This window comes from Ceratotherium simum, chromosome 2 (assembly GCF_057802395.1).
Source record: "Ceratotherium simum simum isolate JZ-2026a chromosome 2, ASM5780239v1, whole genome shotgun sequence".
NCBI classification, from domain to species: Eukaryota; Metazoa; Chordata; class Mammalia; order Perissodactyla; family Rhinocerotidae; genus Ceratotherium; species Ceratotherium simum.
In genome coordinates this window covers 39,063,694-39,135,782 of record NC_141901.1, presented here as the reverse complement: position 1 = coordinate 39,135,782, position 72,089 = coordinate 39,063,694, and the positions used below count along the sequence as shown (strand labels likewise).

At 41.8% G+C, this 72,089-nt stretch overlaps 1 protein-coding gene and 1 pseudogene across 1 annotated transcript; one reads left to right on the top strand and one right to left on the bottom strand.

The window, feature by feature from the left end:
- Positions 1 to 10,614: 10,614 nt before the first annotated feature.
- LOC147917909 (uncharacterized) lies at positions 10,615 to 24,619 on the top strand (annotated as a pseudogene).
- An 8,728-nt stretch (positions 24,620 to 33,347) lies between these two features.
- LOC147917908 (SLAM family member 9-like) lies at positions 33,348 to 43,026 on the bottom strand (the record flags this gene model as incomplete). Its single annotated transcript, XM_087417610.1, has 4 exons — positions 33,348 to 33,437; positions 34,795 to 35,111; positions 37,421 to 37,812; positions 42,932 to 43,026. Coding segments are annotated over 4 exons (894 nt in total), but the record flags the coding sequence as incomplete, so codon positions are not given.
- Positions 43,027 to 72,089: the final 29,063 nt, after the last annotated feature.

The window sequence follows — 72,089 nt, the reverse complement described above, 5'->3', positions numbered from 1 at the left end:
TAGAAGCAATGGATAAATTCTAGAAACATAAAACCTACCAAGTCTGAATCAGGCTGAAAGAGCAAATCTGAACAGAACGATTACTAGTAAGTTGATTGAATGAGTAATCAAAAGCCTCTTAACAAACAAAAGTCCAGGACCAGATTCACCCTTCACCAGTGAATTCTATGAAACATTTAGAGAAGAACTAATACAAATCCTTCTCAACTTCTTCCAAAAAAAAAAAACAAACAGAAAAGGAGAGAACAATTCCAAGGCCAGAATTGCCCTGATACCAAAACCAGGTAGGCCACTACAAGGAAAAAAAAGTACAGGCCAATAAAGCTGATATGCATAGATGCAAAAATCTTCAATAAAATATTAGCAAACCTAATTTAACAACATATTTTATAGATCATACCCCTTGATGAAGTGGCATTTACATGGGTGCAAAGATGATTCAATATCTAGAAATCAATCAACGTGATATACCACAACAATAAAGTGAAGGATAAAAATCATAATATCATCTCAATAGATGCATAAAAAGCATTTGACAACCTAAAACAACAATTTATGATTACAACTCTCAACAATGTCGGTGTGGGGGGTCATATCTCATGATAATAAAGGTCATGTATAACAAGCCCACAGCTCACATCATACTCAATGGTGAAAAGCTGAAAAATTTTCTTGTAAGATCAGGAACAAGATAAGGTTCCTTCCATTTGCCACTTTTACCCAACATAGTAGTAGAAGTCCTGGCCTGAGCAGTTAGGCAAGAAAAAGAAATTAAAAGGCATTCAAATCAGAAAAAAAGAAGTAAAACTGTCGCTATGCACACATGACACAACACTATATATAGAAAATGCTAAAGAGTCCACCAAAAAACTGCTAGAAATAAAGACCGAATTCAGGAAAGTTGTGGGATACAAAACCAATATACAAAAAACATTTCCATCTCTCAACACTAATAACAAACTATCAGAAATAGAAATTCAGAAAACAATCCAATTTACAAGTGCATCAAAGAACAAAATACCTAGGAATAAGTTTTCTAAGGAAGTGAAATACCTGTACATTGAACACTATAATACATTGATGAAAGAAATTGAAGAAGACACAAAGGAATGGAGAGATATTCCATGCTCTTGGATTAGAAGAATTAACATTGCTAAAATATGCATATGACCTAAAGCCATCTATAGATTCATTGGAATCTCTATCAAGATTGGAATCACATTTCTCACAGAAATAGAAAAAACAATAGTAAAATTTGTATGGAACCACAAAAGACCCCGAATAGCCAAAGAAATCTTGAGAAAGAAGAATAAAGCTGGAGGCACCATGCTTCCTGATTTCAAGCTATCCTACAAAGATAAAATAATCAAAACAGTATGGTATTGGCATAAAAACAAACACATAGATCAATGGAAGAGCATAGAGAGACCAGGATTAAACCCACTCATATATAGCCAATTAATTTACAACAAAGGAGCCAAGAACATACAATGGGGAAGGAGTCTCTTCGGCAAAGGGTGTTGGGGAAAACATGCAAAAGAATGAAACAGCATCACGATCTTACATGATACACAAAAATTAACTCAGTTTGAAGTAAGGATTTGTACATAAGTCCTGAAACCATAAAATTCCTAGAAGAAAACAGTAAGCAGTACTGCCCCTTGACATTGGTCTTGGTGATGATTTCTTAGATTTGACAGCAAAAGTAAAGGCAACAAAAGTAAAAATAAACAAGTGGAACTACATCAAACTAAAAAGCTTCTGCACAGCAAAGGAAACAATCAACAGAAGGGAAAGGCAACCTACAGAATGGGAGAAAATGTTGCAAATCATATATCTCATAAGGAGTTAACATCTAAAATATATAAAGAACTCATACAACTCAATAGAAAAAAGAAAAAAGTGCAAACAAGCTGAATAAAAAATGGGCAGTGGAATGAAATAGACATTTTTCCAAAGAAGATATACAGATGGTCAACAGGCACTTGAAAGACACTCAACATCAGTATTATTAGGGAAATGTAAATCAAAACCACAAAGAGATATCACCTCACACCTTTTAAAATGGCTGTTAACACAAAGACAAGAAATAACAAGTGTTGGTGAGGACGTGGAGACAAGGGAACCCTTTAGCACTGTTGGGGGAAATGTAAATTGGTACAGCCATGATGGAAAATAGTACAGAGATTCCACAAAAAATTAAGAATAAACCACCATATGATCCATAAATTCCAATTTTTGATATTTATCTAAGGGAAAAGAAGATACTAACACAAAAAAATATACACACCTCTGTGTTCATTACAGTATTATTTATAATAGCCAAGACATGGAAGCAAATTAAGTGTCCATCAATGATGAATGGATAAAGATGATGTGGTGAATACATATACAATGGAATATTATTCAGTCATAAAAAATAGGGAATCTTACCATATGCAACAACATAGATGGACCTTGAGGGCATTATGCTAAGTGAAATAAGTCAGCCAGAGAAAGCCAAATACTGTATGGTCTCACTTATATGTGGAATATAAATAATAAATGAACTCATTGATACAAAGAATAGATTTGTGGTTGTGAGTAGCAAGGCTTAGGGAATGGGTGAAATGGGTGAAGGTGGTCAAAAGATACAAACTAGGTATAAAATAAATAAGTCTGGGAATGGAATGTACAGTGTGGTGAATATAGTTAATAATACCGTATAATATATTTGAAAGTTTCTAGGAGAGTTTATCATTTCTTATCACAAAAAACATATTTGTAGTTATGTGTGGTGTTATAGGTTAACTAGATTTATTGTGGCAATCATTCACAATATATACATATATTGTGTCATTATGTTGTACACCTGAGACTAATATAATGTTACATGTCAATTATATCTCAATATAAAAGGCAAACAGAGATTCTTGAAAGCAGAAATAGAGGTTACTCATCACATACGAGGGATCCCCAATGAGATTAATGGCTGATTTAAGAAACCATGGAGGCCAGAAGGCACTGGGATGACATATCTGAAGTTTCAAGAGAAAAAACTGTTAACTTAAATTTTCTACCCAGCAAAGCTATCTGTCAAAAAATGAAGGAGAAACTTAGACAGACCCAAATAAATGAAAACTGAGAATTTGTCGCTAGTAAATCTGTCCTACAACAAATACTAGAGGGAGTCATTCAGGCTCAAATTAAAGGACACTAGTTGGTAAATAAAATGCATATGAACAAATAAATAGCACCAATAAAAGACATTAAATAGATAAATAAGAAAGAAAATGTGAATGGGTTTTTTGTTTTTGCTGTTCTTTGATAGAGATTTTCTCCTAACTGGCTTAAAGGAAATTTGCATAATTCAAAAATTATAGATCCATGTTAATGAGTGCTCAAGGTAAAAAATGGTGTTCCTGTAAGAATAACAGTACAAAGCAGGATGGAACACAGGTATGTAGGGTTGCAATTTTGTTTACTATTGACATTAAATTGGTACTAGTCTAGTTTGGATTGTAGAAATTAAGAAATTAATTTAATCCACACAAAAAATTATTATGAGGAAGTACTGTGAACAACTGTATGAAAAACATTACATAAATTAGATTATAGACAAATTTCTAGAAAGACACTACTATGAAAAGTGACAAGAATAAATTGAAAGTCTAGGTAAACCTCTAAGAAGTAGAGAGGATGAATTAGTAATCAAAACAGTCCCTCAAAGTACAGCCAGAATGGCTTCATCTTGAATTGTAGCAGACATTTGAAGGAGAACTAATGTCAATCCTTCAGAAATGCTTCCAAAAAATATAATAGGAAATGATACTTAGGCACTGACCAACTCATTCTGTGAAGCCAGAATTACCCTGATATCAAAAGAAGGCAATGACAAAACAAGAAAACTACAGACCAGTATCCTCATGATTATACACACAAAAATCCTCCACAAATTACTAGCAAAGTGCAACCATCAACACAGAAAAAAGGATTATACAACATGACCAAGTGGGACTCATCCCAGACATGCAAGGTTGGTTCAACATAAGAAAATTAAGCAATGTAATATGAGGTGTTAGTAGATTAAAAGAAAAAAAAATGTATGATCACCTAAACAGAGGAAAAAAGAGTATTTGACAAAACCCAACACCTTCTCATGAAAAAAACCACTCAATAAGTAGAATTTTGAGGAGAACTTCCTCAACCTGATAGAAGGTATTTATGAAAAATCTACAGCTAACATCTTATTTAATGGTGAAAAAATGAAACCTTTCTCCCTAAGACTAAAAAACCCACAGACACAAGGGTTTCTGGTCTCATTACTTGTATTCAACATTATACCATAGTTACCAGCCAGAACAATCAAGTAAGAAAAATAATAAAATCTATACATATTAGAAAGGAAGATTTAAAACCATCTCTATTTGAAAATGACATGATTTTATATAGAGAACATCCAAGGGAATCCACAAGAAAGTATTAGACCTAATAAACAAATTTAAGAAGGTTTTAGGAGACAAGATAAATATGCAAAAATATATGTTTTCATATACTAGCAACAAACCCTCCAAAAATGAGTTAAGAAAACAATTCCATTACGATAGAATAAAAAAATACATAGCACTACAAAAGAAATGTAAGGGTAGCATCCTGAAAATGCAAAACATTGTTGAAAGAAGTTAAAGGGCATCTAAATAAATGTAAAGATGTACCATGTTCATGGATTAGCGATTTAATATTGCTAAATTGGCAATACTCCCCAAATTGAACTACATATTCAATGCAATCCTCATCAAAATTTCATCTGGGTTGTTGGGCAGAAATTAACAAGCCAATGCTAAAATTTATATAGAAATAAAGAAGACCCAGAATAACAAAAACAATCTTGAAAAAGAAAAACAAAGTTGGCAGACTCACACTTCGTCGTTTCAAAATTTACTAGAAAGCTAAATTAATCAAGGCAATGTAGTTCTGAAATGAGAATAAATTATTGGAATAGAATTGAAAGAACAGAAATAACCCCACACATCAATGGTCAATTGATTTTCAACAAGGGTGGCCAGAAAAGTCAATGAGGGAAAGAACAGTGTTTCAAACAAATGGTGCTGGGAAGACTGCATATCCACATACAGAAGAATGAAGTTGCACCCTTACCTCAGACCATATACAAAAATTAACTTAAAGTTAATCAAAGACCTAAGTATAGGAGCTAAACGTATAAAACTCTTTAAAGAAACATAGATGAAAATATTCATTATGTTGGATTAGGCAATAGTTTCTTAGATAAGACAGCTAAAGTACCACTAATCAAATTAAGAATACATAAATTGGACTTCAATAAAACTAAAATGTTTTGTGCTTCAAGGGACACCATCAAAAAAGTGAAACACACTCTAGAGAATGGTATAAAATATTTGCAAGTCATTTATCTGATAAGGTCTAGTATCCAGAAAACATAGCCAGCCTGGTGTAAGATTTGGCACTCTCGCCATCATGACCCAGATTCATTTCCTGGTCAGGGAACCACACCACACATCAGTCTGTTGTCATACTGTGGTGGTGATGTGTTGCTGTAATGCCGAAAGTGTTTCAAATACTAGCAGGGTCACCCAGGCTGGGCAGGTTTTAGAGGACCTTCCAGAACAAGGACTAGGAAGAAGGACCTTGTCACCTGCTTTCAAAATATTGGCCATGAAAACCCTATTAATAGCAGTGAAGTATTGTCTGATAGGGTGCTAGAACATGAGAGGATGGCACAAAAAGAACAGGCAGGGTTCCACTCTGCTGTACACAGGGCTGCTAGGCATCGGAATCTACTCGTCACCACTAACAACAAATCTAGAGTTCATAAAGGAGTCTAACACCTTAACAGTAAAAAGACAAAAACACTAATATTCTAAAATTGTGAAAGGATTCAACTATGCACCTCTCCAAAGAAGGTATACAAACAGCTAATAAACACATGGAAAGATGTCCCATATCATTAGTCATTAGAGAAATGCAAATCAAAACAACATTGAGGTAACATTTCATACTCACTAGATACAGTCTATTTGTATTTTTGAAGCAAAAAGTTGGACAATAACAAGTGTTGACAAAGATGTGGAGACATTGGAACCCTCACTCATCGCTGGTGGAAATGTAAAATAGTGCAGCCAATTTGGAAAACATTTTATCATTCCCAGAAAATGTTCATCACACAGCTACCATATACTTAGCATTCTGCTCCTAGGTATACTCCAAGAAAATTGACAACACGTTCACACAAAAATTTAAGATTATTCATAATAGTCAAAAAGTGAAAATAACTGAAATGTTTATCAACTGTTAAATTGATAATCAAAATTTCATATATCAATATAATAAAATACTTAACCTTTTTTTCTACCTTCTGCTTGTTTGGATTTTGGTTTGCTCTTCTTTTTCTAGTTTCTTAAGTTGGAAGTTTTGGTTATTGATTTAAGATCTTTCTTCTCTTTTAATATAGGCATTTGTAGCTATAAATCCTCCTTTATGTACTGATTTCAATATATTCCATGAGTTTGGGTATATTGTGTTTCCAGTTTTTTCCATCTCAAAGTAGATTCTAGTTCCCTTGTGATGTGTTATTTTCCTCTTTAGTTGTTGAAGAGTGTGTTATTTAATCTCCATGTATTTGTGAGTTTGCCAAATTTCCTGTTTCTGATTTCTGATTTTATTTCATTGAGGTTGGAGAATATACTTCCAATAATTTCAATCTTATTATGTTTATTGAAGTTTGTTTTATGGCCTAAGATGTTGTGTTTTCTGAATAATTTTCCATGCATACTTGAGAAGAATGTGTAAACTGCTAAATAGCAGTCAATAGATGGAGGGTGATCAATAGATAGAGGGTGGAGTGTTCGATAGAAGTCTGTTAGGTCTAATTGTTTTGGTTCTATTGAGCTAACATTGCTTTAAAACATTATACTGATTTTAGGTGTACATCATTATAACTCAACTTCTGTATACACTGTATAATGTTCACCACCGAAAGTCTAGTTTCCATCTGTCACTGTACAAATAATCCCCTTTGTCCATTTCACCTTCCCTCAACATACTTCCCCTCTGGTAACTACCACTCTGTTCTCTGTATCTATGTGTTTGTTTGTTGTTATTGTTGTTGTTTTTTATCTTCCACATGTTTGTGAAATCATACATTATCTGTCTTTCTCCATCTGAGTTATTTCACTTAGTCTAACACCATCAAGGTCCATCCATGTTGCCCAAATGGCAAGATTTCATTCATTTGTATGGCTTAGTAGTATTCCATTATATGTATATACCACATCTTTATCCCTTCATCCATCAATGGGCACTTAACGTTGTTTCCATGTCTTGGCTATAGTAAATATGCTGCAATGAACATAGGGGTGCATATATCTTTTCAAATTCAAGTTTTTGTATTCTTTGGATAAATACCCAGGAGCAGCATAGTTGAATCATACTGTAGTTCTATTCTTAATTTTTTGAGGAATCTCCATATTGTTTTCCACAGTGGCTGCACCAGTTTACATTCCCACCAACAGTGTTTGAAGGTTCCCTTTTCTCCACATCCTCTCCAACACATATTTCTCATCTTTTTAGTAATAGTCATTCTGATAAGCATGAGGTGATATCTTACTGTGGTTTTGATTTGCATTTCCCTAATGATTAGTGATGTTGAACGTCTTTTCATGTGCCTGTTGGCCATCTGTATGTCTTCTTTGGAAAAATGTCTATACAGATCCTCTGTCCATTTTTTAATTGAGTTGCTTGTTTTTTAAATGTTGAGTTGTATGAGTTCTGTATACATTTTGGATATTAACCCCGTTTTGGATGTATGATTTGTACATATCTTCTCCCAATTGTTAGGTTGTCTTTTCATTTTTTATTAATATTTATTTATTTTGTGTGTGTGTGTGTGTGAGGAAGATCAGCCCAGAGCTAACATCCATACCAATCCCCCACTTTTTGCTGAGGAAGAATGGCCCTGAGCTAACATCTGTGCCCATCTTCCTCCACTTTGTATGGGATGCCGCCACAGCATGGCCTGACAAGCGGTGCATCACTGCATGCCTGGGATCCAAACCCGGGCCGCCAGCAGTGGAGCATGTGCACTTAACCACTACGCCATGAGGCTGGCCCTGCTCCTGCCCTTTCTTAATCCAAAGAAGGCTCTGGCTGCTCCTCAGTGTTGGCTCTGACAGAAAATCTTCAGGTAAAAGTCATGTAAGCAGCCTTCCTGAGTTATATAAATGCAGTGTAACAGGCTTCTTCAGGATTTAGAGATGGTAATAGGAAACGTGTTTTGCCCTTGTTTGAGAAAAAACAAAAAGTTAGTTGCTGAGAGGTGAAAACGGCTTCTGGGATTGTGAGGTGGTGGACACAGGAGTGGGTACTGCTCAGCCTCCTCCAGGTTATGCCATGCCTTGGAAAGTGGCCGTGTGTGGCCTGAAAGGTGATTTCATAGAGCTGTGATAATAGATGGGCCTTAGCTCTCTTAGAGAATTGCCACTGAGTGTGTCCAAGGAGATCAGCTTTTCTTCAGCTGCTAGGGAGAGCTCTGGTAGCAGCTGTACAGAGGCCTCAGCTTCCCCAGCCATGCCCAGGATGCGGCCTTCAGGGACAGCCTTGTCATTCTTAGCTTCCACCTTTGACTTAAAGAAACTCTCCAGCAGCTTCAGATCACCTTTGCTGCCTCACCTCCCTACACCTTGTCCTTCCAGAGAGACCCATATTCCTAACACACGTGACTCCATAATCAGTGCTGGGGCTTCCTGTAACACCGAACCCACAGCCAGAACCTCCTCTACCTCAAGCCTGCTGCTCTCCCATGTCCACCACCTTGGGACAAGGGCTGGGGAGCAGTGGGGACAGGAAGAGCTTTCACTTGGAAGGCCCTGGCCAGACTGATGCAGGGTCCACCTCCGGGGTGTTACTCTTGGGAGAGGCAGCTGCCACCCTGGAGTCACTACTTCCTGCACTATGGCTGCTACAGGACTTGGGCCCTCATCCAGCTTCTGCACACCAGAAAGATTCCCTCAGCAGACAGAATCCCCCACTGCAGTCAACACACTGAACTGGTACAGGGCTTCCTGGAATCCTCTTCCTCAAGACATTAGTGATCCTAAGACACCTGGAATCCTGTGGACGCATAACGGAGGGAGTGGAAGCTTGAGAGGGATAATGTGGATTTCTGTCCTCTACAGTTAATGATATGTGAGCACTGTGTCCTGGGACCAGCTGGGACATGTGTGTCATGAGTAGTTTGGAGAGACCAGTCCCTTGCAGCAAATCTTATCCATCTTCTCTCAGCTCAGCTCCTATGGACCCACGTCAGGGTGTCCACCCTGCCCTCCAGGGCATGCTACACGGGACAGCATGATGAAAGCTCTAGTGGAACTACCCCTGGACTAGATGAGCAGCAGAAAGGAATGGGATACAGACAGGGGCAGATGGAAAAGGGGCCTTGAGTTTGGGAGGAGGCTGACCTGGATGGCTCAAGGTAGAAACAGGCACTCTGCTGACTCCACTGATGTAGGTCTTGAAGGTGACCCCTATGGGCCACCTTGAGAGAAGCTGAAGGGACTGGGATGCTTCCAGCCAGGAAAAACAGTCCGCATGACACCTCCTCCATGAAGGCTTTCCTGATTCCGCGGCCAGAAGTGACCTCTCTCTCCTCTGAAATTTTTTGTATCTTTTTTTCTACTAAAGCTTTCTGGTATTCAGCGTTATAACAAGTTAGCTCCATATTGGATCTCTCCCTACCAATGTGAATGTGACTCTGAGGACTTGGTCCCCATCTTACTCCTTCATGTGTCCCGAAGGGCCTTGTTCCTAGGAGGTGGTTGGTTGAGTGCATTAATTAATAAATAGGAAGAACCTATCTTGCAGGGTGCTGCCCATGAAGCCACAGTATGAGCTATTCTCTGGCCCAGTGAGAGCAAGGAACGAGTTTAACTTAAGCAAGAGGGAGACAGACCAGAGACAAGGAAGAAATTGCTGATTTGGTAAGCTGGTTACACTGTCGGGCAGTGAGAGACCCAAGTAAATCCTGCACCTGCTTGAAAGCAGGGGATCGTTCGTCCTTTCAAGACGAGAGCAGATTGGCTCCTGTGGCACTACTGATGGTCCAACTCTGGGCTGGGATGAAAAACAGAAGTCTCCTTGAATTGTCTAGGGATGACCAGAGGCCCAGGATTTGTGGTCATGGGGCAGCTCAGGGCTCAGGAGGAGCCAATGCAGTTCATTGGTCACATACTCTGCAGCACGGAGCAACTGACCGAGCCTGGGATTGTTGAGGGCACTAGTCAGTGCCCTCAACAAGAAAGAAAGGAAAGAAACCTGACTAGTATGCTGGGTGCTTAGGACACTTGCTCTCATTTCACCCGTGTAGCAGCGCTATGAGGTAAGCATTGTGAAATTGTTTTGCAGGAGAGGAAATTATGGCTTATCAAGTTCAGTGAATTAACCCAAGGTCAACAGGACTACATCTGAAATTTGAACAGAGGTCTATTTCAATTTTATATACCAGCTGCCTTCCTAGAATCATCCTAGTCTTCCTAGGCTAGACTGGATGTATTCAATTTAAAAAGGAAGATTTTCACAGCTGTTTTCAATGAGAAGACATTCATGGTTCCTGTTTCCAATGCCCTAGGTGTCTGCAGCACTGGGGTCAAGAGTTCTGCAGCACATGGTTCTGGAGTTCAGGATTCTAGAGCCCATGTTCCTCTGAAGGGAATCCGAGGAGGTTCTGTGTTGTTTCATGGGATCAAAGAGCCAGGAGCTGAGCTGGAGGAGATCTCGTGGGGCTTTGGCTATGAATCAAACTACAGATTCACACTGCATGTCCGTAGTGGGGCAGAAGAGGCTCCAACCTGGGTCAGCCTCCAGGACAAGTACAAACAGAGGGTCCATGTGCCCAACATGACGTCCCTGAGGATCGAGAACTTGACCCGGGAGGACAGTGGGTACTACCAGGATTGAGTTAACTGGAGGAATAGAATTTAACCAGGTTTTCCATGTCACTGTTGATGGTGACAGCTGTGGAAAGATTTTTGGGATCCCTCTCCCTGGTCTAATGGGTGGATCTAGCAAGCAGACTGCATGGGCTTTAAGTCAGTACAGTAACAATCCATGCTGTACTGTGAAGAAGCTATGCAGGCCATCTTCAGCCTGTGTCCAAATGATCTACAACCCCTGGTCTCATTGGTTGAGTGAAGATGCCAGCTGGAGAAACCAGCAACAGGAAAAGATAGAGGGTATCTAGCTCCTACATCCACAACTGCATTTCTTGGAGATTAAGGGAACAATTAATGACCCGTGTCCTTGCCTCCCTCCACACATAGAAAACCTCAGCATCTCTGAACTTGATTGATGTGTAACAAAGGAATTCCTGTTTATGTTACCCTTAATTTATAATCTAGAGAAAAACCAGATGTACCCTAATCCTTTTTTTGACCTATGTGAAATCTAGTTGTAAGTTTTTTCCTATTCCCTGCAAGCACACTGTTTTGTGAAAGAGATATAAGCTGCACTTAAACTCACACACATTTGAGCAGTTCCTCATAATACTCGGTTGGACTGTTTCCTGGGATTCAATTCCTCACCTTGATTATTAAATAGACTCATTTAAGTAACCTTCACCTGGACTCTTTATTTCAGTCAACACAGCCCACACCACCTGTCCACTCCACACCCCTCCCCACGCTGGCCTCCCCAGTTCACACATGACTAGGTTCCATGGACGAGTGCACCTCAGCTGGCTTCTACAGTCGCTGCTGCTCTCTCTTTCCTTCCTCATTGCACTGTGATGAGCTTAGGCCAACAGAGTCTTTTCTCTCTGTGTCTGTCTCTGTCTCTGTCTCTCTGTCTCTGCGTCTGTTTCTCTCTCTGTGTGTTTCTTTCTCTCTCTCTGACTCTCATTGCATTATAGAAGAAATGCAAATGGTGTTTGCATTTCTTCTATATCAAATCCTAATCTCTCAAGGCACATGTTTGGCTCCAGTTTACTAGGTAAAAGCCATGCATTCAATGTATTCAGATAACCCAAGGGAAAAAAGTCTATCAATAATTTTCAAAATATTTCTCTATTAATGTTTTTTGAAAAAGAAAAACAAAAAACTGCTTAAAGCTTTAAAATTACATCAACCTTTAACAATTATATTTGGACTAGTCTCCAACTAAGAAGACCATTACCAAAGGAACTTTTTTTCAGTGAAGAAATAACATGGTGACTATTTATTTTTTTGGTGAGGAAGATTGTCCCTGAGCTACATTCAGTGCCAATCTTCCTCTATTTTGTATGTGAGACACTGCCACAGCATGGCTTGATGAGTGGTGTGTAGGTCTGTGCTCAGGATCCGAACCCGTGAACCCTGGGTTTCTGAAGAGGAGCAAGTGAATTTAACCACTATGGCACTGGGCTGGCCCCCTATAATGACCATTTCTCAAGAGCTCACTGTGAACACTATATAAGGTATGTTATATTTACTATTTATAATTTTTTAAAAAAAGACTCCACAATTCAAGTTATTTTTATAGTTAAGAATAAGTTCAAAGTCAAGCAGCTCATGTAGAGCCAAGAACCAGACTCAGATCTTTCTAACTCTAAAGTCAAGTGCTTTCTGCTACAAACTAAAAATACTAAACAGACATTTTTAAAAAGGATGAAAAAATCACCCGTTAACATTGTCAAATGTTCAGAAATAACAGAAGTAAAACCAACAAATCGCCAAAGTAGAAATTAGTAAGAGTTCATTGTGCACACACCAAAAAGACAGGAGCACATAAACCAAAACAAAAAAGGAGGCTCAGGGGTATAGTGTTATAAAGCAGCTTCTACAGTGAGAAAGTAGTGACTGTTTATTCTTCACAGTGATTAGTTATAATAATAGAATTTTCTTACATGGTAGGGAACTGATCAGTGGTTACCTCATATCAACCTTGGGAAAGAGTTTCAGTTTTACTTATGATTCCCAGAAGCATAAACAAGAAATGATAAAGGTCAAGTTAGTTTTGTAAAATAAGCAAATTAAGCCTTTCTTGTGTAACTAAACTGGTTTTGTCACTCAGGGAATTTTCAAGGCTGGTCTCCATTTGTTTTTGATGTTAACGTTATCTAACACAGAGTTGTTGAACAGAAATTGCAGCAGTGACAGAAATGTTCTATATCTGTGCTGTCAACTTTGGTAGCCAATAGCTACTTGTGTAACATGAATGAGGAACTGAATTTTTTATTTTATTTAATTTTAATGAATTTAAAAGTAAATAGCCACTGATTCATTCCATCACAACGTCACTGAATATAACTGACATCTATAGAACCCTGTTCCTCTCTAAGGCCAACCCTGGAGCTCAGGATCTTTCTACATGGGGGAAAGGATACAGAAGCCACAAGAATAAGAGAAGAACAATGGCCAAATCCATACATTTCCCTTTGAACACACAAGTAAACTGCAACACCTAGAAAATAAACCCTGCAATCCACCCAAGCTAACAGCCCCTCTTTTGGGGTGTGGGGTGGAGTGGGAAACGGAGAACAGAGCCTCACCTCTCTGCAGATAGATAATCAAGCTGCTGTCATAAATGTGACGAATTTCCATACATTTCTTTCCTTTTAACTTTTGGTCTAGCTTTCTTTGCTGATAAGAAATTGTTTTCTGTGCTCATACTATTGGATCCTTATCTTTGTTATTTCTGGCTTTAGAGACGTACTTAAAAATCTATTTTCCATCCTATGATTATAAAAATATTAATTTATTTTCTTCTACCACTTTTCATATTTTACTTTTCCATATAAATTTTTACTTAATGGTTCATAACCAGAAGTACACTGAAAACACTCATTCAAGTGCCTCGTTCCCAGAAATTCTTACTCAGTAGACTGAGATGGAGCCTGAGCCGTGTGTTTGCAAATCACTCTCTAAGGGATTCTCTGATCAACTATAGATAAGAGCTTTTGTCCAGCTGAAATATACATTGGCATAAGTTCTAACTTATAAGGTTATAATTTTATTTTTTTCTGAAACTTTTAGTCCTTTACCCCATCACCATTTACTGAATGATTCATCCATGTACCAATACCTTCCTAACTTATATCTCCAGCCCAGACTTCTTTGGAGCTCTAGGTCTAGAGACCCTTGAGCTCTAAATTTTTAAACCCAACTGGTGAGTTGACAGCTCCCTTTGCATGTCTCAAAGGCAACTCAGTATGTTCAAGATTGAGCACATAAGCTTGGTCTTCCTCCAATATCCCCCGCTCTGGTGAATGATGCCACCATCCAACTGACATTTTCTTCTCCCTCTACTCCATAGCCAATACGTTAGTAAGTAATCTCAATTTTATTTTCAAAATATCTCTTAAGTCATCCACTTTCCTCCATCACTACTGCCACTATCCTAGTTCAACCTGTCATCTCTCTTCTTCATCTTCCCATTAGCAGCAGCAGTCAACTAAGTTGGGTTTCCCACATAGTCTTGGGCACCCTCTGATGTATCTTCTGTACTGAAGACAGGATGATCTTTTAAAAAAGCATATATTATCATGTCATCAATTCTTAGGGATTCCATGTTGCATCCTTAACATGCACTGCAACGCCGTACAGTGTCTCCCCTGCTCTCCACCTCACTCTCATTTCTCTCCGTCCTCCGTCATGCTCCTGGATTGACATCAAAATGGTTGCTTTTCAGTTTCTCAAATGTTTTGTGTTTCCTCCCACCACAGGGCCTTTGCACGTGTTGTTTTCTATCCCTAGGAAGCTCTTCCTGCTCCCCTTTCCCTAATTAATTTTACTCACCCTTTTAAACCTCAGACCAGGCATCCATATCACAGAGATTTTTCCCTAATCCTCATCCTAAACTAAGAATCCCATGTTAGAAACTCTCAAAGAATTTCTAAATGCTCTATTCCTTCAGAGCATTTATCTGTTTGTAATTATATATTCATTAGAGTTATTTTAATTAAATGAAATGAGATTCTTTGTCTAAATAAACTCAGTGGAGTTATGAGTTTCTTTCTCATCATGCACGTGGGAAAAGGAAGCAGTAACAATGATCACCTTCTAGCTTAACAAAGAAAATTCACAAGTACCTATTTCTTTCAGAAAACAGAAAAGTTAATTTAAATATTGTTATAGGGTTAAAAAATTTTAAGTAAGATGACTAGCCAGAAGTACAGATTATTTTATAGAGATTAAAGGTTATTTTCACAGGTCATAGCAACAACTACTGAAGCCCAGCTGTTTTATAAATCGTTGTCTTGAAACCCTGGTTCCTTCAGTCTTGTTGTTATGGTCCAAAATGGCAGCTTGAGCTCTGCCCATCACGTCATAATCTAATCAGCAGGAAGGAAGAAGAGACAAGGAACGACAGACCACTTCCCTTAAGGACACTTTCCAGAAATAGCTCACAAACTTCCACTAACACTTCCAGTAAAATCACATCCTCCTATTTCTGGATTCTATGAGATTCTTTTTTTTTTCTTTTTTGAGGTCACATCGATTTATAACATTATATAAATTTCAGGTGTACATCATTATATTTCAACTTTTGTATACACTGCACCATGTTCACCACCAAATGTCTAGTTGCCATCCATCACGATACACTGTACACATGTACCCCTTTACCCCTGGATTCTATGAGTTTTAGTGAAAAATAGGAATTGAATTTTACTGAATATTTTGTCTAGATCTATTGAGATAATCATGTGATTCTTCTCCTTTAACTTGATAATGTGGAGTTGTTCCCAAGTATGTTTTTCCAATGTTAAACCATCCTTTCATTCCAAGAATAAGTCCAATTTGGTTATGAAGTTGGATTTTCTTTTCTAAACATTGCTAGATTTGGTCGGCTAGTATTTTCTTTGAGAACTTTATATTATAGCAAGATTGAGCTATAATTTTCCTTTCTTTTACTTTTCTGTACTATTGGATTTTGTATCAAGTTTAAACAAGCTTCATAGAATGAATTGCAGAGCATTCCTACTTTTTCTGTTCTCCACAATAGTTTGTACAGTATATAGTTTATCTGTTGCTGGAACATTTGGTAGAAGTGAGCATGACTGACTCTCCCACTTCCTTCAACTCTTTGTGAAAATGTTCACCTTCTCAATGAGGCCCACCCTGACTACCCTATTCAAAGAGGAGCATGCCAGTCTGCACCCCACTCCAGAATTTCTGAACCTCCTTTCCTCGCTCTACTTTTTGTTTTTTCCATAGTACCTCGACCTTTTTAATACACTGTGTAATTACGTCTTTTTTGTATTACTGTTTGTCGATCTCCCATTCCCCTCAACTAGAATATAGTCTCCAGGAGAGCAGGTTCTGTCTGTTTTAGATGTATCCCAAGACCCTAGAAGAATACCTAACCTGGGTGCATTCATCAGTATAATTAATATCACCTGCTGTAACAAACAGCCCTAGAATCTCAAGATTTTATACAACAAAAATTTATTTCTCAATCACATCACTGTCTCCTATAAGTTAGCATGTCTCCTTAACAGCTGACCTTCCATCATGTGGCTCTACCATACTGTAGTCCTTTGTTTCAAGCCACTGGGACAGGAAGAGGCACATAGTTCTTAACTCTCTCCTCCCAGAATTAAGATCACATTCCATTGATCAAAACTCGATCACATGATCCAACCTAACTGCAGGAGAGTCTAGGAAAAGGCAATGGAGATAATTTGATGAATATTACCTGTATCATTTAGATGTTCAACTAATATCTGTTGAATGAATTCAATTAATTTACTTCTGCAACAATCAGCATCTAAGGTTTTGCTGTCCCCAGTGTAGAGTTGTAACTTCTGTTGCAATTTTTTTTTTAATAATAGTACTTTGTGGTTTTATATTTCTTCTTGAGACTGTTTTAGGAGGTTATATTTTCCTAGGAAATTGTCCATCTAAGCTAAGTGTTCAGTATAGTGTTGTCACTCTTTCCTTCATCTCTGCTGCCTCTATAGCTGTGTTCTTTTATATAGAAATTAGCTGTGGGCCTTCTCTTTCTTTTTTATGGTCATTCTTGACAAAGTGTATCAACTGTTTTATCTTTTTGACAACTCAGTATTTGGCTTTTCTTAATTGAAATATAATTGACAAATAGTATTGTGTAAGTTTAAGGTGTAAAACATTGATTTGATACATGTATGTATTGCAATAAGATTACCGCCATAGTGTTAGCTAATACTTCTACCAAGTCAAATAATTATTATTTCTCTTTTTTGTGGGAAAAATTAAGATCTAGTCTCTTAGCAACTTTGAAGTTTACAGTATAATATTGTTGTCTATGATAACTATGCTGTGAGTAGACCTCCAGGACTTATCTACTGCTTGCATGTTTGTTCCCTAAACAACGTCTCCCCAATTCCCCACCCTGCCCCCAGGATTTGGCTTTGTTGATCATCTCTACTGTATCTTTATTTCAATTGAATTATTTGTTGCTTTTATCCTGTATTTGATTCCTTTTACAAGCTCCAAGTTTATTCTTTTCTCTCATTTTATGAATTGGAAAATTTGCTCATTGATTTCTTAGCTTTTTTGTTTTCTAATATAATATTTTAAATCTAAAAAATGTCTCTAAATATCGTCCTAGTTGTAGTCCATAAATGTGTATATATTACACTATTTTTATTATTATTCAGAGTGTGTTTTATAATTTCCAAAAATGTGGCCTTATTTAATGATTGTTTATTGATTTCTACACAATTTGTATTAAAGTTAGAAGAAGAAGATATAAATATTGAATATTATTTTCAATTTGAACTTAAGTTTTAAATATTCTTTAAAAGTCTTTAATGATTATTTAAATTTGCTTTGTGGCCTAATGTGTAGTCCGGTTTGCAGACCACGATTCCATACGCTGTGGGGAAGGAGATGACATTCTTCACCAGGTGAATTGAGGGCACTGGCTTCCGAGATCCATGTTATGGGCTACATTTCATTTCCACAAAATTCATATATTCAAGTACCTCAGAATGTGACTGTATTTGGAATAGGGCCTTTAAAGGTGTTATTAAGTTGATATGAGACCATTAAAGTAGACCTTAAGCCAATCTGACTGGTGTCCTTATAAGAAAATGAAATTTGGAGACAAAAAGCAATGCCTGGAATGCATGCAAACAGAAGAAAGGTCATGTGAGGACACAGCGAGAGGAGGCCTCTGAAAGTCAAGGAGAGAGGCCTCAGAAGAAACTAAACTTCCTGACTCTTTGATGTTGCACTGCCAGCCTCTAGAATACTGAGAAATTAATTTTTATCATTTAAGTTACCAGATCCGTGGAATTTTGTTATGGCAGACTAACAAACTACTACAACGGATCTTAAGCACAGAGACAGAGAAAACAGAGGGTCAGATGGAGGAGGCTTGAAGAGGAGGATTCCTTCCCTCCTTGGAGGGCTGAGGAAGTGACCACAGGGACTGCCAGAGATCTTCTCTTTGAAGGTGCCCTAAACAGGCTCACCAGCTGGCAGTCCCTGTCAGGACACAGGAATAGGACAGCACAGGATGAAGAGACAGAGTGGAAGCCTTGAAGTAACAACAGGAGAGTCTGTCTCGGTGGACTCATGACTCCCAGCATGTCATAGCTGGTAGGGGGCTTAGAGGAGGTCTGCTCAGGCCCCTCCTTTCACAGAGGAGGCTCCCTGGTGGGTGACCTTGTCCTGGGTTGGGTATCTTCTCTTCCTGCCCAGTGCTTCTCCTCTGCAGGGAGCTGCCAATCAGCTCTCCCACCCTTTCCCTGCCCTCCCAGGGGCTCCTCCTTCCCAGAACTGCTGTCTGAATACCAGGATCTGAGCAGGTCCTTGAGTCCTGTCCTCCAACTTCCCTCTCCTGGGAAAGGGGAAGCAAGTACTTAGAGGGGTTAGCAGAGTAGGGACTTCTGGCTAGGGAGGGTTAAATAGCAGCCCAGCCAGACTCCTCACTTTCTAGAAAGGAGGGAACCAGGGATAGAGGAGGCTCAGCCCTCAGGCTGCAGGGGAGGATCCACCCCAGAAGCTGGATGGTGAGCCACAGCTATGAGGAAGATGGAAGAAGACTTAGAAAGAGAAAGAGGGCAGCAAGAGCTCTCTGGTCCACTAGGTCTAATCCTGCAGAAGATAATAAAGCCAGGGGAGAGTGTGGCTGTAACCAAGGTGAATTAAACATATATTTAAATAACACAAAATTTAAAACTCTCACACATTTTGTCCATACATTAAAATTTTGTCCTTTTTTCTGACTCTTCCCCCATTATCACACTGGGAAACTAACAGTTGTAGTTCCCTCTCAACTCATGGATCAAACCCAAGTCCATTTCTTTGCACTGTCTCCTCTGTCCTCATATGTCTGTTTGGAGCCCACAATAGCAGGGACACTTTCTCCTCCAGCTCCTGCCAGCAGAAGCAGGGATACATTCAATAAGTTCTGTTATTGCTATGGTGAGGGGGTACCCACAAGAGAAGGACCACTGCTCAGTGGCAGCTTACTGCATCTCTGGGAAATTGTAGTGTGAATTGAGCCCACCCTCAGGTTTCCACCTTCCTTTCTGCCCTTCTCTTTCTGAAGAGATGTCCAGGAAAGGGTTAAGGATTTTAAGAATGGTAAGGAGAAATACTGTAGCACCACCCACACCATCACTCCCTCAACACCCACTCCTCCCCAAAGTGTAGAGCAATGTAGGGGTGACGTTCCTTCTAATGATCCCTCTTCCAGTCCACTCAGGGTGCCAAAACTCAACTGAAAAGTGTCCAGCTCATTCAGTACTGTGGAGGTTGGGTTGCAACTAATGGCAACGAATTCTACTCTTTCCCAGATCCTGTGTGACTTTGAGAATGTCACTTTCCTTCCCTGAACACAGATTGCCGCATCTCTGTGAGAAATGAGAAATTCTAACAAGTGCTTGCTTTCTTTCTCTCTTTCCATCTTTACTTCCTTTCCTTCCTACCTTCACTGAAACTTGCTTTGTAGCCTAGTATGTAGTCAAGTTCATCAATGTTCCATGTGTACTTGAAAATAATATGCATTCTCTCATTATTGGTTATTAGGCTTGTTATTTATTTATTAAATCAAATTATCAATTGTGTTGTTCAAATCTCTCTCCTTAGTCATTCTTGTCTGCATGCTTTTTCAATTACCGAGACTTGTATTAACATCTCCTAGTGTGACAATGGATTTGTCTTTTGTTTCATACAGTTCTGTCAATTTTGCATCATGTATCGTGAGGTTATGTTATTAAAAGCACTTTCATACATTGCCAGTATATTTAGAGTTGTTATATAACCCTTTTTATACATAATAATGTCTCTTGTAAATACTTTATAGGTGGATAGAGTTTTCTATGCAATCTATGCGTGTCCATGTCTAATTGCTGAGGTGTTTCTCCATTTAAGATACTGTGATTACTGATGCATACAGCATTAATTCTATTGTATTACTAAATCCGTCTTTTTCTTCTATTTTGTCTATGCTTTTCTTCTTCTTTCATGTAATTAGGTATAAATTTTTTGCTCCATTTTTTCCTCCACTTTTTTGGAATATATACACTGTGTTTCTATTCAATTAGAGATTTGACTTAATTTTTAACATACATATACAATTCAAACTCGTAAACCAACATCTCTACTCACTTTATTAAATGAAAACAAACTTGGAGCACTTTCCCTCTTCTCTTCTCCCTCTTGTCTTAAATATTATTGTTATCCAATATTTTTATTATGTATTTTCTGTACCACATTTATAAATTTTCATGATTTTTATGCAATCTGTGTCCAAGTTTACTGCCTGTTTACCACTTTTTCTGCTCACCATTCCTTTTTGTTTTCAAACTAACCTTCTAGATCATCTTGCTTATTCATGAAGCGGTCCTTTAGTGATTGGCTCTTCATGGTAAATGTTTTCAGTTTTTGTTTGACAGGTGATGTCTTTATTTTGGCCTTCATCTTGAATGACAGTTCAGTTGAGCATGCAATTCAAAGTTGACCATTATACATCATACATTACAGCTGTTCTGTCATTGTCCTGTCATTCCTCTGTAGATGATTTGTCTTTTCTACCTCTGGCTATTATAAAATTTTCTCATTGTCTATGGTGTGTGCTAAAGCTGTAACACATTTTGTTTAGGTGGAGAACTGCCCCCATCACAGGCAAAGCCAGTGCCAAATGAGGATCTGAGAGAGTTAGACCAAGCAATCAATTAAACAAGGAGAAAATGAACACAGAGTGTGAAATGATCGATCTTTCCAATGAAAATGATGTGTATAGGAAAGGATTAAGAGGAGCTTGGGGAAACTGGGGCAGCCCATGTCAAGAGTAAGGTGTCTGGGGTTAACCAACCTCCTGCTTCCACCACTGGGGCTGGAGCACCCGCTGCCCCTGTGAATTGGAGGTGCCAGGATACCACAGTGCCCTTAGTGTAACAGTCAGTCAAGGAGGCCCCTCCATACATGCACAAACACCCAGGGTTGTGACTCCACGGACAGACTCACACTGACACTTCCCTGCAGCAGATCTGCAATAAAAAAACTTGAAATATTATCTGATTATGGATATGTATTTACTGTCAATATGTATCTTGATTTACTAATATCCTTTAGCAATTTCCTTGCTCAAAATCTCTACTTCTTCCCATTCACTTCTGCCTGTTCTTTCTCCAAAATGATTTGGTTTTGCACTATAGGCTTGATTCCTTCTCTAATCTCCTTGAACCGTTAGTGCACACGTGTACCCTGGGCAGTGGAAGGCTCCCCTCAGGTCTGTTCAGTGTTCACCTTGCTGGCACCTAGGGCTTCACCCATTTTGGGGTTAGTTTCTGGGATCAGAGTTCCAGCACATAGTGAGAATCCACACACCTGCAGTGTGCAGGGTGTGGATTCCAGTTTCTCACAGATTCCTCTTATGGTCCAGAGCAGGTGGCAGATCCTGGGCTGATGTCCCAGGATAAAAGACAGGAACTCTTTCAGCCTGCATTCACCGGAGCCCCTTCTTGCAGCATCCCTACAGACACAAAGCCACACAGAGACTGGTCTCTGCTGAGGGACATATAACGTGGGCCTCTGAAGTTTATACCTGGCCCTAATAACCCCTTGGGACACATTCCAATCTCACTCCTCCCTTTAGCACCCGTTTATTTCCCTCTTGTTTCTGTAACTGGAGTTTTCTGAACCTGAGATACATTATTAAACATTTTTATTATACTTTTATCAAGTGTTATTGTGTGGTCAGATTGTGAGGAGGGGCTCAGAGTCAGTTCAAGGGCCTTCTTGTCTGGAGGTTTCCTAAGTGTTTTTTCCATACCCGTGATCCCTGTTGCCCACAAACCTCCACACTTGGGGCGGAGGCAGCTGTTGCTTTATGCAGAGGCTAGAAACCCACTGAGAATGTGGAACTCTGTGTCCATGTTTTTACTTCCAAAATAAGCAAGAGCCATACTTTATTGACAGAAAAAAGAGATTTATGTTTTCCAAAGCCAAAATTTGTAGATGCAGAGAATAGAGTTCTTTCAGCAAGTCACACACTAAAATCATGCCAGGTAAGACAGGAGAGGGGTTTTATATATATTTCTTGAATTAAGTAAACATTAAAGAAATGCATTAAGGATGAGACTCTGATTAAAATTGAAAGGGATGTGATATGATATTCCCTAGGGCCTCAACAGCAGGGAGGTGTGGGGCAGGGTGGGAGCAAGCCAGGGGATAGGAACTGCAGATAGGATGAGCAGGAACACCAAAGCAAGGAAGCCTGCGTCCCACTTCCCACTTCTCTGTGAGGGGAGTGCCTACTCCCAGGGAGCCCTGTTTAGTAGAAATCAAGGCATAGTGTGTTTATACAGAGAAAGGGGCTCTAGAAGTGCTACAATTTCCCTCAGCCTGGGCTCCATGTAGGGGAGATTCAGAAGTTCTCATGAACTGCTAGAGGGGAGACACAGTGCTGAGAAGCCCAGAAGTTGCCTGAAGTCAGAATAAGGAAAGTCCTAGTGCAGGGACCTGATCACGGGAGGCTGTGTGACAGGGACCAAGGACATCAGCAGCATCGCCTGCCCTGGCCCAAGACAAGCAGGAACAGCCACATCAGCAGCAGGTGCAGCAGTGGCAGAGAATGAGCCCCGGAGACCAGAGCAAAATTTCCTGGCAAAGACCCACAAGGATTACAGAGAACAGCAAAAAGATGGAGCTCTCTCCCCACGTCCAGAAGGGCAGGGAGGGAGAGAGCAGCAGTCAAGAGGATGGAGGTCGGAGGCTCAGGAAAGGCCTTCCTTGACTCCTTCTGCTGTGGAAGTCAGGCAGTTGGGTTCTATGGGCTTGATAGTGTTTAGATTGATTCTTTTTCTCATGGGCATTTTTCATAGGTTCCTTGGATACCCCTCCTCTGTCATGCTGGGATATCTCACCTGCCTTGTCATAGGTAATGCACAGGATGGCCACTTATGACTTTCTCTTTGGCATCTGGTCTTGGCTGGTCCATTTCCACACAGACTCTCTCTGTTGGGGCTATCCAGTCCCAGATGGCCCTGTTGTCAAAGTTATTTTAAGCTCCTACCTCTAGTTCATGAAAAGCATGTTCATTTGACTTGCCAATGCTGATGCAATTTCTTCCAGCTGGCAACCAATACTTTACTAAAGGCTGTGTCAGCAGCATCTCTCCCCTTGGGTTTATCAGGTATAAATCAGCCACCTGTCCAGTGCATCCCCAAGCTGCAGCGGACACAGGTCCAACTCTCTGAATGGTCTCATTGAAGGCCCTGTCACCAATTTTGAGGTGAGAGGCAGGCACCCAACTGGTTAGGGGGGGACTCACAGCAGCACAGCTCTCTCCAAAGAAATTATCTTCCCCCTTATCTCCAAGTCCTAACCTTTTTATGTCTGCAGTTTCAGTGAGAGAGCATTAACAATCTTAAGTCAGTTTCCAGAACCTTCTCTGAAAATTTTGCATATGGAAGGTATTTTCCCAAGAAGTTTGATCAGAGCCGGCAAGTACTCTGGGGGTTGTGAAGGGCCTGATCATGTGTGTGGAGGGCAAGCAGGTATGATGTCAGCTATGTGATGGCTGCTGGGGATGTGAGTGTTGGAGAGAGTTAATAGACTGGCTTCTTTCCCTTCTCGAAACTGAGATTCTGTACCACTTTCTCATTGTATGTCTTTCAACAAACTGTTACACCTCTCTAACCCTCAATTTCTTTAGCTGTGAAATGCCCTGCCTTCCCAGCAGGGCACTCTGGAACAAAATGAAGCAATGGATGAATAATGTGCTCTAAAAATGCAATTATAATGATTTTGCCCCCTCTTGCCCTGGAACCAGTTCCCATTCCTCAGATCTTGGTTGAGTCATCATCTATTACACCAAGCTGGTGCAATTTCACCCTGGAATCAGGACCATAGGAGCCTCAGAGGACCTGAACATGACCTGGGAGAGCAAGGGCCTCCTCAGGGACGTGGAACAGAGAGGGACAGCAGGACTAGCCCCCAACACCTGGACCCTAGCTATGAGGCAGCCCCTAAGCCTGCCCAACGTCAGCCTCACCTGTATGGTCAGCAACCATGTGGACCACAAAACTGCCACCAATGACATTAGGGAGGTCTGTTGGGATCAAGAAAGTGCCTAGAAAGGAGAGTGTGCCCAGCACCTGAGACAGTGCTTTCCTAGGAGATGGGTGTGAGATAGGTTGGTGCTCACCATCCCCAGGAAATGTGATATCCAACATCTCTAGCCCTTGAGACAATACCGGGTGAGATGAATCAGAGGCAGTAAAGGTTTGCACGTGCCCCAGGAAACTGTGGGAGATGGTGGAATTGGAGCTTTTAGGAAGAGCAAAGAACAGCAATGCAAGGCACTGATGTTTCTCTCTGCTCTGCTCTAAGTCCCACTTGAAGGGTCATTGAGTGGACAAGGAATCATATTTGTAATAAGTGACCTCAAGACAGAAACTTGAAGATAAAGAAAGGCAGGTTTTGACTCAATATTGGAGGAGAGCTTTCCATAGTCACAGTCATCCAAAAATGGAATCAATGCTCTGGGACACAGTGAGGTCCCTGTCACTGGTGGAATGTAACCACAGGCAAAGTCACCTGGTGGGTTGTTATAAAGTGCAGAATGAAATAGGACTCCACGGTGAGTTTGCTTCCAACTCGAACATTCTCATATTCTAGGAAACTCTCTGTGGCAAAATCACATAGGATTATTCCAAACCCCAGAGTCCCAGTTTCCCCAGAACGATCAGGTGGAGTAGAGTGCCTGCACTGAGACAGCCCACTACAGAAGTGTGGCCAGTCCTAGGATCCATCACCAAGAAGCCTCTCACTCTCCGCTCTGTTCCTGACCCTACAGGGACTAGAACTCTATTCTTTTTCCCAGTGCTGTGGACAAGACTGGCAAAAGCTCCTCGGGTTCCTTGTGAAGCTAGGAGTTCAGCTCACAGGAAGTGTTTCCAACAGAAGAAGGGAAGTGAGAGGTGCCCAAGAAGCCTAGACAATTGGATTGGGACCTTATTTCTTCTCTTGTGCTTCGTCAAGTTTTCTAAATCATAAGTGGATACTTTCTATATTCTGCCAAGTTTTAAAACACATTTGTTAGCACAAAAATATGTTATTTATTAAGATTGAATGAATTCACCTGTAATAGCGTTTTGCTCTTCTGCCCTTAAAGAGAAAATACTTATATAAGTTTGACAATATCTTCTGCGTTGATTTTTGAAGGTTTATACACACAGGTAGATCAATTTTAGCAATTCATATTTTTCTAGAAATTGCCCTTTTCATGAGATTTTTAAATTGAATAGACATTAATTACATACTATATTCTCTTATTTTTTTCTAGTTGTTATTGTTGTTTTGTTGTTTTAAATATGAGAAGATCTTACTGAAAGGCTAAGTGATACATTGGGTGAAGATTCTGGCCCTGAGAGCTACGGAATCCCATTATTCAGTTCAAAGCTTTTCTTTTTGGGTCTGTTTGCAAAAGCATTGTAGTGATTCAGCTGGTGGAATGTGGTGTATTAAAGGGTGTCCTGTCTCTCCACTTCCTCTACTACAACTTGAAATGGAAGAAATAAGTGTGAGTACTTTTTGTTTGTTTTTTTGGTTTTTAGAGATTCAGTAAAACATCACATACCTGGATCACAGGAGAGGTATAGAGACTCCAGATCAGAGACCAAGGCAGGACTCAGTTTCACAAACGAACAAGACCAAAGGAAAACACTTCAATCCAAAGGAGGTTAATAAGAAATGGAGCACAAAGACAGGTGAGGGACAGAGATAAATGAAGGTCTGTCAGTCTGGAGGGAGAATCCCAGGCCCCCGGCAGGTACATTGTACCATGGAGATGAAGAGCTCAGACAAGAAAGCCATTGGCATCCAAAGCAGCACCTACTCTCCTGCCCTAACTCAGGCTCCCCAAGCAGTCCAGTGACACCTTATTTCCCGTGTGGTCTGTCTCTGGGAGACAACACTCCAGTCAGGCTCACGCGACTATCCAGCCCAGTTAGCAAGTGTGCTTCTTACTGTAAATTAATAAAGCAGCATTCTGGTTTTGTCTTTCAGTGTCTTTTGACATTTGTTAGCAAGATTTTGCATCCTCAAGGCAAATCACACAGGGCAATGGATGAAATGGGACTCTTGGGCTCAGCTTCAGAGTCTAGGTGTCAGACTCTGAATCTTGGTGAGTACATCAAAGGAATTCTGATCCTGTGGGGTCTCATTTTTCACTCATTCATTCACTCAACCGACATTTCTTGCACTATGTGCTGAGCACACACCGAGAACCATCTTGGAAGACAAATTCTCAGTCTCTCCTTGCCATGTACACTCCCATTTGAAATTTATGAAGACTCCATGTAGACCAAAGGTTTTGGTTTTCAATGCCGATCATGCATCAGAATCACCTGTTGAGTTATTTAAAATACAGATTATATCCAGTTTGGAGATAGGGTCCAAGCTCCTGTTCTTAACAGCTCTCCAGTTGATCAGAAGAACAGGTAGGACTGTGAGTTGGGTCATTGGGAGTGTCCATTTGAATCAATTAGACCAAAATTTTCACGTTGCCTGTACTGTGTAGACAGATCCAGAGATATCTGGGATTGTTTCAAGAAAGATTCTGAAGGCATCAATTCAACACAATAGAAAGTGAAAATGAGCATAAATACTTTAATGAGTTTCCAAGATGATATGCTTCCTGTTGGCACATACGTGGCTTTATCTATCTGAAACACAGCTCTGCTCATGTCACTGCCCTGCTCAAAAATTTTAATAGATAATCTTTTTTCTGATAAGTGTTATAGAGAATCTGATGATACAGAAAAAGTGACAGATTCCAGAAGTTAATCACTGTTAACTTCTTGACATATCAGCTTTTAGACTTCCTTTATGCTGACATAAACATATGTTTATACATATTTATAATACAGGATAATGCTGTATTACATACAGTCCCATAATTCATTTAGTATCTCAGGGACAATTTCCCACTTACATATATAAAGATGTAATTTATCCTTCTTATTACATTTATAATATTCCATCATGTGGGTGGACGATACCTCATTTATCCAGTATATAGTTGTCAAGAGCAGGGGCTTTAGAATCCAACTTCAAAATTTAATGACAGCTCTGCCACTTACAAGTTATGTGACCTGGAGCAAGTTCATTAACTTATTAGTGTTGCAGTTATCTGGGAATAATAATGGTATTTGCATAATAGGATTTGTAGTTTATACATTAAGGCCTCAATTCCCATTTGTCTTTAAAGTACAGCTCAGATTAAATGCACCCTGATTCCCAACCTTTTGAAGTATTGTGAAGAAAAATAGACCCTGGAGGAGGGAGGATGGCACTTGGAGGAGTTTGCAGCTTTAAATAGGAAGGTCAAAGCAGACTTTACTGAGAAGATAACATTTGTACAAAGACCTGAAGGAGTTCAGGAAATGAGACATGCAGATACATGGAGGAAGAGAATTCTAGGTGGAGCAAAGGCCCTGAGGCAGGAGCATGCATGGTGTACTGAAAGAAAGGCAAAAAGCCCAGTGTCCTAAAGTGAATTAAGGGAGGAGGGGAGTACGAGATATACCATCAGATGGTACAGGGTCTTGCAGATAAAGTGGACCCATGAGGAAGTTCTGAGCTAAGGAGTAATGTGTTGCAACTTAGGATTTGAAAAAATCACTCTGGATGACATTTTGAAAGCAGACATTAAGGGATTAAGACAAAAGTAGGGAGACTGAGGCTACCGTAATAATCCAAGTGAGAAATGATGGTCCTTGGACCATGAGAAGTATTTTGTTATGAATATATACATAATGAATGAAAAGATATCAGTGTTTGCTGATAAAGTGTGGGGTATGAGAAAAAGAATGAAGTCAAGGATGACACCAAGGTTTTGTGGCCAGAACAAATGGAAGGATTGAAGTGACATTTTTGGGGATGGGAAACTGCATAGGCAGCATGTTAGGGGAGTTTGAATTTAGACATGTCAAACTGGAGAGGCCTATATATATACAAGTGGAGATGTCAAGTAAACCGTTGGAAATTTATAATGTCGTGTCCAGGGGAGGGATTACATCTGTAAATCCCTTTTGCCATAAGGTCATATAGTCACAGGTTCCAGGGATTAGTGCATGGCCATAACATCAGAAAAGAATGAGTGTAGGTAGTGAAGAGAGCTGGTCTGTGTATGAACCCTGCGATATTCCAAAACTTAGAGGCTGGAGAGATGGGAAGGAAACTGATAAAGGAAACCAAGGAGCAACCACTGAGTAGGAGGAAAAGAATGGTGAGTGGGGAATGCAAGTTGAAGATAGTGTTTCAAGGAAGTAAACGTCCATTGCTGCTGAGAGTTCACTGAAAATGAGGACTGAGAATTGACCATTGGATTCAACAACATGGAGTTTCCTGATGACCTGGACAAGAGCAGATTCAAAGGAGTGGTGGGGGCAATGCATCACAAGAGAGAATTCGAGAGAAAGAAATTTCTTCAAATAAGGTATACAAATGGTAAATAGGCACAAGAAAAGATGTTCAACATCATTAATCATTAAAGAAAAACAATTTATAACCACAAAGAGATACAACTTCACCTCCACTGGGATGGCTATAATCAAAAAATAGTAAGAGTTGGAGAGGATATGGAGAAATCCTCATACATTGCTGGGCGAAATGTAAAAATTGTGCCGCTGCAGGTGGAAGATAGAATTAAAAGAATGAGTGGAGGATGGAATATAAGAAGCATTATGAAAGATACCCCAATGGAAGATGGTAACTAGTTGGACACCTGGGATGAGGAAGAAGAGAGCAAAATGAGTGAAAGTATGGTCTCCTGTGGACCGAAATCATGGCTACATCACTTACACACGGAAGAATTTGTGTGAGGTACTTAACATCTCTGGATTTTATTTTTCCATCAGTACAAAGGGGATTTCTGCTTTGTAGATTTGTTGAAGGTCTAAACGAGAAACTTATATAAAAACCTATTGAATGAAGTTATGAATAATTATGCAAAAGGGAGCTGCTTTGAGGATGGAGATACTGAAATACACAACACATTTTGTACGAGAGGAAAGAACTCCCACAAGACTGAAGAGGGAGAAGCATCTCTTCACTTCATATGTGCCAGAGTGCAAGGTCTCTCATTCCATGTCTCCCACCCACCAAGGCCCCATTGTTCACTCAAGGAACAATTTCTCTTTCAACCTTCAACTGCTTCATCCATTATCAGGATGAGCTCATCCCCAGTTGGGGCACCTGAGTCAGAAGACTAGGATCCTTAGGAGAGGAAAAAATGGAGGATATTCCCATCAGAATATTCCAGGGTTCCAAGTTCTTGAATGACCATGTGGTAAAGGGTAAGATGTGAATGCTAGAATCATCCAGTGTTAGATTTAAGGCTTTGCATTGCCACCAGCTAGCTTGGGACATTGGTTACTTGTCCTGCAAAATGGGGATAATGATACTTCTCCTAGAGAGTTCTTGAAAGAATTAGAAGAAAGAATATTTGTAAAATGCCTAGGATTAAAATGCCGGTCCTTTTGGTCTAGTGCTTAAGATTCAGTCCTCTCCCCACCACGGCCTAGGTTTGTCTTCTGGTCCAGGAACCATACCACCCATCTGTCAGTTGTCATACCGTGGCAGCTGCACGTTGCTGTGATGATGAAAGCTATGTCACCAGTAATTCAAATACCAGCAGGGTTACCCATGGTGGGCAACTTTCAGCAGCTCTTCCAGACTAAGACAGACCAGGAAGAAGGATCTTGCCACCCACTCCCCAAAAATGGCCATGAAAACACTATGAATAGAAGTGGAGCGTTGCCTGATACAGCACCACAAGATGAGAGGATGGTGCAAAAAGACCAGGCAGAGTTCAGCTCTGCTGTACACCAGGTCTCCTAGAGAATCAGCTCAGTAGCACTAATAACAATGGACAAAATCTAGTTCATTACAGGCTTGAAAAGCCCATTTCCTTTCCTTTTTTTTTAATTCCCTGCTTTAGGAGGGATGGGAAGTGTCAATGGGTGGTCACTGCTCTTGTGCTGATGGGCATTGACACTCAGCCATGACTGGTCAGCTGGGATGCCAATGAGGAGATGCCATCTTTTTCTCTCTCAGCTTTCTGCTCAGCCTGAGGGAAAAGAGGTTAGAAACAGCCTTATTATGGATCCCTCTACTCCTGCCTTATCCATGCACCATCCAGCAGTCTCTTATCTTTGCTTCATAGTGCTCAAGCCTGTAGCTCAGAACTTTGCTTTCTGAGGTCAGAGATGAAGCAGCTGAGCTGAGCTGGGAGGGGAACCAGGAGATCAGGAATCTAGGCCAGCAGAACAGGTACCACAGTTCATAATACCAGGGAGCCCATCACTGACCAGAGCTGGGATCCAAGGCAGGAGGCAGAGGCTTTGAGGAGGTGAGGACTCCCATAGAGGGAGAAACTCCCACACACTGCAGTGCAGGCTTCATCAGGTCCTTAGGCCATGTGAGGCTGGAGGTGGGGTGGGGAAGTCCCCACCTCAGATCTCTGGGCCAGGGAGAGTCATGAGAGGTTATTGGCAGGGTCACAGGAGGTCATCATGTCCATCTTTGCTTCCACATAGACCCACCACCAGAAAGACCTTCAGCAGCCCCTGTGCTCTTGGTCTCAATCTGTTGAACCCTTGTGGGAGGAAGGGTGCCCCCAATCCTTCACAGACAGAGGTGTTTCTGTCCTGGTCCTGGCCGCCTACAGCCCCAAATCCTAATGAGAGAGCCCCAGGTTAGTCCAGTAGAGAAGATTCATGACCAATCCAGGGCAGACTGTGGCAGTGGCCTTAATTATGTCCAAGGTGTTTGAAAAAGGTAGATGTAGGGGAGACCATTTCCAAACCTCTGGGAACCAGACAGGATCCACGTAACAAGTGACTTGGAAGGGAGCTTTGGGTAGGATGGTAGTATTTCTCCAGGCAGGGATGGTAGCAAGGAAAAGGGAGAGGAAACTGTCATTCTAGAAAGAGAGATGTGAATGAGCAAAGAGGAGCTTACCTAGGGTCTGAGGCCAGCATGGTTGTAGGGGATGAGGGTCAGCAGAAGAATCTAGAGAGGGCTTATTCAGCTTCACCCCACACACCCCATAGCAGCCTCACCAAGGTGGGTGGGAGGACACTGCAGATCCATTCTAACCACCAGTGCCCCTAATCAGAACAGGGGAGGAGCTGAAGCTGTTTTCCTAAGAATGCAACTCCCAACTTTCGGCCTCTCGGGTCATTCTCTGAGAAATAGAAGACTTGAAGGGCCTGAAATAGTACAAATTCTTCTTCTCACTCCACAAGAAGGTGAGTTTGGGACTCACGGGCTGACGCTGAGGCCGAGGTCCAGGTTAGCACAGGTGCCCAAGAACATGGGCTCTGCCCAGTGTATAATGTACACTAGACACTCCCCCCAACAAACACGCACAGGCGCACATACACACACCCTGCCCAATACTCCTAAGGGAGCCCTACACAAGGTATAAAGGAAGTCTCAGGCCAGTCCTTTGTGGGCTCCCACCCACCCGTGCTTCATCCATTGACCCCAACTCAGCATCCAGCACCAAGGGCCTCATTCCTACTTTGTGGCATGTTCAACACCTCTACACAGTCTCCACGCCTCAGCTCATGTTCTCAGAAAGACACACACCAGCAACACAGCAGAGGCTGTGGGGATTAACATGTGCACAGACAGGAGGGTCTCCTTTGGGAAACTTCAGGAGGAAAGGGATCAGGAACCGAGTCAATGACAGAGAAAGAGCACTTGCCCTTCAGGGCTGAGGGTCATGAGTGAGAGGGCAGCTTGGGGAGGTGTAAAAGAAAGCGACAGGGCCACTTGTGGCCAGAGAGTTCAGGACATGAGGGTCAGAGTAATGCAGACCAGGGGCAGCTGGAGCTGGACCGGAGCTGGGAGAGGTGGGTGTCTACAGGGATCAAACATCTTGGAGGTGTCCTAGGAAGGCCGATTCCCCTGCTTTCTCCAATTAAACCATCTTCATGGCCTGGCCTGTCTTCTGGATCTCACTGTAGACAGTAGTGAGGGGCTTCTTTTCTTCTAGATGACGTTCATGCGTACCCTAGGAATGCAAGACAGAGGGTTCCTAGAACAGCTGAGGGATAGAGAGGCCCCAGAGAGACCCACATGGAACCAATGCTGCTGACATGAACTGCACGTGAATTCCCACAAAGTGCCCAGCACAACACCGGCCCCAGTTGTAAAGTTTCTTAGTAAACACTGGTGACTATCTGCAAAGAGTTAAAGAGACAGCATTGCCAGAAATGCCCAGACACAGGCACAGAGGGACCTAGGAAAGCCCATTTGGGCACTGCTCCCAGCTCTCATCATGTCTCTGCCACCTCGAGACTCCTGCTGCTCAGCTCGAAATAGTGGATGTCACCATCATGGTTCCTGTGTTCCTCCTGCAACTCTGCACCTGAGTCTGACAGACTGTCACACAGTGGAGCTTGAATCGGGGCCTTGGAAACCTGTATTATCCCCGACTGCTATGAACCCCAAGGCCATGTCTATACACCATCCCTTCCACAGGACATTCCCTGAGCAGCTAAATGCAGGAGAAAGGGAGTCAAGAGCCCAGTGGGGCAGGGGAGGTATCTGGGCTAGGAATGAGAAGTGCAACACGCCTCTTCCAATCTCCATCTATTTCTTCTTCTCACATGTCTTCCAAAGGCACAGTCCAGCCCCAAGGAAGAACAGCACAGCCAGGATGATCCTTAGGATGACTTGTAGGCAGCATGTCGGGGTCTGTCCACCTGAATCTGTGTCCCATTACGCAGAGAGAGTGAAGAAGATTAAGGCAGAGGAAAACCTGAGATACCCAGTGCCAGGAGAGAGAGAACAGGGGGAGAAGTCTGAAGGTCCTGTTCAGAGACTGAAGAGGGAGGAGCATGAGGTTCACTCATTGAACCAGTGCCCGAGCTCCTGCTTGGTGCCAGCGATGTTGAGATGAACAAGACTTGGTCCATGCCCACGGAGCTCATCACCCTGAGGGGAAGACTGAGAAAATAACAAAGATCTGCCAGCCAGAGAGATCGCAGTGCAATAGAGGTTTACACCTTGTACACAGGTCTTCAGGGAGGGCCTCCCAGAGGAGGGGATGGATAACCTGACTCTTGAAGGAGGAATAGGAGTTTACCAGATATTCAGGGTGGGCACGGCATTCCAGGAGGGAGGAGCACCATGTTCGGGTTATGGCTCTGTCAGAAAGCCAGCCCCTGGCAGTTGCCAGCACCCACTGCAACTGAGAGGAGGGGCTCAGGGCAGGGAGCAGCCGGGATAGGAAGATCAGAAGGAGGCAGGAGTCTGTTTTCAGGGGGTCTTGTAGGTCATGCTGAGTGTTGAAGTCTATCCAAGGCTCCAGTACGGGGGGTCAGGGGAGGGTAACAGGGGATTTTATGTGATGCTGACACATCAGATCCCTCCAGCAGCTCATGGAGGATAGGTTAGAGGGGCGAGGCTGCACCCAGGGGTACCAGGTCATTCATTCGTTCATTGGAACACTGTGAACAAACTGTGCCAGATGCTATGCTTGGCACAGGGATTCAGAGGAGAACAAGACATGGCCCCTGCCCTCAAGGTGTTCCAGGCTACAGAGAAGACAAGCTCATAAACAGAACACTGCCACTCAGTGGGGACCAGGGACCCTGATGCCTGAGGGCAGGATGGCTACAGCCCCTGCAGGGCCCTGTGCAAAGTGAGAATGAGGAGCCCTTCGTTCAAAAATTGTTAGAAATGTCAAGATGGCCACTGCAGAGCTTTAAACCCAGTGCCGGGCCCTGTGTGACAACCTGGGGCACATGTTACTGAAGTCATCCATGCCTGAGGGAAGACCTTCAATAAGAATAAGGCAAGAAATGAAGGGAAGAGGTGAGAGGAATGATGGTAGAGGAAACAGCATATCCAGAGGCTCAAAGCTGGCAATAGCAGAACATATTCAGGAACGCCAAGCAAGCACTGAGAAGCGATGTGTGTCACTGAGGCCAAAACCATGGGCAGAGGAGCGTCTGAGCCCTGAATCCTACCTGGAGTCACTGGAGATCAGATCCCACAGGTGACACAGACAAATGACACAATCCAAGTTCTTTCCCAAAAGACCACTCTGGACTCACTGTGGATGATATGTGGGGTGGGAAGAGGGACTGGACAGCTGCTGCCTACCAGCAGGGGCACGAGGAGAGAAGCAGAGACATGAAAGACATTTAAAAACAGAAACACGTTGGATGGGCCTCTTAGACTCCTGTGTGGGGTGAGCAGGTGGAGGTGGTGCTGATGAACACAGTGGGGAGAAAAGCCCAGAGTCCTCAGACCCCAGTGCTCCCTGATCTCCGAGAGCTCCCCTCACCTCTGGCAGGTTGCACTCACCATGGGCACAGACCTCCCCAAGGGCTGAAGTGACAGTTTTCTGGTCCTTAGCATTGCAGACCACACAGGTGAGGCTGGCATTGGGCTGGCTCAGAGGCAGGCTCACAGTCAGGGTCCAGGAGTTGGGGGCTGGTCCAGGTGTCCCTCTCTGTTCCAGCTCCCTGGGGAGGCCCTTGCTCTCCCATGTCACCTTCAGGTCCTCTGTGACCTCCCCAGCCCTGCACTCCAGGGTGACGTTGCAGCAGCCTGCTGTGATGGACCGTGACCGGACAAGTATCTGGGGATGGGGCACGGGCTCTGGGGTAGGAGGGACAAGAGAATGGAGCCTCTCATGAGTGAAGAACATTACAGTTTGCACATTCTCATCCACTATCTCACTGAAGCTCTGGCTTCCTCCCTCTACGGAGGGTGAGACATTTTATAGACGAAATAGTATTTCCCCAAAGCTAAATATATAGCCAGAGACAAGAAGGAAGCGAGCCACCGAGGTAAGCCTTATGTGATGTCACTAGACTGAGCAAGTCTTAAAAATCTCCCACAAGAAATTAAAGCCTGCATTCCAGCTACCCAAAGCCCGTTATTTTTAGAAATTGGGTCTTTCCTAGAAGAAGTCGAGATTGAAGGACTTGTCCTGGTCCAGAGCCCTCGCCCTGCTTCTTGTGCCGAGATGATTCCCGGGACTACACAGCCCACGGTGAAGAGGGACATCCGGCCAGCTCTGGGAGTCCAGAAAATAGCCCCATGTGCCCAAAAGTGGAGACTTCTGTGGGAGATGCAGTGGTAGCGACTAGGAATGACAAGCCCAAGTGTGGTTAGGACGTGCCACTGGACTTGTGGTACAGAGATGAAGAGAAGTGACAAATTTACAAGCCAGTCATAGAAATCCCATGGGGACCTAGGCTGTAAAAGCCACACTCTCTGTAGTAGGGTATTTCTCTATGCACAGGAACTGTAGGGAAAGAAAGAGTTGCTAAAAGAATTCTGAAGAGTGTGGCAGGGTGAACTTTCTCCTACATCTATGAAGGCTCTTAGGGCTGGATTTGTGGCATCTTTTATGAATATGGCTGGGCACAGGCTGGGGCTGAGTAAGAACACAGGGGACAGGGAGGATGAACTACACAAGGATTTCTGAATTATGGTGGGCAGAATAGTGCCCCCCCCAAAGATGTCCATGTCCTAATCCACAGAACCTGTGAATATGTTAGGTTAATGGCAAAGGGGAATTGAGGTAATAGATAGAATTAAGGTTGCTAATCAGCTGACATTAAAATAGTGAGATAATTCTGGATTATCTGGATGGGACCCATGTAATCATGATCCTTAAAGGTAGAAGAGGAAAGAGAGGAGTTCAGAGGGATGCACTGTGTGGATAACTTGTTCCACCATTGCTGTCTTTGAAGATAGAGGAAGGTGGGTGAGAGCTAGGAATGCAGGCAGCCGCTAGAAGGCAAGAAAATGTTTTCTCCCCTGGATCCTCCAGAAAGGAACACAGCCCCGCCAACACCTTGACTTTAGCCCAGCGAGACCTGCGTCTGACTTCGGACCTACATACAGTAAAATAAAATCATAAATTTGTGTTGATTTAAGCTGCTAAGTTTGTAGTACAGCAGTCCTCCCTTATCTGTGGTTTTACTTTCTGCAGTTTTAGTTAGTCGTTGTCAACCACAGACCAAAAATGTTAACTGTAAAACTCTAGAAATAAACAGTTCATGTTTTAAATTACAAGCGATTCTGAGTAGTGTGTTGAAATCTCACATCATCCCACTCCATCCCGCCTGGATGTGAATGATCCTTTTGTCCAGCGCATCCACACTGTGTACACTACTCACCCGTTAGCCACTCAGTAGCCATCTCAGTTATCAGGTGACAACGGTAGTATCACAGTGCTTGTGTTTGGGTAACCCTTATTTTACTTAATAACGACCCCAAAGAGCAAGAGTAGTGATGCTGGTTATTTGAAAATGCCAAAAAGAAGCTGTAAAGTGCTTCCTATAAGGGAAAAGGTGAAAGTTCTTGATTTAATAAGGAAAGAAAAAAAATTGTATGCCGAGAGTGCTAAGATCTATGGTAAGTTTTATTACAATATGTTGTCATAATTGTTCTATCTTATTATTAGTTATTGTTGATAATCTCTTACTGTGACTAATTTATAAATTAAACTTTGTCAATAGGTATGCATGTGTAGGAAAACACATAGTTTATACTGGGTTCGGTACTATCACAGTGTCAGGCATCCACTGTGGGTCTTGGAACATATTTGCTTTGGATAGGGGGGAATACTGTAATTTCTTATAGCAGCAATAGAAAACTAATACATAAATTAAGTAAACCAAATCCTATAAAGAACAACAAGTGTTATGGCAAAAATTCCATTTCCCCCAAATTTCTATTTTCCTCTTCCAAAACATTGAAGTGATTTTATCCCTGGTGTGAATCTCAGCTCTGCTCTCCATTTGTGGTGAACCGACTTATCCTAATTTCAAGGGAGAAAATAGAGCCTAAAGGCTGGCATCTGGAATGAGTCCTGCAAAATGGGGCCCATGTGACATTCCTGGGTACAAAAGAAGGCCGTAGCCATGGGACTGAGGTGAGGGGGTGTCACGTACCGTAGACAGTGAGATGGAAAATCTGGCTGAATTCCACTCCTCCAGTTAAGCTGGCTCGAGCCAGGTAGTGGCCACTGTCCTCACAGGTCAAGTTCTCGATCCTCAGGGATGTCATGTTGGGCACATGGACCCTCTGCTTGTACTTGTCCTGGAGGCTAACCCAGGTTGGGGTCTTTTCTGACCCATTATGGACACGCAACATGACTCTATATTTTAAGCCAGGGCCAAAGCCCCACATAATCTCCTCCAGCTCGGTTCCTGGCTCCTTCATCACATGAAACAACACAGAACCTCCTCGGATCCCCTTCAGAGGAATGTGGACTCCAGAATCCTGACCTCCAGAACCATGTGCTCCACAACTCTTGACCCCAGTGCTGCAAACACCTAGGTCACTGGAAACAGAAACCGTGAGTGTTTTTTCATTGAGAATAAAAGAGAGAACCACAGAACCCATCTTTTTAATAAAATCCACCCAATATACTCCCTTGATTCTTGGAAGGCAGACTAGTACAGTGAATTTTAAGCAATTCTGGAATCAAGTCCTGGTTCTAGTGGAGTGTAACTTTGAAAGGATTACTTAGATGTGCTAACCAGCAGTTTTCTTACCTGTGTCCAATGATAGTATGAATTAAATGAGATCAGGGATCAAAATCACCAGCACATTTTCTGGCACATACTAAGTGCACATCTGTAGGAGGCAGCTTCCAAAGTTGGTCCAAAGACCCCTCCTTCCTCATGTTCACACCCTTTGTAACCGCTGCCTCTGGAGTTTGGTCTGTACTAGTCATTTTCTCTGAGGAACAGGTTAGAGCAAAGGTGATGGGATGTCACTTAGGGATGGGAGGTATACCAGACTGTGACCCGTCTTGCTCACACTCTCTCCCTCCATCTGATGAAGCCAGCTGCCATGCTGTCAGCTGCCCTCTGAAGAGGCCCACATGGCGAGGAACTGAGGGCAGCCTCCGGCCAACAGCCAGGGAGGAACTGAGGCCCTCGGTCCAACAGCCACAGGAACCGCATCCTATCAGCAATCACACAAGTGAGCTTGGAAGCAGATTCTTCCCCGTTGAGCCTTTGGCTGACTGCAGCCCCAGCCAAGCCCTTGATTCCAGTCTGAGCGACCCTTTGCCAGAGGACCCAGCTACACCACTCCTGGATCTTGACCCTCAGAAGCTGTGAGACTGTACATGGTGTTGTTTTAAGGAGCTAAGTTTTTGAAAAACAGGTTACACAGCAATAGATTAATACAGTAACGGAGGTTGCTCTCCCTTCCTTCTCCTTCTAGGCAGTGTAGTCAGGATGGCCTAGGCTGTGCTGTAGTAAGAAATAAGTACAATACCTCAGGGTCATAGAACAAGGGGAGTTTATATCCCACCCTACATGTCCCATGAGAGAGGGAGGGAGGGGGCCTGTCACACGTGGTGGAGGCTCCACCACCTTGTAGCTGCACCACATGAAACCACAGCGTCCTCATAGTCTCTCAGTCCCACTTCGAAGTGTGTTTTTATGGAAATGGACTGAGGTGTCAGACTGGGTGATCTAGTGTAACAGAGCGGTCTAAAGCTTGGTCTTCAGAGTCAGTGGGACTTAAGTTGGGGTCAGGTCCTCCATTTTCTGGCTGTGTGGACTTGCACTGTTGTTTAACCTCTCTGCCTTCAGCCTTCTCATCTGTGAAATGGAAATAATAACAGGGCTTACCTCATAGAATTATTGTGGGGATTTAAGAAGATAAAAGCTTTCAGCACAGTGTACAATAATGGTTCCATAAATGTGTTCCTTCTCATTATGATGATGATTATTCTTGACCAAGCCTACCTGGGATCAGACCCAGACATTCCCAGGTTCCAGGGTGGTGCCCTTTCTTCTCCACCAGCTGCCCTTCTCAGGGGTCACCTCCCGGGTACAGGGATGGGCTCAGACACCCATGGGTGCAATCCCATAGGTGGCTATATGGAGTTGAAGTCCAGCCAGGGGCTTCTTGTTTACCAGAGCCCTGAGATTGAAAGGAAACGTATTGCTGTGTCCACAGCAGCTGGCTTCCATGGCCAGTGTCAACTCCCTTGTTACCAAGTATCTGAGGACATCCATACTGCTGGGGAGAGTAGTAAAGATGGAGGAAGGAAAACCTAAAGGTTATCGCAAGTGTGGGTTGAAAAAATTTATATTATCAAGTCTATTTGGTGTGGGCATTTTTCCCTTTCTTTAGCGAGTTGCTTTGTAATTGTAAAAGTACTATGTGTTCATAGAAATCTATTATATGGACTATAGAGTTGATTAAAATAAAAGTTCAAAGAGTGCTTCCTCCCAGAGGTAAGCACTGTCATTGACATGGATCCTTCTAGATCTTTGTCTGTGTAGCCACAAATACCATAAACTCCTACAAACGCTGGACATCTAATGGTAAACTCATTCCAGCATTCCTGATGGCCTGTGTGGGTGTGGTCTCTGACACTTCCTTTGAACTGGTTCTAACAGCCTACTTGTTCCCTCATTAATTGGCAAGTGAAATAAAAGTATTCTGTAACATCTTAATCAATCATGGCATTCAGAGTTAATCAAATGTTCAAATATGCAATTTTGGGTACCATAATGGACACTAAACATAAGTGCTCTTTTTAACCTGGGGCTCAAGGGAACAGCCCTGTTCCGATGTGGAAACGTGCAGATGGACATTCTGAGAGACAGCATTTCAGTCTCCAGTGAGACCCCTTCCTAAGGGATTTTCACCAGTAATTCTGACCAAACAATGTTTGTCTATTTCCCCCCGGCGTTGGGAAGAGGGGGTCAGCACCAGGGGAACAGAGAGAAAGAAGCTGGTATTTTCTGCTAAACAGACAGAAACTGAGAAGCTCTGGCAGAGGTTCTCAGGTAGCTGCTTTTGAACAGCACAGCTGTAGCGTGCTTTCCTGAACAGAGTTTGCAGACCAAGTTTCCACACACTGGGGGAAAAAGAAGGTGTCCTTCCAGGTGGTCTGGAGACCCCTCTCAGGAGCAGAGACAGAGAGAACAGAGGTCCAGGCTGGATCCCAAAGGCAAGACTTGAAGAGGAGGATCCCCTCCCTCCTTGGAGGGCTGAGGAAGTGACCACAGGGATTGTCAGGCATCTTCTCTTTGAAGGTGCCCTAAACAGGCTCACCAGCTGGCAGTCCCTGTCAGGGCACAGGTAAGGACAAGACAGGATAAAGAGACAGAGCAGAGACCTTGAAGTAGCCATGGAAGAGTCCTGTCTGGGTGGAGGCAGGAATCCCAGAATGTCAGAGCTGGGAGGGACCTCGGAGGGGATCTGCCCAGGTCCCTCCTTTCACAGAGGAGGAGGTTCCCTGGTGGGTGACCTTGTCTTAGGTCACACAGGACAGAGGCAGACATGGGGCTCGGGTCTCCTCTCTTCCTGCCCAGTGCTTCTCCCCTGCAGGAAGTTGCCCATCAGCTCTCCCACCCTTTCCCTGCCCTCTCCAGGGCTCCTCTCTCCCAGCACCACTCTCAGATCACCAGGATCTGAGCAGGTCCTGGAGTCTCATCTTCCAACTTCCCTGTCCTGGGAAAGGGGAAGCAAGTACTTAGAGGCATTAGCAGACCAGGCACTTCTGGCTAGAGGAGGGTTAAACAGCAGCCCAGCCAGACTCCCCACTTTCTAGAAAAGAGGGAAGCAGGGAGAGAGGAGGCTCAGCCCTCAGGCTGCAGGTAAGGATCTGCCCCAGAATCTGGGTGTTGAGCACCAGCTGTGAGGAAAATGGAAGAAGACTTAGAAAGAGAAGGAAGGCAGCAAGAGCTCTCTGGTCTACAAAAGATCGAATCCTGAAGAAGAAAATAAAGCCAGGGGAGGGCATGGTAGTAAACAAGATAGAGTTAAAATTCACTTACATAATACAAAATTAAACACTCAAAAATCATCATAAAATGTTGTGTATTTTTCTAATGCTTCCTCCTCTTTTTCTTCCTCCTTTCTCCCCACCACCAAGTCACTCTCTTTCTCTCTTTCTTTTTATATAATCTTAAAACTCCAGGGCCTATGGGGAAAAGTCTATATAATTCAACATATTTCTCCATTTAAATAAAATTGAAGAAGTGGAGAAAGCCTACAGTTCCTGTGGACATACAGTTACCTAGTTAAATGTGTCTAATGCAAAGTTCATTGTTAATTCAAGACATCCTGTGTGCAAATGTTCTCTAACGTGCTAAATTTCATATAATTCCCTGCAACTTCACATAGTGGCTGGGATATTAGAACAAAAAAATCCAACAGTGAAAGCTTTCATAGCTTTCACCTGAATTCTAATTCACTAGTTATTATTTTCCCATTTGTTCTTAATTATTTCATTATACATAAACATAAAATCTCAGATACAGTCATGGCTGAGATATTTGTCCTTCTTTAGGACAGTCTTTCTTTCAGTTCCCTTCTGCTTAACCCTCTCCCCTCTCTACTTCCCCTCCTCAATTTGCTCCCCAAGCTCTGCCTGTCCCGGAACCCATGTTAACAGTCTACTGTTTCCTTCCACATTTTCTCCATGTATAAACATGTGGGTACACAGACACTCTTAAATTATGAAGGTTCCTGTTCAGTTACAAAATCAGAATTTCATTGTATTCTGTCTCCTGCATCTTGCTCATGGAAATCCATTCATCTGACTCATGGAAATTGGAAATGCCACCAATTTCCAATTGTTTTTTATCCCCCATATTATTCCATGGTAAAGACGCTCCTCAATTTGGTCAATCATTCCCGAACTGATGGGTACCTCCTTTGCTTCCAGGGTTTTCTCTAAAACAGTGCTTTCAGTCTGGTGTCTCCAGGACCTGAGCAGCATTTGGCAGTGGAGGGAGGTGCAACACACAGGCAGGAAAAAGGGGCCCCCCTAGAGGATTCACTTTACCCAAAGATAAATACTTATCAACTTTTTAAGGTGAAAACTAACACTGTAGTGAAATGCAAAATTGACAAGTAATTATAAGTTAAATGTGAGACTTCCAGGGACTCTCTCCTTGGAGATGAGGCCCAAACCCAGGCAAGGAGTTGTTCCTTCACTCTCCGTTTTCAGTGGAGAAGCCCAAGAAGCCCAGACTAGAGTTGATTCCTCCAGCTCAGACACGGGGTGCCAGGTCAGCCCCTCCTCCACACGACAGCAGCAGAGGCTGTCAGGTCCCCTCAGAGTTCCAGGCCAGGGGTGCCCTGTTCCCATCTCCTCTGTCCTCAGGAGCAGCTTCTTTGTCTCCATCCCTCTCCCCAGGCAGCTCCAGGCTCTCCTGTCTTCACTGCTCTTGCAGCAGAAGTGGAGTCACCTCCCTGTTAATGGTTCCCTTAAAGCAGCCCAGCCTCCCAGAGCTCAGGGTTCCCAGCCTCCCCACAGCCAAAAGGCCATTTGTTCTTTCTCTTCACCCTTGGACAGTGCATTTGGTAAATTATGAGAGTTGTTTTGTCTCTTTGTTCACCAAAGACAACAGACAGGGAAAGAAACCCTGCCTCCCTGTTCCACCCTACTGCACTCCCTCCCAGGAGCCCCTGCCACTCACTGAGGAGGAGGCTGGTGAATCCCAGGAGCCAGGAGGCCCAGCAGAGCTGGGGGTCTGCTGAGCAGGGTCCCATTGCAGGCTGCCTGCCAGCCTGTTCAGCAGCAGAGGAAACATCTAAGAAGTAGAGACAAAAGCAGAAGAAAAGCTTCTCTCAGATTAGCCCCTTACACCTCCCCACCCAAATGGCGGAGCTAAATATAAGTCCTGAGATCTCAGCCCTATGGTTAGAGTAAACCATTCAGATCTTCTGCGTTATCCCCAGCACCCACAGGAGGAACTCAAAAATAATTGCAGAATAAATTATAAACAGCCTCACTCTATGATATGCCGTGTTGGAGAGGCCCCCTCCCTGGGGCAAAATCAGTTTAGTGACCTCACACTTTCCATCCCTACACCTACTAGAAACCTTTTTCTTCTTCTCTGGTTAACAGCCTGCTCCAGGCAGCCCCTGTCCACCAATGCCAGCCTGAGGTCAGCTCAGAGGTCACTCTATTACAGCCAGGCTGAGCTAAGCCTCTCCTGTCCTCTGTCCCCACGCCATTTAATGAGTCAAATTTCCATTTGGATTTTCCACAGATTTCAACTGTCAGTTGCCTGAAATAGAAGCTGAGAGCAAAACAACAAAGCTCTTTGTGTGAAATGTCAAACCCCTACATCCCCAATGCACGTATTGGCATTTACCTATTGCTGGTACCCACATGGCTTTCTCAGCTCCCATTAGTCCTAGTAATGCTCCCCCACAGAGCAAAGCAACCCCCACAGAAACTGATAGGCTCTTAGCTGCATCACAACCAAGCATTTCCCTCTAAGCTTCTGCCAGCCCTGCTCCTGCCATAACAGAGGATAGAGACATACACTCTCCTCCTGGCCACACCTCAGCTGCCTCAGACTCACTGCCACCTACTGAGGGTCAGGCCTTGGACTCTTCTTCCCAGACTGGATGCTCTGCAACATCTGATAACTCTTGCCTTTCATAACCTGGGGGCACACTATCTTCCTAAGCCCTGGGCAGTGCCTCCTTATCCTCTCCACTGAGGCTTCCCCCACAGTTGCCCAGATAGAACATCCCAAGGCTGGATCTGCAGGACTGGCCCCATGACCAGGCACTCAAAGCAGTCAGAGAACTGTGTAGTAAACCCATTTTATGGATGTGAAACCCGAGTCCTAAGGGGTTGTACAACCTGTGAAATGTCACACAGCAAATCAAGGGTCAAGGTCTGGACTCTTAACAACGAACTCGGGAAAATCCCCAACATCACAGCTGCTGTCCAATCCTACTATTAGGCCTCAAGCAAGTCACCTGAATCCAGTCTCTGTGTCCCCTAGACTGCTCTGCAGCATCCCAGACAACAGAATATTCAATACTGGCTGGATTCCCCCAACCCCACCTAGTAACGGGGGAATTACTTCAAAGTCACTCCATGAGTCCTATGCTCAGAACCTTCTTGTATGGAGTCAAAATCCGAGCAGCTCATCCACTGGTCACTCTCAGGGTGATGGGGAGCAAGTCTCATGTGTCCCCACCTCTACATCCCTACATCTCTTGAGAGAGCACTCTTCCTGTGAGAACTGTTTAGTTATAAAACCTCATTGCTTAAGGGGAATGGGGAGGAGGAGCCTAGAAAGAGGGAACCAGCAATGTGGGTGCAGGCCAGGGACACTGCAGAGAGTCAGACAGTAGACGTTACATGCTGGGAAAATGCCAGGGACTTTTTAAAAATCCAGATATGTAACCTTATTTCTATATCCCGGCCATCCTGTGCCAAGGCGTAACACACACACAAGCACACATGCCACCTGCAGAACCTATGGTACGAGTCTATTACACACAACTACCTGATGGCAGGAGTGTTTTTGGAATTAAAGGAAGGCACACCTGGATCTACAGCAGCATAAAGTGTGTGTCAGGAAGAGCCAGATTGTAGAAAAATGTAGAGTTCAGTGAGCTGAGCAACAGGGAGAACAAGAGATCTGAAAGATGACCAGGGGAATGTAAGTTCCTAGGAAGTCACAGAAATTATAGGGAATTCTCTGGACCTCCAAGGGACTTGGTGGGTGATCACGTCTATTTTATTTCAATTCCAGAGGACAGGACACCCCAGTTGAGAGAAGGTTATGTGAAGAACACATTTATTGAATATCTACTCTACGCCAGAGGCTTCACATGTGTTCTTTCAACTAATCCACAATATATGTTTAATTAAATCCTCAAAACACCATATTATCTAAGCATTGTATGCACTAATGAAGTAGCATCCTGAAAGCCCAAAGAGATTAAATAACATATCCAAGGTCATATTTTTTTTTATTTTACTTAATTTTATTTTTTTAAACATTTTATTTTTATTTTTTTAATTTTCTTTTTGGTGAGGAACATTGGCCCTGAACTAACATCTATTGCCAATCCTCTTTTTCCTTAGGGAAGATTGTCCCTGAGCTCATATCTGTGCCAATCTTCCCCTTTATTGTATGTGGGACACCGCCACAGCCTGGCCTGATGAGCAATGTAGAGGTCCGTGACCAGGATCTGAACTTGCAAACCCCAGGCCGCCGAAGCAGAGCATGTGAACTTAACCATTATGCCACCAGGCCAGCCCCCCAAGGTCATATTTTAAATAAACGGTGAAGTGCTCACAAGCTGACAACATCGCCCCAGCCACTGATAAGCCTGGGAGGAAAAGGGGAGTGTAGATTCTCAGAAATTCAAGTCACGACTGTGAAAGACCCTGGGAAGAGAGAGATTGGCTGTTTTATGATGTGAGGGGAAACTGTACCCCCGGGAGGAGGGCTAGGTGTTCACATAAAGGAAAGTTTGGAGGAGAGGATCTGAATTTTGGTCTTTTCTCTGACCACCCTTCCCGGGTGAAAGAGAAGAGCCACCAGCCCAGCCAAGAATGGTTTGCAGCACAGCAGCAGGGCAGCCCCAGAGCTGAACTGGAGAGAGGAAGAGACAGCAGCAGGTGCAGACCGGTCATCGCTATCCATCTTTTCTTCTTTTCTCTTTCTCTATAATCCATCTATTTGCTGGTAAAAAAAATATATATATGATTAATATTTTTATTAAAAATAAATAGAACTAAAACTTTAGAAAGTCATAATGGGATAATGTTTGGTTTCAGTGGGTCACTCAGGGAGAACTATGTAAATGTTGAAAAACTTTAGACATAATTAGAAAACAATAATTTACGATGTATGTTAAAAGGTGAAGGGTGAAAATTTCAAAGTAAAGACCTTCAAAAATTCTCTCCTTCATAAAAGCAGTGAGAAAACTGGTGTACTTTATAGAAAACTTTTTCAGAATACTGTAAATTAACTAATGGCTTGCAGTAAACTGAGGAGCATTTATTCAAGAAAAATGGCTTAACCTCAATAAGAACAGGGAGCTTTGCTGTGCTTTGACTTTCCCTAGTCACTTCTCTGCTCTTTAGCAGTGCTGTACACTTGAAAAATAAATGCCTGTATTTTTCGCAGACACAAGTAGCCTTGAAGCCAACAGAGAGAGCCATTTCAAAGCCTCATTCCCAGTAAATTATTATGAATTGACATGTCTGGTGGTATCCCTGAAGACCCCACTTACAACAGAGTCTGTATTTGACTTAACTTGAAGCTCTCCCACTGTGAACAGCCCTTTACCCAGCAGAATTTGACAAAAGCAATTACAGGCAATTGTTTAACTTCAGGGCTAACTGAGGTAGTGGATAAGAGTTGATGCAAATAGACTAAAGAAACTTGATAAGGGAAAGCTGGGGAGTAAGATATCCATAGAGGCTTTGAAAAGCTCTGACATGTTCTTGGAATTTAGACATCTAAGCACATGCATATGGCTGTGTGCATGCTCAGAAAATTCCAAAAAGGCCTTCATATCCACCTATAGCTAACACTGGGGCTCTGTCCCAGCAGGAATTGAAGTCTAATGGCACAGTTGTCAAATGCCTGGATGAGTGTGGAAGACAAGACCAATATGTATACAGAAACCTTCACTCAGGAAAGACTGGGAGACTTATTGGGTCCAGGCATTTAAAGAAATCTCTGCACAACATTAGCTGACTACTAGGCTAAATGAGCAGAAACATTAGTAGCCACACACAATGAAGAATGTAAATGAGCAGAATTAGTTCAGAAATGGAACTAAACAAACAAGAAAAACTACAATATACAGCTACAACAAGGAGCCCTGGAAAGGGAAAGAATCTGATTTTCAGAGTTGCCACATTGTACTATTTGAAATGGGCAGTTTTCAAAAAAGAAATTATAAGGTATGCAAAGAAAAAAGAATACATGATACATTCAACAGCGGGAAGAAAACAATATCCCTGGAGAAGCACAATCATTGGACTTATTTGACAAAGACTTTAAATCAGCTTTTTTGAATATATTCAGAGAACTAAAGGAAATCAGGTATGAAGAACTAAAGACAAGTATAAGATCAATGTATCAAATAAAGAATATCAATAAAGATACAGAAAGGGGTAACAAAAAAACAGGTAGAAATTCTGGAGTTGAAGAATACAATAACTGGGGCCAGCCTTAGTGGCCTAGTGGTTAAGTTTGGTGTGCTCTGCTTTGGCAGCCCGGGTTTGCTTCTCAGGCACGGAGCTACATTACTTGTCAGTGGCCGTGCTGTATGGCAGTGACCCATGTACAAAATAGAGGAAGATGGACAGCAGGTGTTAGCTTAGGAAGAATCATCCTCAAGTAAAAAGAGGAAGATTGGTGACAGATGTTAGCTCAGGGTGAATCTTCCTCAGGGGAAAAAAAAAGAATACAATAACTGAAGTGAAAAATTCACTGGAAGAGCTCAACAGCAGATATAAGCAGACAGAAAAATAGTGAGTGAACTTGAAGATATGTAAATTTATATTATCCAGTCTGAGGAATAGAAAGAAAAAGTAATGAAGAACAGTAAAAAGATATTCAGAGACCTATTGGACATCACCAAGCATAACACCAAATACCCAATGGATTTCAGGAATAGAGGAGAAAGAGAAAGGAGCAGAAAAAATGAAGAAATGCTGGCAGTAAATTTCCCAAATTTTATTTTTAAAAAACCCTCTAAACTATAATTAAGAAGCTCAATAAAGTCCAAGTAGGTTAAACTTAAAGAGATCCACATCTAGGTGGATCAGAATCAGATTATCAAAAGATAAAGAGAGATCTGATTCAAGACAGCAATGTGAGAGGATCCTGAAGTCATATCCTCCCATGGACACACCAAATCTACCTCTACATGCAAATAATTTCCTCTGGAAAAAAAAAAAAAACAACTAACTGAGTGGGTCCTACACATGAGGGGAGAAGAAAAAACCCACATAGAAGTGGGTAGAAGATAAACCACAATCTCACCATAAACCCCACCCCTGGCATGGCAATCCACAATCAGGAGGGAGCTCAAAACCCGAGCTTCTCCCTGAGGAATGAAGAGTTTGAACCACACCTTTGGCATCCCAGCATTTAAGAGATGAAACTGACAAATAAGTGCCAAAATATATAACTTTAAAAGCTAACAGGGCTTGTGTCTGTGTGACCTACAAGGCTTTAGTAAACTGAGAAACAGTTCCTAAAGGGCCTGTGCACAAGGACTCACATCCCCCAAGGCCCAGCACAAAGGCATCTGACTGAAAAGTGCCCAGACTTTCTATGAAAGAGGCTTATTTGCTTATCTTAAAACATTGGCCTGAGAGGCAGGAATCTAATTGAACACGTATCTAGAGGCTATGAAATACTCTTCAAAGACAGAGGCCAGCAGGTGTCATCTTTATGCTCTCCCTCTGCCTCACACATGCTTGCCAGTATCGTCCAGAAAGGAGCTTGTAGCCTCATCTGGCACCCCAGTGTTTGTAGCTGCCACCCAGTGGACACCTCTAGATCACCTGGCTCTGGTGGCCAGTGAGACTTACTCTTGTAGGTACCACAGGCCTGTAACAAATCTAGAAAGAGTTCTTAACCATCTACCATGTTCAGGGCACAGTAGAGAGGAAATAGACTGAGGCCTCCAGTCTTTCTGAGAAAGCAGCCTATTAGCTTATCTTCATAGCTGCAGACTGAAGGGCAGGCTTCTAATTAAACACACATCTAAAGAACAACAGTAATCTCGCAGAGCTTAGAGGCCAGGTGTTATTTTTGCACTCCCCTTTACCGTGCTCAGGAGCTCTGAATTCTCCCAGAGAGGAGCTTGTACACGCATCTGTTCCCAGTTTTTGCATATACTGCCCTTGTTTTGTGGCTGCTGCCCAGGGTATACCCCTTGATTGCCTGGCTCTGGTGGCAAGTAGGGCTTGCATTCATGGGTCTCATAGGACTGTAACAAAGAGAGAGACAGTTCTTGGCCTACTGCCAACCGCAGGGCACAGCACAAAGATAACACATTGAAAGACACACCAGTCTTTCTGTAAAAGAGGCATATTTGCTATTCTTGGAGCTTTATCCAGAGGGGCAGATTTCAGGTTTAGCACACCTCTAGAGGTTTACTACGGTGCTCTCCAGGGATGGAGGCTGGATGGTGCCATCTTTGCACTATCCGTCTGCCGCACTCCAGGTCTCCAGTATCTCATGGGGGGTAACTTATGCAGTCATCCAGTACCCTGATTTTTGCATCTGCCATGAAGTGAATACCTTTTGATCACCTGGCTCTGGTGGACAGTGGGCCTTGTGCTTATGTGTTCCACAGGACTACTGAAAGTGGGAAAACAGTTATCAACCTGCTGTCCACCCCAGAGCACAGCACAGAGACAACAGATTGAAATGCACCCCCAGTATTTCTGTGAAGGAGACCTATTAGCTTATCTTCATAGCTGTGGCCTGAGGGGCAGTCTTCTAATTAAACACACATCTGCGAGTTGACTGCAATCCTCTCCAGAGACCAGGGAGATGGCTGGGTTCTATCTCTATGCTCCCTCTCTGCCCCACTCCAGGTTGTCAGTGTCTCCAAGACGGGAGCTTGTGTACACGTCTGGCACCCTGTCTTTTGTGTCTGCGGCCCACAGGATACATTCATTAATAGCCTGGCTATGTGGCCAGTGGAACTTGTGTTCAGATGTTCAACAGTACGGTAGTAAAGAAAGAAGTAGTTCTTAACAGGCTATCACTCCAGGGTTCAGTGCAGCTGGAGCAGACAGAAACGCCCATCTCCCAGTCTTCTCCAGAAAGAGGTATATTTGCATTCTTTAAAAGCTGTTGCCTGAAAGTTGGGATTTCAGTCAGCCTGAATCTAGGTCTTGACTAAGATCTTCCCCTTTGGGACACTGACAGGACTTGGCACACACTCAACTATTGGGAGCCACTAAAAATAGAGTAGGCTGCTTGGGCAATCACAAAGGTTTGAGAGACAACCAAGAGCTATGGCAGGGTTGAATGATAAATTTCATCTCTGACTCCAGGCCACTCCTTTAAGACTGAGAGAAGTGGCTATTTTATCTAATGCAAAGAAACCAACACAGAGAGTCAAGAAAAATGAAGAAAGAAAGGAATGTGTTCCAAATGGAAGAACAAGACGAAATTTCAGATAAAGAACTTAATGAAATGGAGATGAGTGATTTAACGTATAAACAGTTCAAAATAACAGTCATAAAGATACTCACTGAGCTTAGGGGAAAAATAGATGAACAAAGTGATAGAAGATATAATAAAGTACCAAATAGAAGTCATGAAGACGAAGAACATAGTAACTAAACAGAAAAATACAATAGAAGGGATTGATATCAGACTAGGTGAGGCAGAAAAAAAGGATCAGTGGACTCAAAGACAGGGCGATGGAACTCACCCTGTCAGAGCAGCAACAAGAAAAAGAATAAAAGAGTGAAGATAGCTTGAGGGACATAGGAGACAATTTCAAGTGGACCAACATTCACAGGATAGAGATCCCAAAAGGAGAAGAGAGAGAGAAGGGGGCATAAAACTTATTTGAAGAAATAATGGCTAAAAACTTACCTTACCTGGGGAGAGAAACAGACAGCCAGATCCAGGAAGCCCAGAGAGTGCCAAAAATGATGAAACCAAAGAGACACACACCAAGACACATTATAGATAAAGTATCAAAACTTAAAGACAAGAAAGAATCTTCAAAGCAGCAAGAGGAAAAGAACTTGTTATGTACAAGCTAACCCCAAAACTATCAGTATATTTTTCAGCAGATACTTTTCAGGCCAGAAGGGAGTAACATGATATATTCAAAGTGATGAAAGGAAAATCTGCTACCCAAGAATACTCTACCCAGAAAAGGTGTCATTCAGAATTGAAGGAGAATAAAGAGTTTTCCAGAAAAGCAAAAGCTAAAGGAGATCATTGCCTCTAGACTGGCCTTCAAGAAATGTTAAAGGAACTTCTTTAAGCTGAAATGAAAGGGCAGTCTTTAGTAACAGGAAAGCATAGGAAAGCATAAACCTCACTGGTAAAGGTAAATATATAGTAAAGTTTAGAATAATGGAATGTTGTAAAGGTGGTGGGTTGATCACTTATAAAGCTAACATAAAGATTAAAGACAAAAGGAGTAAAAATAACTATAATTATAGTAATTTGTTAATGAATACACAAGATAAAAGAAGTAAACTGTCATATCAAAAACATAAAATGTGTGGGGGCCAACGCAGTGGCATAGGGGTTAAGTTTGCACACTCTGCTTTGGTGGCCTGGTGTTTGCAGGTTCAGATCCCAGGTGTAGACTGATGCATCACTTGTTAAGCCATGCTGTGGTGGCATCCTGTATAAACTAGAGGAAGATGGGAATGGATGTTTTCCCAGGGCCATTCTTCCTCAGCAAATGGAGGAGGTTGGCAAAAGATATTATCTCAGGGCTAATCTTCCTTACACACACACACACACACAAAACAAAACAAAACAAAACAAAAACATAAAATGTATGGGTACAGTAAACTATAGAGCTTTAGAACATTCCAACTTAAGTTGTCATCAACTTAAAATAGACTGTTATAAATATAAGTTGTTTTATGCAAGCCTCATGGTAACTCAAAGCAAAAACTTATCATGGGTACACAAAAGGTAAATGAATCTAAGCATATCACTACAGAAAATCATCAAGTCACCAAAGAAGAGAGCAAGAGAAGAAGAAAGGCAAAAAGAACTTACAAAACAGCTAGAAAATAATTAACAAAATTGCAATAAGTTCATACCTATCAGTAATGACTTTAAAAGTAAATGGATTAATTCTCCAATCAAACAACACAGAGTGGCAGAATGGATTAAAAAAACTAGACCCATCTATATGCTGCATACAAGAGACTCATTTCAGAGGTAAGGACACACACAGAGTGAAACTGAAGGGATATAAAAAGACACTCCACGAAAGTGGAAACTAAAAGAAGACTGAGTTAACTATACTTGTATCAGACAAAATAGACTGTAAGATAAAGAATGTAATAAGAGACTAAGAAGGTCATTATACAATGATAAAGGGATCTATCCAATGAGAGGATAGAACATTTGTAAATATTTATGCACCCAACATAGGAGCACCTAAATATATAAAGCAAATATTAACAGACCTAAAGGGAGAATCAGACAGCAATATGATGATAGTAAGGGACTTTAATACCCCACTTTCATCAATGGATAGATCATCCATACAGAAATTAAATAAGGAAACATTGGTCTTAAATGACACGTTAGACTACATGGACTTAACAGACATATACAGAACATCCCATCCAACAGCAACAGAATAAGCATTCTTCTCAAGTACACATGGAACATTCTCCAGAATAGATCATATGTTAGGTCACAAAACAAGTCTTAATAAATTTAAGAGGATTGAAATCATATCAAATGTCTTTGCTGACATCAATGCTATGAAGCTAGAAATCAATTACGAAAAGAAAACTGGAAAATTCACAAATATGTGTAGACTAAACAACATGCTACTAAACAACCAATAGATGGAAGAAGAAATCAAAAGAGAAATCAAAAAATACCTTGACATAAATGAAAATGGAAATACAACATACCAAAACTTATGAGATGCAGCAAAAGCATCTAAGAGGGAATTTCATAGTGATAAATGCTTACATTAAGAAAAAATAAAAATCTCAAATAAATAACCTAAGTTTACACCTAAAGGAACTAGAACAAGAAAAACAAATGAAGTCCAAAGTTAGCAGAAAGAAGGAAATAACAAAGATCAGAGTGGAAATAAATGAAATAGAGACTAAAAGACATTAAAAAAGATAAATGAAACTGAGACCAGGTTTTTAAAAGATAAGTGAAATAGAGATAGTGTTAGCTAGACTCACTAAGAAAAAAAATGGGAAAGGACTCAAATAAGTAAAATCAGAAATAAAACAGCAGATTATACAACTGATACCACAGATATACAAAGGATCATAAGAGACTACTAGCAACAATTATGCACCAAAATATTGGACAGCCTGGAAGGAATGGATAAATTCCTAGAAACATAAAACCTACCTAGACTGAATCAGGCTGAAATAGAAAATCTGAACAGACCAATTACTAGTAAGTTGATTGAATGAGTAATCCAAACCCCCCCAAGAAACCAAAGCCCAGGACCAGACTCACCCTTCACCATGGAATTCTATGAAGCATTTAGAGAAGAATTAATACCAATCCTTCTCAAATTCTTCCAAAAAAACAGAAAAGGAGAGAACAATTCCAAGGCCAGCATTGCCCTGATACCAAAACCAGATAAGCCATTACAGAAAAAAAAAATTATAGCCCAATATTGCTCATGAACATAGATTCAAAAATCTTCAATAAAATATCACCAAATCGAATTCAGCAATATACTGAATAGATCATACCACTTGATAAAGTGAGATTTGAATGGATGCAAGGATGGCTCAACATCCAAAAATCAACCAGTGTGATACACCATATTAACAAAATGAAGGATAAAAATCATATGATCATCTCAAAAGATGCATTAAAAGCATTTGACAAAATAAAACATCTATTTACAAATAAAACTTTCAACAATGTGGGTATAGAGGGAACATACCTCAACATAATACAAGCCATGTATAAGAAGCCCACAGCTAACATCATACTCAATAGGTAAAAGCTGAAAACTTTTCATTTAAGATCAGGAGGAAGACAAGGATGCCCATATTTGCTACTTTTACTCAACATAGTATTAGAAGCCCTAGCCACAGCAATTAGGCAAGAAAAAGAAATTAAAAGGCATTCAAATCAGAAAGGAAGAAGTAAAATTGTCACTATTTGCAGATGGTATGATACTATATGTAGAAAATACTAAAGACTCCACCACAAAATTGTTAGAACTAATAAACGAATTCAGTAAAGCTGGAGGATACAAAAACAACATACAAAAAACATTTGTGTTTCTATACGCTAATAACAAACTATCAGAAAGAGAAACTCAGAAAACAATCCAACTTACAATTGCGTCGAAAAGAATAAAATACCTAGGGATAAGTTTGCTAAGGAGGTGAAAGACCTGTACACTGAAAAACATAAGACATTGATGAGAGAAATTGAAGAAGACATAAATGAATGGAAAGATATTCCATGCTCATGGATTAGAATATTGTTAAAATGTCCATACTACCTAAAGCCATCTATATATTCAACAGAATATCTATCACAATTTCAATCATATTTCTCACAGAAATAGGAAAAAAAATCCTAAAATTTTTATGGAATCACAAAAGACTCCAAATAGCCAAAGCAATCTTGAGAAAGAAGAACAAAGCTGGAGGCATCAAATTTCATGATTTCATATAAAGTAGAAGAAGATGGGCACAGATCGTAGCTCAGGACCAATCTTCTGCGGAAACAAAGAGGAGGATTGGCATCAGATGTTAGCTCAGGGCTTACCATTCTCACAAAAAAAATAAAGGATTATACAACATGACCAAGTGGGATTCATCCCAGGTATGCAAGGTGGGTTCAACATAAAAATAGAGCAATTTAATATGAGAAATTAATAGATTAAAGGGGGAAAAAAAACATACGATTACCTAGGTAGAGAAAAAAAGTATTTGACAAAATCCAACACCCTCTCATGACAAAAAACACTCAACAAGTAGAAAGCAAGGAAAACTTCTTCAACGTGATAGAAAGTATTTGTGAATAATCCACAGCTAACATCTTATTTAATGGTGAAAAACCGAAAGCCTTCTCCCTAAGATTAAAAAGAAAAACAAGAGTATCTGATCTCATCACTTGTATTCAACATTATACTATAGTTACTAGGCAGAACAATTAACTAAGAAAAATAATAAAATATACACATATTAGAAAGGAAGATTTAAAACCATCTCTATTTGAAAATTTCGTGATTTTATATGTAGAACATTCAAGGCAATCCACAAGAAACCATTAGACCTAATAAACAAGTTCAATAAGGTTTTAGGACACAAGATAAATATGCAAAATTAGTTATATTTGTATATGCTAGCAATAAAAAATCCAAAAATGAATGAAAGGGCAGGCCTGGTGACATAGTGGTTAAATCTGCATTGCATGCTCTGCTTTGGGAGCCCAAAGTTCACAGGTTCAGATCCTGGGCAGGACCTACGCACCGTTTATCAAGTCATGCTGTGGCAGGCGTCCCACATGCAAAGTAGAGGAAGATGGGCACGGATGTTAGCCCAGGGCCAATCTTCTTCAGCAAAAAGAGAAGGATTGACAACAGATGTTAACGCAGGGCTAATCTTCCTCACACACACAAAAAAAAATGAATTAAGAAAACAACACTATTACAATAGAATCAAAAACAAAACAATACTTAGCAATAGACTTAACAAACAAAATACAAGATTAGTGTAGTGAAAACTACAAAACATTGTTGATAGAAATTAAAGAGCAACAAAATAAACGGAAAGATATACCATGTTCATGAATTAGTGATTTAATATTGCTAAATTGGTGATACTCCCCAAATTGAACTACATATTCAGTGTAATCCCCATCAAAATTTCATGTGGATTTTTTGGGCAGAAATTGACAAAATAATGCTAAAATTTATATGGAAATAAAGAAGACCCAGAATAACCAAAACAATCTTGAAAGAGAGGAATAAAGTTGAAAGGCTCACACTTCATGGTTTCAAAATTTACTACAAAGCTAAAGTAATCAAGACAATGTAGCATTGACACAGGGATAAATCATTGGAATAAAATTGAAAGAACAGAAATAAACCCACACATCAATAGTCAATTGATTTTCAGCAAGGTGCCAAGACAAGTCAATGGGGGAAAGAACAGTATTTCCAACAAATGTTGCTGGGAAAACTGGATATCCACGTGTAAAAGAATGAAGTGGCATCCTTACCTTAGACCATATACAAAAATTAACTCAAAGTTAATCAAAGACTTAAGTATATGAGCTAAAATTATAAAACTCTTTAAAGAAACATAGTTGAAAATATTCATTATGTTGGATTAGGCAATAGTTTCTTAGATATGACAGCTAATGTACAAGCAACCAAATTAAGAATAGATAAGTTGGACTTCAATAAAAATAAAATGTTTTGTGCTTCAAAGGACACTACCAAAAAAGAGGAATACAATCTAGAGAATGGTACAAAATATTTGCAAGTCATATATCTGATAAGGGTCTAGTATCCAGAATACATAGCCAGTCCTGGCAGTCTAGTGATTAAGATTTGGCACTCTCACCATCTGGGCTCTGGTTTGTTTCCTGATCAGGGAACCACAACACCTATCAGTCAGTTGTCATACTGTGGTGGTTGTATATTGCTGTGATGCTGAACACTATGCCACCGGTATTTCAAATACCAGTAGGGTCATCCATGGTGGGCAAGTTTCAGAGGAACTTCCAGAACAAGATATAGTAGGAAGAAGGACCTGGCCACCCGCTTCCAAAAATATTGGCCATAAAAACCCATAGGAATAGCAATGAATATTGTCTGATATGGTGCTGGAAGATGAGAGGATGGCACAAAAAGATCAGGCAGGGTTCCACTCTGCTGTACACAGGGTTGCTAGGGGTCAGAATCCACCCCAAAGCATTAACAAGAGATCCAGATTACATAAAGGACTCTAACACCTAAACAAGAAAAAGACAAATAACCCTATTTTCTAAAATTGTTAGAGGATTCAAATAGACACTTCTCCAAGGAAGATATACAAATGGCCAATAAACACAGGGAAACATATTCCACATCATTAGTCATTAGAGGAATACAAATCAAAACTACTTTGAGGTAACATTTCATACCCACTAGATACAGTCTATTAGTAGTTTTGTCTTTTTGTTTGTTTGTTTATTGCAGTAACATTGGTTTATAAAATGGTATAAATTTCAGGTGTACAATAATTAGGCACATGTGTGTGGTGATGGATTGTAATTATTATTTTGGTGGTGAACATGAGAACATGATGTGTATGCGTAAATAGAAGTTTAATGATATTTGTAATTTTCAATCAAAAACTTGGACAATAACAAGTGTTGACAAGGATGTGGAGACATTGGAACCTGCACTCCTTGCTGGTGGAAATGTAAAATAGTGCAGCCAATTTGGAAAACAGTTTATCAGTCCCGCAAAATGCTCACCACACAGCTGCCATATGACTCAGCATTCTACTCCTAGTTATACTCCAAGAAAATTGAAAACATGTTCACACAAAAACTTGGCTTTGTTTATAATAGTCAAAAGGTGCAAATAACTGAAACGTTTATCAACTGATAAACGGATAATCAAAATGTGGTATACTTATTCAATTGAATATTTAATCTTATTTTCTACCTTCTGCTTGTTTGGATTTTGGTTTGCTCTTCCTTTTCTAGTTTCTTAAGTTGGAATTTTAGGTTATTGATTTAAGATCTTTCTTCTCATTTAATATAGGTTTTTATAGCTATAAATTTTCCTTTAAATACTGCTTTCAGTATATCCCATAAGTTTGGTCATATTGTGTTTCCAGTTTTTTCCATCTCAAAGTAGATTCTAATTCCCTTGCGATTTCTTCTTGGGTTGTTGAAGAGTGTGTTATTTAATCTCCATGTATTTATGAGTTTGCCAAATTTCCTGTTGTGGATTTCTAATTTCATTTTATTGAGGTTGGAGAACATACTTTGAATAATTTCAATCTTTTTACGTTTATTTTGTTTTCTGAAAAATCTTCCATGCAAACTTGAAAAGACTGTATAAACTGGTAAATAGTAAGCAGTTCAATAAATGGAGTATGGAGTGTCAATAGATATTTGTTAGTTCTAATTGTTTTTCTTTTTGTTTTATTGAGCTAACTTTGGTTTATAACATTATACAGATTTCAGATGTACACCATTATAATTTTATTTGGTATACATTACGTCGTGTTCACCACCAAAAGTCTAGTTTCCATCTGTTGCTGTACAAATGTCCCCTTTATCCGTTTCACCCTTCCCTACTCCCTTTCCCCCTTAGTCACTACCAGTCTGTTCTCTGTATCTATGTGTTAGTTTGTTTGTTGTTATTATTGTTTTTTTATTTTCCACATGTAAGAGTAATCATACATTATCTGTCTTTCTCCGAGTTATTTCACATAGCATAATACCCTCACAGTCCATCCATGTTTCAAATGGCAAGATTTCAGCTTTTTATGGCAGAGTAGTATTCCATTGCATATAGATATATATATATACCCATTTTAATCCATTCGTCCATCAGTGGGTACTTAGGTGGTTTCCATGTCTTGGCTATGATAAATAATGTTGCAATGAACATGGGGGTGTATATAGCTTTTCAAATTTGTGTTTTTGTATTCTTTGAATAAATCCCCAGAAGTGGCATACCTGGATCATATAGTAGTTCTATTCTTAATTTTTTACACTGTTTTCCATAGTGGCTGCACCAATTTACATTCCCACCAGCAGTGTATGAGGGTTCCCTTTTCTCCACCTCATTTCCAACACTTGTTATTTCTTGTCTTTTTAGTAATAGTCATTCTGACAGGCATTAGGTGATATCTTATTGTGGTTTTTTGTTTTGTTTTGTTTCTGTTTTTGTTTTTTGGTGAGGAAGATTGTCCCTGAGCTAACGTCTGTGCCAATCTTCCTCAATTTTGTATATGGGATGCCACCACAGCATGGCTTAATGAGCAATGTGTAGGTCCATACTCGGGATCCAAACATGAGAACTCCAGGCTGCTGAAGCAGAGTGCACAAACTTAACCACTACACCATTGGGCTGCCCCCTTATTGTGGTTTTGATTCGCATTTCTCTAATAATAGTGATGTTGAACATCTTTTCATTTGCTTATTGGCCATCTGTATGTTTGGAAAAATGTCTATGCAGATCCTCTGTCCATTTTCTAATCCAAGTGTTTGGTATTTTGTTGCTGAGTTGTATGAGTTCTTTATATAGTTTGGATATTAACCCCTTATTGGATGTATGATTTGCAAATATCTTTTCCCAATTCATAGGTTGTCTTTTTGTTTTGCTGATGGTTTCCCTTGCTGTGCAGAAGCTTTTTAGTTTGATGTAGTCACATATGTTTATTTTTGTTTTTGTTTTCCTTGCCTGAGGAGACATATTCAAAAAGATATTGCTAAGAACAATATCAAAAAGAATACTGCCTATGTGCTCTTCCAGGAGTTTAATGGCTACAGGTTTGAAATTCAAGTCTTTAATCCATTGTGAGTTATTTTTTGCATATAGTGTAATATAGTGGTCTAGTTTCATTCTTTTGCATGTGGCTGTCTACTGTTTGTCTTATTTGCTCTATTGCCTTCATGATCTTCTCCCTAGATTTTATATCCATTACAAAAATTGCAGTATTGAAGTCTCCAGCTATTATTGTTGAGTTGTGTTTATGTACCTTCTATTCTGTTATTTTTTGCCTCCTGTATTTTGGGTCTGTCTTTGTACGTTCATATAGGTTTACATTTGTTATATCTTCTTGATTATTGTCATTATAAAATATACTTCTTTGTTTCCAGTAATAATTTTTTTCCTAAAGTCTATTTTGTCTGAAATTAATACATCTCCTCCAGCTCTTTTAGTTATTGTTTGCACAGCACTTCTTTTCCCATCTTTTTGTTTTCAGCCTTTTTTTTTTTTTTTGTGAGGAAGATCAGCCCTGAGCTAACATCCATGCCAATGCTCCTCTTTTTGCTGAGGAAAACCAGACCTCAGCTAACATCTATTGCAAATCCTCCTCCTTTTTTCCCCCCCTTTTTCTCCCCAAAGCCCCAGTAGATAGTTGTATGTCATAGTTGCACATCCTTCTAGTTGTTGTATGTGGGACACCGCCTCAGCGTGGCCAGATAAGCGGTGTGTCGGTGCACGTCCAGGATCCGAACCCAGGCCACCAGTAGTGGAGTGTGCGCACTTAACTGCTGGGCCACGGGGCCAGCCCCCCAGCCTATTTTTATCTTTGAATCTAAAACATGTCCATGGTTGGCAGCATACAAATGGATCATGTTTTTTATTTTATTTATTCTGTCTATCTCTATCTTTTAAGTAGAACTATTAATCTGTTTACATGGAGTATATTTACTGATAACATAACATTTACCTCTGCCATTTGCAAGATTTACATTTGCATTTTTCTGTTAATTGTCTATATGTCTTATGTATTTTTTGTTTCTCTTCTGCTGCTATCTTCTTTGTGTTAAACAGTTTTTTTCTATTGTGCCATTTTATTTTCTTGTCATTTCTTTTACTATATATTTTTTCACTATTTTCTAACTGGTTGTCCTGGGGATTACAATTTACATATTAATTAATAAATGTCTAGTTTGTATTAATACAAACTGATTATAAATATTAATACTATTATATCATATAGAATATTTATACAGAATTCAATTAAATAGGCTGATTTAAGATCAAAGTTAATAGTCAGTTTTAACTGAATAGAAATGTAATTGAAGAAAAAAAACTTATCATTCACAAGAGTAAAATGATGCCTGCAATTATGTAATAAGTGGTTTCCCTTAACTGAAACCTGCCTCTCCCCTTGCAGATCATGATCTCCCTCTGGACTCCCCTGAACCTCTCAAGAAGAGGATGATCACTTTATCACACCCATATACCTCAGGAGAGAGAGGTGATCAAGCCTTCTTTGCTTCTCCCTCTTGGAGCCAGGTCACAACTCCTCCACAACTTGTTCATTCCCCACTCCTTTGAGGATATATCTGGCTATACTACACACTAACTGCCACAGCACAGTCATATATCAACTATCCTCCTGATCACCTCTCACCAAAGACAGGATCAAATATTTTCTTCAGCCAAATTCCTGCACTCACTCAGCATGGCAGCAGTACTCAAGTGTGTATCCAGGATGCTTGGCTGTAAGCAACAGAAGGCCTCACCTGTGACACAATCAAGAAGCCACCACCAGCACTGATGGCTACAGAACCATGCCTAACCTGCTAGATACACGTTAGTAAAATTCAGTATCTAACAATTTATCTCCCAATACCCATGGATATGGTGCTGCAGAAAACCCAGTGACTCTATGACTGGCCTTAACACAGAAACAGCAGAAATAGCAAAGGAGTGGCTTCTGTCTCACTTCCATCCTCCAAGCCCACCTCTGAAATAACACTCACATCACATCCAGAACCCTAGTTGCAAGAGAGCCTGGTAAATATGTGTTAGCCCTCCTGCTCCTGCAGTACAGGAATCCCACTGAGTTCCTGCATGCCATATCCACCACAATTTCTTCACTACCCTGTTAAAATTCGTTGGGTCAACTGATAAACACTCTGGTCAGTCTCCTAAATGCACTTTTCCCACTGTCACTCAGTCTCACTTACTTAGTAAGTTATAGACCTTGGATCAGTCTAACTGTCCTCCATCTCTGCACAACACTCACGCTGCCTGACAAAATCACTAGCCTCCCAGAAAACACCATTATAAATTCACAATTTCTAGCCTCAAACAGTGTTTAACATCACTCAGTAATCATTCATGTGCATGACCAGCCATTTAAATATAAATAATACAAATTTACAATAGCTTATATGTTTATATAAATAATATAAATTTATAATATCTAGCACTCATTGAGTTCTTGCTATGTGACATACATTGTTATAGTCATTCTAAAGCTTTAAATAATTCTAAATAATTGTTTAAATTATCTGATCCTCATAAATACTCAGTGAGATAGGTGTCATTAACCCCATGTTCCAGATTAGAAAACTGAGACATGGAACGACTAAGTATTTGTTCAAGTCTGTATAGCTGGGAAGTGTCAGAACCAGGATTCAAATAGAGGTAGTTTGGCTCCAAAGCCCACATTTTTTCATCATTCTGCTGACTGCCTCTCACATTCAAAGACATCCATTGGCTATGAACCCAATTGTGTCCCCTCCAGATTCATATATTGAAGCTCTCACTGCCAATGTGATGGTATTTGGAGGTGGGGACTTTGCCAGGATTTTAGGTTTAGAGGTCCACGAGGGTTGGGCCTTCTTGGTGAGATTACTGTCATGAGACAGATTTCTCTCTCTCTCTCTCTCTCTCTCTCTCTCTCTCTCTCTCTCTGCCAAGCGAGGACACAGGGGTAAGGTGACCATTTGTAAGCCAGGTAGTGATCTTTCACCAGAACTCAACCATGCTGGCACCGTGATTTGCGACTTCCAGCCTCCAGAAGTGTGAGAAAATAATTTCTGTTGGTTAAGCCACTATCTATATTATTTTGTTATGGAAGATGAGCAGACTAAAACACCATCCTACCTTATCATTCTTGTCAAATGGCAAGGCCTCCTATTTCTCAGGGAAAAGTAGACAGTGGAAAGGGATGATTTCTACCTCTTACCACCAAACTTTTAATTGACCTACATTTATTTATGTCTGTCCTAACTTTCTCTCCTGTCCCCATGGAAGACATTGAGCTCCCAGTGTCTAAAGTTAGTACCTTCCTTGCACTTAAAGTCCCTTCTCCACCCACCTTTCTGGAAACCTGGCTTTCTAATATATTTCCTTTTTCTTTGGTATGTTCTACTGATCCATCTCTGCACACTCATTTCCTGCAGCCCTTAAATGTTCTCAGTACTCTCTCCTCTTAACATCTCCATTAACCTCCCAACCCCAACTATTGTCCTATTTCTCCCTCTGCCACATCGCAGTCACAATTCTACACTTTCTCCAAGACACTCCCTCCCCCCCTTCCTCTCCTAGCACTCAGAAAATCATCAGGTGACCTCTCCAGCAGGTGACATTATTGACCTCTCTCTCCTTCTTAAAATACTCTCTTTCTTCGGTTTTGTTGATGTCACACTCTCCCCTTTCCCATCTGCCATCCTCTTCAGGCTCTTTTGCTGGCTCCTCTTCTTCTATATCCTTTCTTCCCTCAAATGTTGGTGTTTCCAAGGGTTTGTTTGTTTGTTTGTTTTTTGGTGATAAAGAGGACTGACTCTGAGCTAACATCTGTTGGCAATCCTCCTCCTTTTGCTGTGGAAGATTGGTCTGAGCTAACATCTGTGCCCATCTTCCTCTATTTTGTATACGGGATGCCACCACAGCATGGCTTGACAAGCAATGCATCAGTCTGTGCCCAGGATTCGAACCGGCATACCCTGGGCAGCCGAAGTGGAGTTTGTGAACTTAACCACTATGCCACCGGGCCGGCCCCAAGGGTTCTGTCATAGCCCACTTTTCATCTCATTTTTCATTCTCTCACTAGGACATCTACTCTGTGGGCTCCAATTATCATTCACATATTGCTAATGTCCGAGTCTATATCCACACCCCACACCATCTGCTTAACGTCAGACCCTGCATTGAACTCCACAGGTATCTCCACTGGGAGCTCACACTCAACATGTCCAATGCTTCATTCATTGTCTTCATTTCCAACCTATTTCTATGTTCCCATTCTCAGTCAAGGGTCCATTCCAGAAATCTGGACCTTTTCCTTGACTCCTTCTGTCCCTCCACCCCCTACGGTGGTTGATCATGAACTTACAACATGTCAGGTCCCACGCTGAGCCCCTCACATGCAATTATTTTATTTTATTTTCATGATTACAAGAGGGAAAAATGAAATAGTGAAACTTTAATTGTTTCTAGCACTTTTTGGTAAGAAAATTGAATCAGAACTCCCTAACTACAGCAGGTGGTAATAGTATTATTAACTACTCTCTAAACAATCTGTGGGAGAAGTGCCCAACTTGAATTAAAAAATGATTCATATTTTCATTTTAGACCAAATAGTAAGGTGTACTCCAGGTGTACTCACCTGAAGGTGAGCACACAAGATAATACCTACAGATCCTAACGGGGATCTGTGCCATCAGTGCCCTACCCCACCCTCTAATTCACTTTGCAGAGCTTGAATAGATTAATCTTCATCTCTGCACACTCCTTCAAGAACCTCAAAACACCCTCCACAACCTGGAATCCAGACTTTTTAACCTGGTGTTCATGTCTTTCATATGTGTATGGAAGTACAACAATTTTTTTTGTTGGGTTTTTTTCCTGTAATCTTGCTAAACTCAATCATTAGATCTAAAGGGTTTTCTACATAAACAAGCATGTTGCCTACAAATAATGATAGGTTTCCCCTGCCAATTTGTGTACCTTTTATTTCTTTTTCTTGCCATAAATCACTGGCTAGGACTTTCCAGTACAATGTTGAATAGAAATGCTGAAATTGGATGTATTTTCTTATTTCCAATACCAAGGAAAGCGCATTCAGTTTTTCCCTATTAAGACTGACTTAACTGTGGTTTTTGGGAATATACTCTTTTTCAGATTTATAAGTTTCATTGGTGTCTGCTCTGATCTTTATTATTTCCTTCCTACTGCTTGCTGTGGGTGCTTTTAATTTTCACGTTTCAGAAGATGAGAGCTTAAATTATTTGTTGTATAGTTCTTCTTTTTTAACGTAAGTCTTTAATCCTACAATTTTTCCATAAGCACTACTTTAGCTTCATCTCATAAATTTTGATATTTTGCATTTTCATTTTCATTCAGTTCAACTATTTTCTAATTTCCTTGGAAAATTCCTCTTTGACCCACAATATTTACAAGTGTCTTGTATAATTTCTAATGGTTTGGAGATATCTCTGTTCTCTTTCTATTATTAATTTCTAGTCTAATTTTCTAATTTCCATTATGGTCAGACAGTATACTTTATATTTTTCAAATCTTTTAAATTTGTCAAGGTTTGTTTCATGCTCCAGGATAGGACATTCCTTGATGAATTTTCTATGTGTTTTGAAAAAAATGCATAGCCTGCTGTTGTTTGGTGGAATGTTCTAAAATGTCAGTTAAGTCAAGTTGGTTGATGGTGATGTTCACTTTTTCTACATTCTTGCTGATTTTCTATCTACTACTTCTACCTCTGGGAGAGGAGTATAACAGGATCTGACTATAAGAGTGTATTTTTCTCTTTCTCCTTTTAGTTCTATCAGGTTTTGCTTCACATGTTTTGAAGCTCTGTTGTTAGGGGCATACACATTTAGGATTGTTATCTCTTCTTTGTGAATTGACCCCTTCATCTTTATGTGATACCATGATGTTGTCATTTATACTAGAAATATATATTTGGTCTTCCTCTCCATTTCTGGCACAGAGCTCTTAAAAACCTTAGAATTTCCTGTGATGAGAGAGATAAAGGTGACTTTTGTTATGTTAGTGAGGTGAATTTAGAATGCACCTAAGGAACAGAGCTGGTTTCCACTGGAGCCAACCATGTGATTAGAGGGTTGGAATTTTCAGTCCCACCCCCCTTATTTCTGGAGGTTGAATCAATCATCAATTATCAATTTAATCAATCATGCCTTTGTAATGAAGCCTCCATAAAAACCTAAAAGGATAGGGTTCACAAAGCTTTCAGATTGTTGAACATGTGGAGATTTGAGGAGAGTGGTGCACTGTGAATGGGTATGGAAGCTCCATGCCCTTTCCCCATGCCTTGCACTATGCATCTTTTCCATCTGACTGTTCCTGAGCTATATCCCTTTATAATAAACTGGTAATCTAGGAAGTAAAATGTTTCTGTGAGTTCTGTGAGCTACTCTAGAAAATTAATTGCACCCAAGGTGAGGGTCATGGGAACCTCTAGCCAGTCAGTCAGCAGTAAAGGTAACAATCTAGGCTTCCGACTGGCATCTGAAATCGAGGGGGGACAATCTTGTAGGATTGAACTCTTAAACTGTAGAATCTGATGCAATCTCCATGTAGATAGTGTCAGAATTGAGTTGAATTGTAGGACACACAGCTGATGTCCAAGAATTGCTTGTTGGTATGGGGAAACAGCCCTCCACCCCATACACATAAATGTTGGTACCAGAACCCTATTAGATATCCATCATTATTTCTGGTAATTTTTGTGGTCTGAAGTCTACTTTCTCTGATGTTAATTAGCCATTCCAGCTTTCTTTAAATTAATATTGGCTTAACATATCTGTTTATCTCCCTTACTTTTTATTATTATTATTATTTTTTTTTTGGTGAGGAGGACCAGCCCTGAGCTAACATCTGATGCCAATCCTCCCCTTTTCTCCTTGAGCAAGATTGGCACTGGGCTAACATCCATGCCCATCTTCCTCTACTTTTTTTATATGGGACACCAACACAGCATGGCTTAACAAGCAGTGTGTCAATGCGCACCCGGGATCCGAACCCTCGAACCCCGGGCCGCCGAAGCAGAGCACAAGCACTTAACCGCTTGCGCCACCGGGCTGGCCCTATCTCCCTTACTTTTAACCTAAGTGTATCATTAATTTTAAGGCCAAGGCAGATGGAAGCCCTTTAGTTCTGTATCCAGTTGTCTGCTCCCCGAGCTGAGGTGCCCCCTCAGCCATCTTCTGCCTCTTCCTGTTCCTCCCCACCAGGGTCCTTGTTAAAGACCCCACACAAATTTCATCACCCCCTTATCCATGCAGGTTCTCTGGTTTTCCTGACTGCTGATTTTTCTGAGATCCCGTCTCTCAACTCTCTTTTCTTCCTAGCTCCTCTCTATTCTCAATTACTGTCACAGTGAGTATCATGTTTTCTTGCTATCACAGGCACCACACACCTGAGACGGTTCCCAGGGCCCCACCTCCTCCTATCTCCCTGCCCCAGTGGGGCTGCATCAAGTGTGACAATGATACTGGTTTCCTTCAGGCTAAATTTCCAGAACTGGACACAAGGGGGAGGAAAGATGTGGGGAAGACACCACTGGGTGAGGACTGGAGGGTTCCCCTCACCACTCCAGCTCTTGCTGTGGTCCTAAGGACAAGAACAATGACAACAATTTACAGTGCTGTCTCTCGTCAGAGTCGATTTACCTTTTGTGAATTGAAAAAAAAAAATCTATAAAAAAAATCAGTCAAAGGGACAATGGTGAAAGGAGAGAAGGACTGTCAAATATGGACAAGCCTCCACCAGCAGCCATGGTTCACATGTGGCAGGAGAGTCATTGACAGCACAGGCCAAGAGCAGGTGAGGGAGGACATGGCACACTAGAGGTGCAAACTCCCTGAAGAGACAGTTCCCATTTTAAAAATTCACTTTCTTTTATTCTAGGTATAAAAGTTTGAATATATTAGGTCCCACAAAACCTGGCTCTGCTTCTGCCTCTTATCCCCTCAGACACGTTGTTTTATCAGTTATTCCCTCCCCAGTCTTATGTCAACTTCTTCCTCTCTCCTGAATCTGTTCTCTCATCCTAAAAATATGACTGAACCTCTTCCACTAAAGAAAATCAAAAACTTGCCAAATCTTTTGACCTCCCTCTTGATCAATATCTTTGAGGCTCACCACAAGCAAGCTTCCAGGAAGAAAAGTCTACATTTTTTGGTTCCACTTCTTCAGTTCCTACCCACGTCTCTCCCTGGCTCTCACTGTACTCATTGGTGTAATGAGGAAGGGAAGTCTCACTCACCAGAATTCCCCAGGGGGATGCTGACGAGGGCTGGAAGGCTGACTAGGTTGCTCATTTGGAGAACAAATTAGAGTAAAGGGCAGTGGATTATACACCCCAGAGGATGTTACAAGGCACTAGAGTGGTCATGTGTGAGGACTTCAGGCTTTAGAGGGAGGCAGTGATGAAGGTGATGGCAAAGAGGGGCAAGCCTCTGTGTTGCCAATGAGATTTGATACCTCCCTGTGATAGAACAAAATCTACAGTTATGTCAACAAACACGTTCTTGGCTCAGCTGGGTTTTTTTCATGGAAACCAGGGTAGAACAGAACCCAGAAAGCAGGCATGAATGCAGGCACAGAGGGGTTAATGTGGGAGGGAAAGGAAGTGGGGGGACTACGAGATGGTAAAGTTGTACATTTCAGAAGGCACAGGGGGATTCGTATGGTGTCAAACCCCAGAAAAGGGTCAAACCAAGTTCAATCAGTTCTTTGAGCACAAGTATGGCAAATACCATGAACTGGCTCATCCAACACCCATTAAGTCCCTGATGAAGGATGCCTTCCTGTACTGCAGGGGATGAAATAAGGACTACATTTTCCAGATTCCTTATGATTAAGTTCCCAAAAATTGTTTTTGCGCACACAAGACATTTACTTGAGACTGAGTTACACTAGGTCTAGGCAGAGCACACAATTTGCTGGAATGGAATGCTGGCAGAGATAGAAACGTTACAGATTAGCAGCTCCTGATCCTGCAGCTTCCTGTTCATGGCAGAGGCAGCAGCTCTCCTAACAGCTGAATTCTGCAGTGTGGTTCTGGAAGTCATTTCGGGGATCTGACTTGAGTCTGTTTCTTCAGCCATATTAAAATGTTGTTGAGTTAATAGATACCCTTTATTAAACATTATTCTTCTGAGAATAGCTGAAGAGAATTCTGAGTCTACAACTAAAAACTTGACAAATACAATAAATAATATAAAAAATAGTTCCTGGCAAGAGGATCTAAAGGAAAATAGAATATGGTATTCTCTATCTGACACTGGTGGGTGGGAAAGCCAGCAGGATGTAGTGTATTTTATTTTCTATAGTATCAAAAAAGAAAATGAAAACAGCTGCATGGCTCTGTGTGAGAAAGTTTTTAAATGTCTCCATTTTGTGAGGCTGGGCAGCCTAAGAAACACTATTCTGGGAGTGAGGGACCTCCAGTGTTGGGTGATGGGAGCTCCTGTGTTCAGGTCACTGAAACAGGCCTCTGTGTCCATGGCAATGAAGTGGGAGCCCTGCCCTGGACTAAGTTCTAAAGGCTTCAGGATGGGAGAAGTCTGACTGATGGATAAATGGGGGCACTGCTTGACCTGTTCTTGCTGAATCTACCCAAGAGACATTCCCACAGTGTCCAGTCAGTCAGGGGCAGACAGAGTGCTAAATCATCATAAACACCTCCACTTGTCTAGCACTTTCCAGGTTGCAAAGCACTTCCACCCATGAGAGACAGGTATCAGTAAGATTATCCTCCCATTTTACAGATGAGAAAACTGAGGATCCAAGGAGGTTCACGAATAAACTCAAGGTGGGGAAGCCAGTGAGTGGCAGAACAAGGCCTAGGACTAGGTCTTCAGCCTTTCAGACCAGTGTTCTTTCCAGATTCAAGACCCTCTCAGGGAGTGAATCTCCCACACTAAGATCTCTTCAGATCTTGAGAAGCCACACTGAGGGGGAGGGAAGCCTGTCCCCCAGCGGCCTCTCACCTCACTCACGCCACCCCCAGGCAGGGCAATCAAGGCCTGTGGCTGCACCTCACAGCCTCTGAGAACCAAGGTGGCCCCTGGCCAACCACAGCCGCCTCCCCCTGCACTCAATGCTTCAAAAATGGGCCTGCACCTCCAGCCCAGCCCACACCTACAAAGACTGCTGGCCTGAAGCCTCAGCTGGTCACCCAGCAGGGCCTGGGACCCTCACATATGTGATCTGGAGGCTGTGAACCCTCTTCCCTCCCTAGGACAGTGGACACTGTCCTCCTAGGGGTTGTCTCAATCCAGCTTTCACAAAGTCTTTTCATTTTACTCTTAACCATCCCATCAGTCATGCCAACTACATCACCTTTTAAACCTGGAGAAGCCCCACTTGTGGAGACTGCTCCTGTCCCCGCCTGGGCCCAGCTCCCTTGCAGGGCTCCCTACTAACCTCAGTTTGTCGGTGACATTCACCCCAACCACATCAGTCAGCCCCTTTCTGCTGGACTTCCTTTATCACAAGGTTTCCCACATGTGTCTTAACTGGACAGGTTCCCAGCATCTCTTGTCGGTCCAGTGTGCGAGGACAGACCACAACGCCCAGCACGACCTTCCGCCTACCCCAGGGCCTCAGGCCACACCACTCCACCCCACAGGGCAGAGGGTGGCCTCTGCAGATCCCCACATACAGCCCCTGAGAACGTGCCCTTGGATCTTTGAGACCCCCTCCCGGTAGGGGCACAGAGGGGAGGGAGAGCCCCAGCAGGAGCAGTTAACTGGGAAGAGACCTCTTCATTTACAGGGATCAATCCTCATCCCCTGTGGACCTAAGAAAGAACACCCCATCAGCCTCCAGTCTGTGAGCCTGCTCCCACTCCCTGGAGTAAGACACTTCCTTCCTGTCCCCTGTCACGTGTCTGCTGACCCTCTCAGAAGCAGTTCAAATGGCCTCCCTGCAGGCCTGCCCTGTCCTGTCTCAGATGGAATTAGGTGATCTCTGTTCTGGGCTCTGACAGCAGTTTAGCAAGTCGTTGGTCATTTGTGACATCAACAAGCATCACTGGCTCTTGCCCTCCCCCTTCTGATGCAGGACCCAGGCCCGGCGAACAGCTGAGGCGAGGAGGCCCCTCAGGCTGGTGCGAGTGCATGTCGGCACCTGAGAATGGAGGTCTCATTGTCTCAACCCTGCCTGTGAGGACCCTGGGGTGTCACATATGCTTCTGGACAAGACATGCAGCTTTCAACTAAGCTACAGGGGGCAACCATGAATAGTTGCCATTCAGCACATATTTACTGAGGACACCCGTGTCTTGGCACTGCCAGGGCCTTCCCTTCCCGTCCTGGTCATCATCCTCTGCTTCATTGAGGCCCGAGGTGGCTTCACAGGAGCATGACCCCACACAGCACCTCCTTTTCTGACAGACACTCCGCCACGGAGGGCCCACACACATAGCGTTCTGTGGGAAAGCAAAGGTGAGTTCCTCTCTGCTAGTTGTCCCCACAGACCCTCAGCAGTGATGCGTGTGCTGTCCTTCCCCAGCTAACACCACAGCCCACCCCATCCTAGGTGGGTGCCCCACCTCCCTAGGACCAGGCAGGACTCCATCATGGGTTGGGCCCGAAGAAATCTCCCCGTGTTGGCCATCTTGCTTTCCAGAGAGGACACAGCGTGTGTTTTGCTACTCAAATTCAATTATTTGCTATCAACAACAAAAAAGAAGAGAAAAAAATAGCAATTTAAATTGTGCAGCAATTCTATTCTAATAGAAGCTACTCTCTTCAAAACCTAAAGGACTTGGAGAGAACTTGAGATGGAAGCTGTAAATCTATGGGTTCCCCTGGGTCCCTTTGTCCATCTCTCTGCTCCCAGTGGCCTTTCTTGGTGGGCAGTGGTGTGCTGGTAACTGCCTAACAGCTGGCTTTTCAGGAAAGAAAAGTCCTGGTTTCTAGTATTTGCCAATTTCTGTGGCGTAAATACTCCCACGAGGGCTTATTTCAAGCTACAAGCATGATGAAGCTGAATGCACAGTTGGGAAAAGATGTGTGAAACCAGCTCTCACAAGCCAGTTCCAGCTGGCTCCAGCACACCACTGTCTGGTGGGGAATCTGAGGTTTCAATATGCAACACATGTTTCCTACAGCATTGCCCCTAATATCAGCCAACTGTTTTATCAGGAAGAAAAGGCAACTCTCCCAGAGCAGGAGGAAAAACTTGCTGAGGGTGGTAGGTCGGCCTGCAATACAGCAGCATCCTAAGGGATTCACAAGAGTAGTATTAACTGTATTTCACTTCCACCTTAAAACCTAATTCTCCCCTCCAATAACCAAAGCTAAGACTTGGTTACTCCTCACCGAGCCTCCACCTTCACTAGGCAGATCTGGCCCAAACTCAAGTGGGGTCCCCACAAACCCCACTACCTTCCCATGAGACTGTGTACACTGAGGGCACAGAATGACTTTTTCTGTGGGATCCCAGCATGCTTGGAGGCAGGACTTTGGAGACAAACAGACGTTGATTTCATTCCTGCTTCTACCACTAAGCTGTGTAATCGTGGGCAGATCCTCAATGGCCTCATCTATAACATGGGTTAATACCTACTTCACAGGGTTGTTGGGAGGACTAAATAAATATAGTACAAAAAGCACCCAGCACAGAGCACCACCAACAGTCACAACACCA